General features: G+C 39.0%; 2 protein-coding genes across 3 annotated transcripts; one reads left to right on the forward strand and one right to left on the reverse strand.

Moving 5' to 3' along the window:
• Positions 1 to 14,436: 14,436 nt before the first annotated feature.
• LOC143622036 (uncharacterized) lies at positions 14,437 to 20,904 on the forward strand. Of its 2 annotated transcripts, XM_077093288.1 has the most exons (13): positions 14,437 to 14,559; positions 15,342 to 15,714; positions 15,779 to 16,004; positions 16,093 to 16,335; positions 16,429 to 16,541; positions 16,619 to 16,717; positions 16,990 to 17,304; positions 17,655 to 18,039; positions 18,116 to 18,448; positions 18,550 to 18,651; positions 18,728 to 19,177; positions 20,252 to 20,536; positions 20,612 to 20,904. In XM_077093288.1, the coding sequence occupies exons 2-13, from the start codon at positions 15,461 to 15,463 to the stop codon at positions 20,819 to 20,821; spliced, it is 3,015 nt and encodes a 1,004-aa protein (XP_076949403.1). In that variant the 5' UTR covers positions 14,437 to 14,559; positions 15,342 to 15,460; the 3' UTR covers positions 20,822 to 20,904. The 2 variants fall into 2 exon arrangements, with proteins under 2 accessions (XP_076949403.1, XP_076949402.1); XM_077093287.1 differs by lacking the exon at positions 14,437 to 14,559 and having other exon boundaries at positions 15,257 to 15,714.
• LOC143621992 (putative inactive heme oxygenase 2, chloroplastic) lies at positions 20,844 to 24,623 on the reverse strand. The gene is made up of 4 exons (XM_077093257.1): positions 24,200 to 24,623; positions 23,244 to 23,467; positions 23,072 to 23,179; positions 20,844 to 21,029 (listed from the first exon to the last, which is right to left on the reverse strand). Exons 1-4 carry the CDS (start codon positions 24,621 to 24,623, stop codon positions 20,934 to 20,936), a joined length of 852 nt encoding a protein of 283 aa, XP_076949372.1. The 3' UTR covers positions 20,844 to 20,933.
• Between the last annotated feature and the right edge of the window lie 47,466 nt (positions 24,624 to 72,089).

Here is a 72,089-nt window from a genome sequence, read left to right on the forward strand (position 1 = left end):
ACCGTTTTTTTGACGGAAAATAACCGGTTAGACGGTTAATCGGGTCGGGTGATAACCGGTTTTGATAAACTAATTAAAAAAAAATCGGTTAACCGGTCGGGTAAAAACCGGTTTTTAATAAAATAATAGTAAAAAAATCGGTTAGCCGGTTCGGTTAACCGGTTAGTATCCGGTTTTGAAATCAATAATATAAACCGGTTACTAACCGACGGTTAGGATCGGTTAGTAACCGATTAGGATCCGACCGCTTGGTAACCGGTTAGCTTTTTGGTTAGAAACCGGTTTACTGGTTTCTGTGCGCACCTCTACTTGCCGCCTTGCTTAATCCTTTTCATTTACGCATTCTTTGTAGTAGGGCCGCCTAAACCGCTCGCCATTCGAACTTGTTCATCGCTCGCTTGGAAACTGCTTGGAAAATGCTCGCATGTTTTTTTGCTCGGTTGTAAACGAGCCGCTTTGCTCGGTTCGGTTTGTGAATGAGCCAAGCAACGAGCAAAAGTCTGCTTGGTTTGGTTCGGCTAGAATATTTTTAATTTATTTATATATAAATTATATTTGTACAAATATATAAATATATAGACAACACAAATAAAATATATGTATACAATTTTTAAATCCTTTTAAATTTTTCCTATTCTGTTAATTTTATGGTTTTATTAGTTTGATTCAAGTTTTCAGAATACTAAAAGTTTGTTTATATGTTAATTATATTTTCTTCAAACTTATTTTTCCTAAAAATTTACAACCATTTATACGTTGTCTAAAAACTACTAATTTGTTTACAAAATATATTATTTGCAGCCTTCAAACTTATTTCTTATTGAATAAATTAAAGTGAAAAAGAAATAAATAATGCTTGAAATCGCTCAATGTTCGATCGAAAAATGCTCGATTCAATTTTGGCTCGTTTCGTTTTTCGCTCGGTTCGAATTTCAGCTGTTCGGTTTAGTTGTAAATGAGCCAAGCAATGAGCAAGCCTCCGCTCGGTTCGGCTCTACTTGTGAACAACCCTACTTTGTAGAGTTCGTTCTCTTTGTTTTAAGAAGGGAGATTAAAATCCTAAAGAAAGTCTCTTGAATGTTTCAGTATTTCTCTTTTTTTTAACGGCCGATTTACTAAGAAACAAACCAAAAACTATATTAGTAAGGAAACAACAAACATATAAATTACAATGTCACCCGTTTACAATCATTTTTAAAAGGTGAATGAACATCGTGATTCTCAATCTAACCCATCCAATTTTCCACTATGTTTAACCCAATGAAAGCTTAGCCGTTTTGTGTCTTCTTCGAGCATCCTTACGGAAACCCTTGTATTGTGCCAATATGAAGCTTTTTTCTTTTTTTTTGGTTCTCACATCTATGTTATCTTTGACCATTGGGACTTTTAAAGTTATTCGTAATCTTACTTTGTGTTCTTGATTTGTTAAAGCACAACTGCTTAATCTTTCTTTTACATGACTTCATGTGACGTGACACTAAGACAGCCTTTCTAGCATGTTATCTGTGTTTGCCTAAGAAAAAATAGTTACTTTTCCATATCTGATCTCTCGTAAACAACAACAATTCATATAAATACAAAACTTCAGCCTTCAACAACCAAAAGGGAAATGTTCTAATATAAATTATGAAATAATAATTAACTTCATGATCTGAGTTCTATATATTCACTTGATGTTTTGGAAACTATATGTATATACTCAAAAGACAAGTTGTAAACTTTAGTTTCTTACTATATTGTCATAAAACTTTCATACATTTACTTTTTGGCCTATTACGTGGTTATGGGTTCGAGTCCCACGAATAGTGCCAATGAAGAAACACAAACCGAACTGGATAGTCCGAACCTATATTTCCACAGGTGAGAGTGTATAAATTGTTTGATGAGATCAGATTCCAGTTAATTTCCTGCAAAACAGACACCGTGAGTCTCGTCACGGGAATGACAAGATGGGGGGTCTTCCCGTAACCACCCTCCGACGTGAGAATAAGTACTGTACTGTAGATGAAGAAATACGAAGTACAAGTAATTGCTCTGGTTGAGTATGAGTAAATGAGTACCTTATGAAGATGATTCAAGTATTTATAGCCAGGGGTGTGGGAAGGTGATTGGTGAAGTTGTCACTATCAAGATATTCCATATCTACCTGAATGGACACGTGTCGTACGTTTATAGGGACAACGGCCTGGCTCCGTTTGGGACGGTTATCAGGTGTCCAGCTGTCTTCCTTTCATTGGTTGATGTCGCTATTAGGGAATATAAGGAAAATCTTCTAGAAGGAGTTTGTTATAATTGCTCTTTCATATCACGTGGGGACTTTACTCATGTGAGGTCCCATATACATCCTGCGGGGCTTCTTCCGCGGATGCTCATTGGTAATCCGTGGGCGAGATTGAGACCCGCGAGGTAATTTCTTTAATCTGCGACTAGCTTTACTACCCTACATCTATAGTTACCCTACAAAAGTTTCGCATATATAAGTTTTGGCATATAAACTTTTTTTCTGCGTATTTACTTTTTGTCCCCTTAACTTTGGTAATAGAACTTTTGTCCTTCCAACTTACATCTTTACATTTGGGCAACTCAACTTTCATAATGAAACTTTTGCAACAAAACTTTAAACATAACAAATCGAACCGATATCGACTAACATCCCGCCGCAAAATGTGGTAGCTTTCTAACATGTAATGCATTTAAACGTTCTGCCGCAACGCATGGATAGAAATACTTGTAATAGTGAAGAAGGAACATGTGACTGAGCCATTGTCCAACGGAGAGATAAAAAAAGGAAACGAAAACAATATGATGAGATCAATTTATATGCCTCCTATACATATATATCCTATGTACTACACAGGGTGTCATGTCATTCATATACTCTTGGAACTCATATTTGTATCCGACATGGTTCGAGTCCCTGGTCATGGATTGATCACATCACGTTATGTGTTGAATGTTAGTGGTATGGGTTTTTGACATTAAGACAGTATGTAGGCACAACACTACCTGCATAGCATTTTACAATTCAAGGTTATGCATTGAAGAGGAGTTTGGTATTGGACTTGTGTTAAGACACAAATCCTTATTTGGAACAGGAGTTCCAAAGAGTTACATCAGTTATCCAACATCGAAGCTCCGAAAAAGAAGATAAGTCTAGACAGTAAGGGACTGTTTGGTAGCCTCTTTAACAGTCATTAAGAGGCTATCTTTTAATAGCTCATAACCTCTTAATGGTTAAGAGATAGATTTAAGTCTGAATAGTTAAGAGGCTACCTCTTAATGATTATCTCTTAACCATTCAGACTTAAGACTACCTTTTAACCATTCAGATGTTATGGGCCGTTAAGAGGTAGGCTGCTCATAACATCTGAATGGTTAAGAGGTAGCCTCTTAAGACTACCTCTTAACCATTCAGATGTTATGAGCCATTAAGAGGTAACCTCTTAATGACTGTTAAGAGGCTACCAAACATCCCCTAAATCATCTAGAGTTTGAGCTTTGGGAGATAAGTCCAACAAAATGCACCCGTGTCCAACATTGTGTTTTATTTTTGTATGTTTTTTTGTTTGCAAATGTTTTGGTAGTAGCCTTTAATTTAGGAACGTGGGTCATCAGTTTCTTGTCTTTCTCTTATATAATCCGTAAAACGCAAGATCCAAATGAAGTGGTGAATTTATGAATAAGATTATGTTTTTATGTTTTTGAGTTAAAGTAAAATCATTGAAGAGGTAGGTCCCAGCAGAGCCCAGTTGGACCCGCAAGACTCACCTTGAAGAGGGACGTCTGCGCAGAAACCAACTGGATCCGCAGGACCAACCATGCTCAGAGACGTGACGTCCTTACGCGCAGTACGCAAGCTGGTCCCGCAGGAAATGCCTCCCGATGGTGAAGGACTCCGCCTGTCCCCGCAGCCTCGGATACAAGCCATCAGGGAAGGCCACCCGCGCAGCAAGGCTACACGCACAAGGCACTTAGCTCTCAATCACTCAGTGTCACCTGAAGGAATGAGCGAAGCCGGGAACAATCCCGCACAAGGGCGGGAGGGGGAATACTCCCGCCCAAATAAGCCAGTCCGTACGATACGGGAAGATCTTCTGTACTGTACCTGACGAGGTATGGGAAAAAGATCTGACTAAAGATACGACAGCTTATTGACAACAGTATGGCGAGCAGCATGCTCCTGTACTGTGTCACTATTAGCCGCTGCCTACTCACCAACTCCTGTCATACCACGTGCGTAGCCGGCAGTTGGTGGAAAAGGAATGGTATACAGCAGGCCTGGTCATTATCAGCCGCTGCCTACCCACCAACTACCAGCAGGGCACGTGCGTAGGCTACTGTTGGTGGAACAGGAACACTGTTGCAGCCGGCCACACCTCCTTGGAAACCTACCTTCGGCTATAAATACCACAAATGGTATGACCATCTCATCATATCTTATATCATCATATTATACCTGATATCTGCTCTAGCAATCTCTTAATATACTTTTATATTTAAAGAGCAATCTAGTCTGATTCTCACGCCGGATGGTGGTCACAAGGAGGAACCCCCCCTCCTTCTCAGTGACAAGCTCACGGTGTCTGTTTTGCAGGTTATCAGAAGAACCATCTTCTCAGGGTCTAACCCCTCGTGGGAAACATCTATCTAACCCCCAGGTTACCAGTAATCTGCCCGGGGTCCGGTTAGTGTTTCTTCATTGGCGCCATCCGTGCATAAAGCTAGAACTTTATTCTTCTCCAGTTTTTTCAAACTTCCAAGATGGTTAAAGAAACTCCGGTAACCACAACCCCAGCTACTGGGGGGAATACCGGCAACACAGTTTTTACAAACACTACCCCGGCTACCCAAGCTGGGGCAAGTGAAGTAAACTTTACGAACACTACCCCAGCTACCCAAGCTGGGGCAAGTGCAGTAAATAATCGCTCACTGGGATTCACCGATACCCAGTTAGAGAAACGAACAAGACTCCCCCGCCAAACACTCGATGAAGTTAAGGCATGGGCGGAGGCACGTCAGAGGGAATTCCAAGCCGAGTTGGACGAACGCTTGCGCAACGTCCAACAGGCTGATGAATTCGAAGATTACTTGGATGACTCGGAGGAATCCGACTCCGACGCGAACCCTCGCCATAGGGCAAAAGGGAAGCGTAAGGAAACGGAATCCCAACCGAGAAGGCATTTTGGACAAGCCTTCAAACCAAAAAACACAGGTGGAAGTCCACGAGACTTCTCCAAAACATTCAGACCAAACGTTGCAAATGCGGGAACGTCCAAATTTGCAAGGGACATTGCAGAAGCAATCGCCCCAAAAAGTGCCAAACAAATGTCCAGCATAGGCACATATGATGGTATATCCGACCCAGATGATCATTTGAACAGATTCATAGCGGGGGCAACCGTCAGTAGTTGGACGGAACCTACATGGTGTTACATGTTCCAAATGACACTGGTCGGGGCTGCTAGAGCGTGGTTCGATCGTCTACCGGTCAACCACATCTACGACTGGGCTGACTTCCAACAGAAGTTTAGCCAACACTTCAGCCAGCAAAGAAAGTATACCGAGGAGCAATGGACAATCCTCAAGTGCATTCGAGAAAAAGATGAATCTTTGCTGGACTTCATCACTCGCTTCAACTCGAAGAAGCTAAGTCTGGGTAACATTAGCGAAGATCTTGTTCGCGCTGCCTTTATTCAGGGCGCGAACGACCCAGAGCTCATCCGCACCTTAACGGGTAAAGATGGCATGCCATCCACATGGGATGCCATCATGACAGCAGCTAAACGCTTTGCGGAAACGGAAAAGCAACTGGGTAGAGATCTCCCACAGAGCACAAACCTCTACACCCAGAAAACAAGGGAAGAGAATGTCCTTACCGCCCGATTAAACAAAAAGCAGAAGCTAGGCATTTGGCAGTCAAGGGTAAACTTTGACACCTCATCCGGCTTGCAGCATCGGTTAGGCGGAAGGGATAACGTACGGTCCAAGAACTCCAGATGGACGCCGCTCACCAAAAGCGTCACCGAGATATTCGCCACTGAGGAGCTCCCATGGCCAAAGCCTCAAATAATCCGACATCGTCACAATGCTGATCGGAGCAAATACTGTGACTTTCACAGGACAAAAGGCCACAACACCGAAGAATGCATAGACGTGAAGGACATGGTCAAAGCATTCGTCAGAGATGGGACGCTTGCGCACCTCGTGGCACAATGAACGCTGAGCAGGCTGAAGCGTGTAGAACCCCAGCGGGGGAAAACACGAATAAAATTCCAGCTTCAATGTGGAGACTACATGCTGCGTAAAGAACGAGATCCCGAACCAGGTGCGTATCGGCTCGATGGCACTCCCATCCCAACAACATGGAAGGGAGCTCATTTACACTGTTTGCATGTAAATCAATTCCAAATTTGTAAAGAAAAGGCCAAGAGCCACTTCTAATGGAAACGATTCTCCTTAAAACATTGACGCTGATGATTTTACATTTTTATGAACTATCAACACGGATATGCCGGTTTTCACCGCATAAAAACGTGGAAAGTCGTTGCGTGGGGAAGGCGGCAAAACCCGCATAAACCCAAAAAACGACAAACCTTCACGCAGGTCAGTCGAAGGGGAAAAGTTCAGTCCTCCCATTAAATGAAAGTGCCGGTCTATCCGCATGAATCATGAAAAAGGGAACTGAACACTAACCTATTGACAACCGCGCGTCGAACGGTTAATTTATTCAACACGGATATGCCGGTTTTCACCGCATAAAAACGTGGAAAGTCGTTGCGTGGGGAAGGCGGCCAAACCCGCATAAACCCAAAAAACGACAAACCTTCACGCAGGTCAGTTGAAGGGGAAAAGTTCAGTTATCCCACAAAATGAAAGTGCCGGTCTATCCGCATGAATCATGAAAAAGGGAACTGAACAATAACCTATTGACAACCGCGCGTCGAACGGTTCAAAACAGAATTTCTAATAAAAAGATAAGGAAAACCTACACGCAGGTCAGATGGTAAAGTTTAGCCATCCTACTACGTGCAAGTGACGGTCCTACCCGCACAATCACGGAATAGGAAGCAAAACTTCACACCTATCTACCACGTTCAAAGGTTAACTTATCCTCAAAAGATAAGAAAAACCTACACGCAGGTCAGATGGTAAAGTTTAGCCATCCTACTACGTGCAAGTGACGGTCCTACCCGCACAATCACGGAAGAGGAAGCAAAACTTCACACCTATCTACCACGTTCAAAGGTTAACTTATCCTCAAAAGATAAGAAAAACCTACACGCAGGTCAGATGGTAAAGTTTAGCCATCCTACTACGTGCAAGTGACGGTCCTACCCGCACAATCACGGAAGAGGAAGCAAAACTTCACACCTATCTACCACGTTCAAAGGTTAACTTATCCTCAAAAGATAAGAAAAACCTACACGCAGGTCAGATGGTAAAGTTTAGCCATCCTACTACGTGCAAGTGACGGTCCTACCCGCACAATCACGGAAGAGGAAGCAAAACTTCACACCTATCTACCACGTTCAAAGGTTAACTTATCCTCAAAAGATGAGGAAAACCTACACGCAGGTTAGACGCAGGTAAAGTTTAGCCATCCTGCTAAGTGCAAGTGACGGTTCTACCCGCACAATCACGAAAGAGGAAGCAAAACTTCACACCTATCTACCACGTTCAAAGGTTAACTTATTCTAAAACACTTGGAAAATTGCTAATTTAAACTAAAGTATGCAAGTCATACAACGTTTACAAAGCAAGGAACCCAACGAAAGTAGCGGTCTTACCCGCAAAAAGATTTATATTTCACAATGGTTGATTACAAGAATGGCCGGGTAACTACCCGCCTACAAAGAAAAAAAATCTACAAGCTAAATCTATCCTAGCAGTGGGAAGGGATCTTCATGATCAGGCTTCAGGGCCACTTCCACTTGGACCAGCCCCATCAGTAGAGCGTGGCAGTTCAAGGAAAGCTTTGAGGATAGCTAGCCCATCATCAGCAGCAGCAACTTCGTTTACCTTCTCCACCACCGGATGCGGGAAGGCGGCGTATTGATTTACTGCTTGGTCATATATGGCTTCAGTATCTACATCGAATAAAGGGAAGTTGGAAGGCGGGATGCCTTTCTCAACGAACCCTAGACCAAGCAGGAAGCCGGCCTTTTCCCCATCCTCGTGAGAAGCGTTGAGGGCTGCGCTCATAGCATCGTCGTAAGATGTCTCTGAGAAGACCCGATGCACAACCTACAAAGAAAAATACAAGTGTCAGAACCTTTTCTATTTATAAGGAAAAGCGTGAAGACATGAAGTTAGACTTACCTGAGACAACGCTTCTCGAAGAAGCCATTCCTTGGCAACCAGAGCTTCGTGGAGGGCAGCTTGAGCTTCGTTACGGGCGCGTTCGGCTTCACTCTTGTTGAGGTTGGCAAGCAACACTTCTTTAGCCGCAGCCTCTTCGACGCCCTTTAGCTTACGCTCGGTATGGTCAAGCACCCCCCTCTGGTCCAAGATTTCTTGAAGCTTCTTAGCATCCTCCATCGCCAAGGCATCATGAGCCTGCTGGAGAGCCTCTAATTTGGCTTTAAGTTCTTCATTCTCCACGCGTAGAGGCTCAGCAACAGCTTCAGCCTTGGTGGCCCTCTCGGTTGCGTTCCTGGCAGTTTCCTTAGCCAGCCGAAGCTGTTCATTAACAGCTTGGGCAGCCTTGGAACGGGCCTCGAGTCGTGCCTGAACTTCAACCTCAAGGGCCTTGAAGGCCTTCTCCTTTTCCGCAGCTATGGCGGAAAGCCTTTGGTTCTCCTCCCGGATGGCCCGCGCCTGAGCAACTTCTTTAAGGCGAGCTGCTTTTAACTTGTCGTTTTCACGACAAAGCAGCTCGACGCGCGGCTGCATCCGAGCAAGGAGAACCCGAAGCTCATTAGTTAGCCTACCCTCCTGGTAGCTAGCCATGGCTTCCCCCAACGCACCACTAGGAGCAGCGTGACGAGCCCATTCCACGCACTCCACAGGGGTGCGAAGGGTTGTTCCTCGGCGAATGTTCCATCGTGGAACATACACTTCATTGGAATCCGACACTGCAAAAAACATAAAGCAGTTAGGAAAAGATGAAGAAAATATATATAAATGGGCCAAAAGAACCCTACGCACCTGTAGGGTCAATTACAGGCCGATAGCCGCCGAACCCATCACCTGAACCCAACGGAAATCCATCCAAGAGGTCAGGCAGATGGGAAGGTGGCGGAGAGATGCGAGAACCCCCATGCGTACCTGATGGATCGGCCGTCGTTGCCGATGGCGGGGGCATCGTAGCAGCCGCCGCGGTCGCTGCCGCGGAATCCGCAGCAATTGTAACCGCCGGCTCAGTGAAAGATGCTGTAAAAATCGCACTCACGGCCGGCGGTGACGTCATCTCGGCTGGAACAGTCGGCTCAAAGGAGTGAGCAACTGAACCAGCGGGCGCAGGCGCAGCCGCCTGGGTCGTCGCCTCAGGTAGGCTGACCGGGCCTACCGTCATTGGCGTGGAGGTACCACTCTGCGCTCCACCCTGGAATGCGTCAACATCCACGCCTGCACAAAGAAGATAAGTGTTAACGATATTAAGCTATGAAGATAAAAGCAAAGGAAAATTGTACTTACGGGTTTTCTTGAGCCTGAAGGTACGGAGAGGCGGGGACGAACCCGATGGAGCCGGCCTCTTTGCGCCGGTTACCGTCGTCTTCTTGGGCTCTCCGGAGGTGACAGTCACAGCCTCCGGAGCAGTGGTCTTATCACCACCGGGATTCCCCGCCACTTCTTCGCTCTCGGTCTCCGAGTCAGACCGAGGCGCTGGATCGGCTGTGGAGGCCACCTTCTCCTTCCCCTTCCCGCCGGCAGCCTTCTTCTTCCGCACCAACGGAGGACCATCTGCGGATTCCTCATCAGAACATACGATTAGAGGAATTCCAGCAGAGGTTTCAACATTGAGGGGTCGAGGGTCGAAGAGCGCCTTACCTGGCCGACGGGCGCTAAGGATCTCATGGCCTAGCGGATAGACCTCCACGAACCGATCCGCCGTTTGTTCGAGGATGGGCAACTCGTTCTCATCTAGAGCGCGAGTACCCATCCGTGCGGGACCGTCAGCCTCCCGCGGGTTTAGGAGCGACTGCAGGTCGTTCCCCTCTGAAATAAACAGGAAAGAAGTTAGAAGAAATTTCAAAATCAACAAAAGGGAAAAAAGCATACCGTAAGGAACAGAGTTCGAACCGTATTCGAGGACGATTGGGATCTTTTGCGCATCGGCAGCCTTCCACACTCGGCTCATCCCCAGCATCACCATCCCGGACTCCGCAAACCGGTAAACCGGAGATTGGACCCGAGATATCTTCGCAAACCATTCCGCCTCCTGGTAGCTGGAGGCGTGAAGGCTGGGAAGTGCTTGCCCGTTTTTGAACTTCATGGCAATGGGGATGGCGCGAGCGGATATGAAGAAGAACTCCCGCTTCCACGAGCGAAGACTGCGCTCGGTCGCGCAGATCTTTAAACCCTTGATTCGGGTTGTCAACGTGTACCACCCCTGGATGCACCTCCAAGTGTAGAAGGTCATCAGGCGGTCAACGTAGGGCTCAACACCCAAAATCCGGCACACCCACTCGAAGTGGCGGATCTTCGCGATCGCCATCGGGTGCAACTCGGTCAGATGAACACCGTGCCTCTCGAGGACACGGTAAACAAACTTTGTCAATGGGAACCTAAGATTCCCATAAACAAAGAATGCTGCATAAACCCCGATCTTGCCTCTGGGGGCATAGTACACAGTATGATGGGGTTCAGGAAACTCAGGCTCGAGTGACTCGAGCATGAACTTCCTGACGACATACCGGTACAGATCGCCAGGCAGAGCACACTGACACTCACCAGCAGTACTCTTGTCATCGGCTATGGATTCAACGTCACGAGACGACATCTTGTGAAGGAAAGAAGAAAACGATTTCGGGAGAATGCTTGCCTGAAAAGGGGAGTATTCGCCGGAAATCGCTTAAGAGATGAAGAGAAGATGTAAAGTGTGGATTACAAAGAACCCTCTCCCCCTTTATATACTAATCGCAATTAATGCGATGAAATTAATGCGGAGGAGAGAGAAATCGAAGGTGCAATGAAACTATGACACGTGGCAAAAAGCAAGCTGGCAACAGCTGTTGACAGGACGCGTACCATTAATTTCGCGGCCACGCGCCCGAAAAATCGCGCCCACGCGCCTGAAAAAGCGTCTGGAATGACCATGTACTGTCACGTCACCATAACTTCCTGCACGTCCTGACACAGTCAGAAGAAACCGTCGCACGACGTTTCAGATGTTTGGACTGTTCTTATCCTCACCAACCTTTCGAATTTCAAAATTCAAAAAGATCAAATAATAGGCGGGAAAATACCCCCCTTAACTTGGCAAACAAGTAACCGTAAGACGGCTGCGGGTACAGTGTTAAGGCAAAACCCTTCACATACCTAGCACCCGCAGGGAATTGAAGCCAAGAAAACCTTGGCGAACAAGTAACCGTAAGACGGATGCGGGTACAGTGTTAAGGCAAAACCCTTCACATACCTAGCACCCACAGGGAATTGAAGCCAAGAAAACCTTGGCGAACAAGTAACTGTAAGACGGATGCGGGTACAGTGTTAAGGCAAAACCCTTCACATACCTAGCACCCGCAGGGAATTGAAGCCAAGAAAACCTTGGCAAACAAGTAACCGTAAGACGGACGCGGGTACAGTGTTAAGGCAAAACCCTTCACATACCTAGCACCCGCAGGGAATTGAAGCCAAGAAAACCTTGGCGAACAAGTAACCGTAAGACGGATGCGGGTACAGTGTTAAGGCAAAACCGTTCACATACCTAGCACCCGCAGGGAATTGAAGCCAAGTACCTCGGCAACCAAGTAACTATAAGACGGGTGCGGGTACAGTGTTAAGGCAAAACCCTTCACATACCTAGCACCCGCAGGGAATTGACGCCAGGAATACCTTGGAAGTAAAGTAACCGTAAGACGAGCGCAGGTACAGTGTTAAGGCAAAACCCTTCACATACCTAGCGCTCCGCTGGGAATTGAAACCAAGAAGGATCTTCTGGGCAATGCTTGCGGAAACGGAAATAACATCCCCGCATAGCGGGAACGTCGAGAACTACGTTGTTTGAAGCTCCAGGATGGAATTGGTGGTCTTAACATAATTGATCACTATGTTCAAAACTACCAAAACCTCATGGAGAATCCACACAAGTGGGACTCAACGCTCCTGACTTGCGAGGAGGTTACAGCCTACCCGCATCATACCCAAAGACCAAGCAGGAAACTCGGGCATTTCTGCAAGTGACAAGGACTTCCGCGGGAGGAATCCCCATGGAAAACCTTAAAAAACCCTTTTCAAAACCCTCTGCTTAAGTCCAAAAGTTCACCTCACTTTATTAAACACTCATGAGAAGAACATTGGACTGGGGGGACTTGAAGAGGTAGGTCCCAGCAGAGCCCAGTTGGACCCGCAAGACTCACCTTGAAGAGGGACGTCTGCGCAGAAACCAACTGGATCCGCAGGACCAACCATGCTCAGAGACGTGACGTCCTTACGCGCAGTACGCAAGCTGGTCCCGCAGGAAATGCCTCCCGATGGTGAAGGACTCCGCCTGTCCCCGCAGCCTCGGATACAAGCCATCAGGGAAGGCCACCCGCGCAGCAAGGCTACACGCACAAGGCACTTAGCTCTCAATCACTCAGTGTCACCTGAAGGAATGAGCGAAGCCGGGAACAATCCCGCACAAGGGCGGGAGGGGGAATACTCCCGCCCAAATAAGCCAGTCCGTACGATACGGGAAGATCTTCTGTACTGTACCTGACGAGGTATGGGAAAAAGATCTAACTAAAGATACGACAGCTTATTGACAACAGTATGGCGAGCAGCATGCTCCTGTACTGTGTCACTATTAGCCGCTGCCTACTCACCAACTCCTGTCATACCACGTGCGTAGCCGGCAGTTGGTGGAAAAGGAATGGTATACAGCAGGCCTGGTCATTATCAGCCGCTGCCTACCCACCAACTACCAGCAGGGCACGTGCGTAGGCTACTGTTGGTGGAACAGGAACACTGTTGCAGCCGGCCACACCTCCTTGGAAACCTACCTTCGGCTATAAATACCACAAATGGTATGACCATCTCATCATATCTTATATCATCATATTATACCTGATATCTGCTCTAGCAATCTCTTAATATACTTTTATATTTAAAGAGCAATCTAGTCTGATTCTCACGCCGGATGGTGGTCACAAGGAGGAACCCCCCCTCCTTCTCAGTGACAAGCTCACGGTGTCTGTTTTGCAGGTTATCAGAAGAACCATCTTCTCAGGGTCTAACCCCTCGTGGGAAACATCTATCTAACCCCCAGGTTACCAGTAATCTGCCCGGGGTCCGGTTAGTGTTTCTTCAATCATCTATGCTAGCTAAACCGTGGCACGTTGGGTGATGCTCTTAGACACATTTTCTTTAGCCAGACTGGTGAATCTGCATATTCGGTTAAACCCGACTTTTTGTTTCGATGGTGAATCTGTATCCGAGACGAAATGTTGATCTATCTCTTTCTATTTGTTTTTATATTTAAATCAAATTTCTATCCCATACGTACTCTGATTGCCTATCAAATTCATACATAAACGCTTTAAACACTCAAACTAATATATATGTTAAACCCAATATCCAAAATCACGCATCGTGGGTCTTAAGACATTAGCGGACACTTACTTGGACAAGTAACAACGAATACGGTACAAACTATCTGAGGACGGGATTGAATGCAAAGATGAAATAAATGAATACTAAATGTGAAAGGAATGTACTAATTGAATCTCATCAACGTGCCTTATCGGGTGAGAGGAATCCTCTTATATGCAAGAACAAAAGGCAAGCATTAAATGCGTTACATGATAATATCATAACTAAACACCTAGCTTTCAACGTGTAAACTTATTAACTGACTTGTTCTGCAATTCTAGCTCTGGCTAAACATGAGAGTAAAGACAAATGCTCGGACGTGAGAGTTGCTTGTCAGATGAAGGATCAGCCAAAAATATACCCTTCCACTTCGACCGCGATGGATCCTCATTAAGTTCGTAATCCAAGAATAACCTATCGAAATTATCAAACGGATAAACCGGGTCTTATCTCATCGATATCCGTTGTACTTTACCAAAAAAAAAGAAAGAAAGTGAAATGGCAAACGTTACGTTCGACATCGTTGACGTCGAGCATGCAATCTCTCTTTTGGTCTCTCTATCATATAGTCATCATCATCATTATTATCATCATTTAGCACATTTTTCTTTTCTTGATTCCATTAACCGCCGACCCACAAACCCTTCACCGACCAACTTTCTTTTTCTAAACCCAAACCCCAAATCCCATTTATTTATATACATACATATTGTTTGTCACAAACATTAACTGCAAGAAACGAATTATAATATATACATATGCCCTGTTATTGATACTCCTCAATAACCCCACTTTCAATCTCTGTTTCTTTACTCATCATTCAAGGTACTATATTTTCTTTTATTTTGTCACTAATTTGTGTTTCTTGACACAATTACTTGAATGAAATTGATGATTATTGTTAAAAATGTAATGGGTATGTTTTAGTTTTGATGATTAACCCTTCCTGCTGTCAAATTTTGAGTCTTTGTATCTGGGTTTGGTTCTTGAAACCCTAATTTTGACGATGAATTGAGCTATGCTGATACTCTCATCAGCTGTTTTGAGCTTTATACGTAAACATATCATTGACTTGGAATCAGATAATAATGTTTGCGAACTGTCCGTGAACGAACATGAACAAGGAGAATTTTGTTCGGTTAATAAAGCGAGCGAAAGAACATGAACAAACGTCGTGTTCGATCCACTGTGTTTGTGAACGTTTGATAATGTGTTAATTAGCTTTCGTTCATTTGGATAATTATTATTAAATACTTAACTTGATTAATGATTTGGCTAGTTATGTCTTTTTGGCATTAAGAATGTTGTTTTCTATTTTCAAATTTATATATGTTTGTGATCCTTTATGTAATTATGTTGGTTTGTGTTCGTTTGTGTATATTTGCGTTCGTTTATAAAGTTAACGAACAAGCACTTAACAAATCATTTCATTAATGAATAAACACAAACACAAAATTTTGTTTGGTTATGTGTTCGTGAATAGTTTCTTTGTCTGGTTAAATGGACGAACGCGAACAAGGTCACATTCGGTTTGGTTACAGCCCTAATAATAAGATAATCAAGAATCAAAATTTTGGTCTGATTTTGAAATTGTGTACTGTTTTCAGGATCTTGGAGCTGCTTGCTACATTGGTTTGTAATATCAATTATATGGAACTGTTGTAAATCATTTGCCTTTGGTTACAGATAAAAAGATCAAGAACTGGGCCTGTTAGATACAAATAATATGGAGAAAGTCAGAACAATTTTAACACATACATACCCTTACCCACACGAGCATTCCCGGCATGCGTTTATTGCAGTTGCTATTGGTTGCCTGTTTTTTATCTCATCAGACAACATACATACACTCGTTCACAAACTAGACAACAACGTTAAATGGTGGTCGATGTACGCCTGCTTATTAGGGTTTTTCTATTTCTTTTCATCTCCTTTTGTAGGCAAGACAATAAAGCCAAGCTATTCAAATTTCAGTAGATGGTAAGTAAGTTACATTCTTTATAAAAAAAGTTGAACTTTTTATAACCTTTGTAATCTTTTGCAGGTATATAGCATGGATATTAGTGGCTGCTGTATACCATCTTCCCAGTTTTCAATCAATGGGAGTTGATATGAGAATGAATCTTTCGTTATTTTTGACAATTTACATTTCATCCATTTTTGTACTCATTGTTTTCCACTTAATTTTTTATGGTCTTTGGTATGTGGGTCTTGTTTCCCGTGTCGCGGGCCGGAGACCCGAGATCTTGACCATTGTTCAAAATTGTGCGGTACGTTTCATTGAAGCTTTGTTATACATATTTGACTCGTTTGAGATAGAACATATTATTGATGGTGTGATAACTATTATTACTGTAGGTGTTAAGTGTGGCGTGTTGTGTGTTTTATAGCCACTGTGGCAATCAAGCGTTGAATGAAAAACGAATGGGCCGAAGAGATTCGGGTTTGTTTGCGCTTTTGAAGAAGGGTGAACCGAGCATATGGCTTTCAAAGTTTCTTAAAATGTATGAATTAAAAGATGAAATTTGCAAATCATGGTTTGCTCCGGTAGGGTCTGCGGGTGATTACCCGCTTCTTTCTAAGTGGGTTATATATGGAGAAGTATGTGATCATTTTCGTGTTATCATTTTATTCGGTTTGCGGTTAACGTTTTTAGTTATGTGTCTTCTAATAATTTCTTTTTCTTTGCTTTAGTTTTCTTGCAGCGGCCCGTGCGAGACTTCAGATGAAATTTCTCCAATTTATTCATTATGGGCGACGTTTATAGGGCTTTATATGGCTAATTATGTGGTGGAAAGATCAACAGGGTAAGTAGGTTGCTTTCAATGTTGTACCCAAAAAGTTATAAAATTAGAGGGTCTTCAATTTTAATTTTAATCATCAGATGGGCTCTTACTCATCCTCTATCGGTTGAGAAAACCGAGAAGTTGAAGAACAAGCAAATGAAGCCAAATTTTTTGGATATGGTTCCTTGGTATTCTGGGTATAATTTCTTTTATTCTTTCTAGATTAAACTACGGTTTTCATCCTTGCGGCTTGACCAAAATAACACTTTTATTTCAAAAGTTCCAATTTGGCTTTTTCAGAAATTGAAACCACACTGGACACTGACTAAAAAAGTCATGTTAAAACAACTACACTAAACTAGTAATTATTTGACCAAGCCACTGGGACTAAAACCATGAGTATTCTTTTTTCTTTATATATTATGTACGTATATGTATATGTTTATCTATGTATGTATGTATGTTGTAGGACGTCGGCTGATTTATTCAAGACTGTGTTTGACCTCCTTGTATCTCTGACTGTATTTGTTGGAAGATTTGATATGCGAATGATGCAGGCGGCAATGAGTAGGGTCCATGAAGGGGTACAAGAGGACTTTTTATACGACCATCTTAACGATAAAGATCAACTTTGGTTTGACTTCATGGCCGATACGGGTGATGGCGGGAATTCATCTTATTCCATCGCGCGACTTCTTGCACAACCATTGCTATACGCTTCCGATAATAATTCCCTACAACAATTACCTCGTGGAGACCTCCTCCTTATCGGTGGTGATCTCGCGTAAGTGAAATTACACATATACCCTTCCTTCATTATTGTATGTGTATAAAAGACATGAATAATATATCTGAATACTGTGATTACGATGGAGGGAACCCTCAGTATTGAGGATACCAGAAACCCTATACAAACCTATAACGGACCATGGCTAAAGTGCTAAACACAACTAAATACGTCTGTAAATAAACCGAACGTTCAGAGAATTGTTCATGAACCATTTGGCCAGAATGAAAATGATAAAAAAAACTTTGTTTGTTTAGTTAAACAAACGATTCGTTTAATTGTTTGCGTTCAATCGTTTGTTAGGTTAAAGTTAAATGAAACCCTAATAAATAGTAATGACTATCCAGGTATCCTAACCCATCGGCATTTACCTACGAGAAGCGGTTATTTCGTGTTTTTGAGTACGCGCTTCAGTCACCATCGTGGTATAAGGATGTGCATATTGCTGTGGAAAAGCCCGAATTACCAGTTGGCGTATCGGGGATAAAACAATATGATGGGCCCCAGTGCTTCCTTATACCCGGAAACCACGACTGGTTTGATGGGCTTCAAACTTTTATGAGGTATATTTGTCACAAAAGCTGGTTAGGTGGGTGGTTGATGCCTCAAAAGAAAAGCTACTTCGCTTTACAGTTACCGAAAGGATGGTGGGTTTTCGGTCTTGATTTAGCCCTTCATTGTGACATTGATGTTTATCAGTTCAAGTTTTTTGCAGAGTTAATTAAAGAAAAGGTAAATCAAACCTCAAAAGTAAATTTATTAATCTATTTATGGTATGTAAGTATATGTTTTTTTTTTTGGGTTATAGGTTAAGGAAAATGATTCTGTGATACTAATGACACATGAACCGAATTGGCTATTGGATTGGTATTGGGATGATGTTACGGGAAAAAATGTTACGTATCTTATTAAAGATCATTTAAAAGGAAGGTGCCGACTTCGAATGGCGGGCGATTTACATCATTACATGCGTCATTCGCGTGTTCCAACCGAGAATTCTGACTCAATACAACATTTACTTGTGAACGGTTGTGGCGGGGCGTTTTTACACCCGACACACGTGTTTCGTGGTTTTGATAAAGCATATGGTACCGCTTATGAAATGAAAGCCAGTTATCCAGAAGTTGATGATTCAAGCCGAGTATAGTTTTGTTTTATTTTATTTTATTTTGGTTAAACGTTATGCATAGTTTATTATTTATTAATGAGTGATTAAACGCGGGATATGCTCATGTTATACAGATTGCTCTAGGAAATATATTGAAGTTCCGGAAGAAAAACTGGCAGTTTGATTTCATTGGCGGGTTCATTTACTTCATCTTAACGTTCTCTATGTTTCCACAAGTACGTATGAATCGTTTATAATCTCACGCGTATAATACTTCATTAGAATAATATGTAATGTTTGCTGTTTTTCCAGTGCAACCTTGGGCATATTTTACAGAAGGACGACTCGTTTTCTGGCCACGTACGGAGCTTTTTTAGCACCATATGGGATGCTTTTATGTACATGCTCGGGCAATCTTATGTATCGTCTACAGGTGCTTTATTATTATTAGTGGCTGCGATATCGTTTGTGCCTCCAAAAATGTCACGTAAAAGACGATTAGTGATCGCGCTTCTGCATGTTTCTGCTCATCTTTCGGCTGCTTTAGTTCTTATGCTGTTGATGGAATTAGGCGTTCAGATATGTGTTCAACATAACCTTTTAGCAACTTCCGGTTACCACACTTTATATGAATGGTATAGACAAGTGGAAAGTGAGCATTTTCCTGACCCCACTGGCCTTCGGTCTCGTATAGAACAATGGACTTTCGGGCTTTACCCTGCGTGTATCAAATACCTAATGTCAGCTTTTGATGTTCCTGAGGTTTGATTTTCACAATCTTTGCTTCCTTTTCGGGTGTGGTAAATGCTAATCATCGTTAGGGTTATGAATTTCAGACATGACACAATTTAACACAAATCTGTCGGTTCCGTTTAGGTTTCTTATAACTGGTCAGCAGGGTCGTCTTAGAGCATGTGCGGGCTAGGCAATCGTGCAAGGCCCATCGAGATTTGAGGCCCATAAGTTTTTAATTTCTTTGAATATATTTCATATATTATATGAGTTTTTAATTTCTTTTAATAAATTTCGAGGCCCATTTTTATAGCTCGTACAAGGCCCACGACGACCATCGTGCTTTTAGAGACGGCCCTGCTGGTCAGTTCTTAGTCGGGGTGTAAATGAACCAAGCCCGAGCCTGAGGCCGAGCTCGGCTTGTTTGAAGCTCTTTTTTCTAAAACATGAGCTTGGCTCGTGAGTTGTTTTTTCAAGATCAAGTATTATTTATTAATTAATTTATATACATTTCAAAGTATTTTATATATTTTGTAATTATAATTTTTATATATAACATAATACATATTATTTAGTATTTTATTACAATTTTTAACAATAAATGTTATTATATAAAATTATATTTAATATATTAAATTGAACTAAGTATATTAAGGCTTGAGCCCGTTTGAGCTTGGCTCGATTCAAACTTTTTAATAAGTCGGTCTCGAGTAGTTCAAGGGCCAACTTGGCTCGTTTACACCCCTAGTTTTAGGTAGAACACTCTTATTAAACATGTCATGCTAGGTTGACTTGAGAGACGGGTTCATAGATTGACCCATTTAATTTGTTCAATTTTGTAGTCATTTCTTTTGAATGTGGTTTATACCATGACAACTTATAAGTACTTTTTTTTTGTCATTATTTAGAACACAAAATTGAAATGGGGCATCAACTATCAAGTGTTTTCATAGTGAAAACGACATATTTTTTAATATGTGAAATAAACAAAATAATATAAAATAAAATTCTGTAGGTGAAATATATTTGTGTTCAGGTTCGTGTCGGTGTTGACCCGTCTATCTGTGAACCCAACCTATTTGACACACTTTATCTTATAATCAGGTGATGGCTGTGACACGAAGCAACATATGCAAAAACGGGATGATTTCCCTCTCGAGAGGTGGTGCAACCATATACTATGCATCTGTGTTTCTTTATTTCTGGGTGTTCTCAACACCTGTGGTTTCACTTATATTTGGAAGCTACTTATACATTTGTATCAATTGGCTTCACTTACACTTTGATGAAGCATTCTCCTCCTTACGAATCGCCAATTACAAATCTTTCACTCGGTTTCACATCAAAACGGATGGCGATCTTGAGATATTCACTCTAGCAGTCGATAAGGTACAGAATTTTTATCCACTTTTAACCTTAAAACACGCTAAATAATAATCTAAGTGTCAATAAATGGTTTACTAGGTCCCGAAGGAATGGAAGCTGGATCCCGGGTGGGACAACGAGGTGAGACAGCCACATCAAGCAAGCCATCACAGAAAGTTTCCAAGCAAATGGAGGGCAAATGCGTTTCATCAAGATCCTGTAAATACTGTACGTGTCGTTGATCATTTTGTTATTCAACCGACTCACAGATTGCAAGTAGCAACAATAAATGGGTCAGTGTCTCATTGACAGTTTAGATCAAAATTGTAGGTTCACTTGTAATAGAAGTTACATCATATCTGTGTCCAAATAACACTTGATCACAAGATTTTGAAAGCAATACATTGATAAAATTTTTGGTTTATCGCATGATAATCAAACGAATTATCGTCCCCATGTACATGAAACACTTGCTTGTTTCTTTTAAGCATTTATTCTTCTCGTCTCGTGTCCAATGCTGCAATGAAAGATTTTATAACTTAATATCAGAACTAGAGGTGGCAAATGGGTTGGGTTGGGTCAAAATGGGTCATGGGTCGGAACGGGTTAGGGTTGAAACGGGTTAGGGTCGAAACGGGTTAGGGTCAAAACGGGTCACTTAAAAAAAGGGTTCTTTTGGTTCGGGTCGGAACGGGTTAGGGTCAACAGGTTCGGGTTATAACGGGTCAAGGTTAGAACGGGTCAAAACGGGTTTGGGTCAAAACTCGTTTAAGCGATTTTTCAGTTCGTTTCAGCGCGTAACAGCTCGTTTAAGCGATTTTTCAGTTCGTTTCAGCACATAACAGCTCGCTTAAGCGATTTTTTAGTTCGTTTCAGCACGTAACAGCTCGTTTAAGCGATTTTTCAGTTCGTTTCAGCGTGTAAGAGCTCGTTTAAGTGATTTTTCAGTTCGTTTCAGCACGTAACAGCTCGTTTAAGCGATTTTTCAGTTCGTTTCAGCGCGTAACAGCTCGTTTAAGCGATTTTTCAGTTCGTTTCAGCGCGTAACAGCTCGTTTAAGCGATTTTTCAGTTCGTTTCATCGCGTAACAGCTCGTTTAAGCGATTTTAAAGTTCGTTTCAGCGGGTAACAGCTCGTTTAAGCGATTTTAAAGTTCGTTTCAGCGGGTAACAGCTCGTTTAAGCGATTTTTCAGTTCGTTTCATCGCGTCACAGCTCGTTTAAGCGATTTTTCAGTTCTTTTCAGCGCTTAACAGCTCGTTTAAGCGATTTTTCAGTTTGTTTCATCGCTTAACAGCTCGTTTAAGCGATTTTTCAGTTCGTTTCAGCGCGTAACAGCTTGTTTTAGCGATTTTTTAGTTCGTTTCAGCGCGTAACAGCTCGTTTAAGCGATTTTTCAGTTCGTTTCAGAGCGTAACAGCTCGTTTAAGTGATTTTTCAGTTCTTTTCAGCGCGTAACAGCTCGTTTAAGCGATTTTTCAGTTCGTTTCAGCGCATGCGATTTTTCAGTTCGTTTTAGCACGTAACAGCTCGTTTAAGCGATTTTTCAGTTCGTTTCAGCACGTAACAGCTTGTTTAAGCGATTTAGCGATTTTTCAGTTCATTTCAGCACGTAACAGCTCGTTTAAGCGATTTTTCAGTTCGTTTTAGCATCAAATAGCTCGTTTAAGCGATTTTTCAGTTCGTTTTAGCATCAAATAGCTCGTTTAAGCGATTTTTCAGGTCGTTTCAGCACTTAACAGCTTGCTTTAGCGATTTTTCAGTTCCTTTCATCACATAACAGCTTGTTTCAGCATGTTTTTGTTTCGTTGTTGTCGATATTTCAGTTTCGGTTAATTTGTCGATTTTTTTTTGAACGAGGACAACGGACGAAACGTTTTAGTTTTTTTACATTTTTTGTTTTTGTTTTATTTTTTGAGTTATGATTTTTTTATTAATTTTTTTGAATATTTTTTGATGATTTCTATTAAGATCAAAATCCCTCAAAAAAAATTCAAAAAAAACAAATAAAAAATCATAACTTAAAATATAAACAAATAACGAAAAAAGTAAAAAAACCAAAATATTTTCACCGTTAACCTCGTTCATCAAAAAAAAAAAAAAAAAAACCCGACAAATTAACCGAAACCGAAATGTCGACGAAAACGAATCAAAAACCTTAATCGACCCGTCTAGTGCGAAAACTCGAAAGAAACCGAAACCCAACCCGTCCAGTGCTAAAACTCGTGTCGGCACGAAAGCTGATCCGAGCCGAAACCTAAACCGATATCGTTCCAATCTAAAACCCATTTCAACCCAAACATGTCACTTTTCCTTAATACACTAACCCACATCGACCCATGTAGTTAAATTTGTCAACCCATTTTGACCCAAAAATAAGAATGTGGAATTTCAAGTGACCCATTTTGACCCATTTAATTAAAACCTATGACCCAATTCAACCCATTTGAATTTTAAAACAACCCAAATTGACCCATTTGGAATGGTTTGGGTCAAGGTTGCCACCCCTAATCAGAACATATGAAGAAAATGTATAACAAAAGTTAAGTTAGGTTAAAACCTCTGCCAACGCGTTAAGCTTGTCTCGCATGCCCTTTAATAGCTCTTCAGGGTCCCCAGGCCACTGGCATATCGCGAGCTCTTGACCGTTTAGTAACTTTTCAGATACCTAAATCCAATATCATCAATGAGTTTAATTTATAAAGTGAAACAATTCATTAATTAATTTATACCTTTCTTGCAATTACTTGACCACCTGCAATGTGTGAGAAGTAAATATTGTAGAGATGACAGAAGAACAATGGAGGACTTTGGGCTGCAAGTTCTTCCAAATACTTGACATATTTCTTGCTGGTAAACAGAGGCTCGGGGATGGTGAAGTCCTGTGTGCTAAGCCATTCTATATCCTTTGAAAAACTTTTACATCTTTCTAATCCACTATTTCTAAAGTAGGCAACTGCAGAAATCAAAATCAAATCCATCATCAAACCTCATAAAAGTTCACAATTTTCCCAAATTGATGATCAAAAGGTCTAGCAGAAAGAGGATTTTGAAGATTAAACTCATAAAAGTTAACATTTTTCGCCATACTGATTATCAGTTAAGTCTTGCAGAAAAGGAAAAATGGAGATTAACCAATGTTGTGAACTCGCTACGCGCTAGTAGGGTGGGAGCGGTACCCTACCGACTATTAATCGGATTGGAACTTTATACTCAGTTTTTCAAAATTATTTTCACATATATACAAAATTTTATATATAATGTTTGAACTTATTAATCGGATTGGATTAATAAGCATGACTGTAAAAACTGCGCTTAGACACCAATTAATCGCTATTTGGTCAAAATCAGTAAAACTGAAAATTTTATTTTGTAATTTTATATATAAAAGTTGGTATATATACATGTATGTTTGAAAATTTACATATAAATCCAATTAGATTAATCCCTATTAATCCCACCGCTCGACTAGAGCTTAGGGTTTCTACAACACTGTAAATAAGTATAATTTTTCATATACTTGAAAGATTTTGACCAATTATGATAAATTTTGACCGATTTAGGTACCCGCTAGCGATTAATCACCGACTAATAATCGGGATTTCACAACACTGGTTAATCATTAACTTATAAAACCTAACAATTTTCCTCAATTAGCTCTTGCACAAAAGCTCAACCGAAAACTTACAGGAAACATCTTGTGATTCATCGATCAAGCGCTCGACCGTGCTGAAAACAAACTCACTGTCAACCAAATACCTCACAAACCCATCTAACTCCGGCTCCCACGTCTGATCACCGTCGCCGTCACTGTTACCCTCTTTCTCATCCAACTCATCAGTCTCAACTTTTAATTTCTTCTCACGAAGCTTCATTGCAACAAATCTCATCTCCTCAGTGATACCTTGGGCTTCACCCGGCCGGAGCCGCCGGTAAGGCTTCCGCTTCTTCTTCACCGGCGGCAGTAAGTTGTCTGGTGGTGATGATGATGAGAGTTCGGTTGTTGAGTTTAAGCAGTAGGAGATTACTGGAACTGAAACCCTAGTGGTTTTAAAGGTGTAAGGATAATTGAGTGAGAACCCAGTTGGAATCTTCATCATTGGCGCCGACATGTTCTCCGGTTAATCGGACAAATAGTGTTACAGTGGATTGCCGTAGTGTAGTCTATCCCTTTGATATTATGAGAGTTGTCAAAATGTTTATGGGGTTTTGGTTTTTAGTTTTGTGACCTTGGGATAATGCCAAATTAGATAACGGGTGTGTAGGGATTTTTTGGCTCTAGCTTGACCTGCATTTTTATGTGTGTTGTGTTTTGTATCGACTCTTTTGGCATTTGCATTTTAATGTTAGTAAGATTATCTGTTACGAGGCACTCGTGAAGGGCGTCATCCTGCCATGTAGACAGCTTTCACGAGCTACACTGCAACAACACCAGCGCTAAAGGGCATGAAGTGATCTTCAATGTAGAGGTGTTCATCGAATTGAACGACGACTTTTTAAGTTAATTAAATCGAATAATCCGAATATTTTAATTTTTTGTTGGTATTCGTATTCGATTAAAAATTTAATTATTCGATTCGAATTCATATTCGTATTATATGCCATATTTGAAATTTTTTAATTCGTATTTGAAACTCGAATTCGAATAAATTCAATTTGATTCAAGTTCACCTATATTAAAAACTTCAAAAACCATAATCATAATTGTAAAGTACACAAATATAAGTTTTATATAGCTATAATACCACGGGATAATAAGTTCAAAATTAAAGTACAAATACTCTAATATTTAAACATGTAAAACGAGAAGTCGATAACATCAATATAAACTTCGAGTTTGGGGTTTTCGACCATGGTGGTTGCGATTGAACTGCTATGAATTAGGATTTGTGTAATATGAAATGTCATTTAAAGAAAAAAAAGAAGTGTTTGAGGAATATAGACAAAATTAAGAAATAATAGTATGGGCTAATGGGTTTAATTATTTTGTAATGGACATTTATTATTTATAGATTTAGTCTAATATATATATAGGATTATATATATATTTGAATTCAAATTTCAAATCGAATCGAATAAAAAAATCATAAATTCTTATTCGATTTCTAGACTCGAATACGGATCTAGTCAAATTTCAAATGTTTCGAATTCGAATAGAATTTTGAGTATCCTTCCTTTCGTGAGGAAGATGGCGAGCGTGAAACAGCTATATTTGGATTTAAGTAAAGAAAAAAATCTATGTGTTTTGGTTAACACTGATTAATATAAACAATGGGTACCACACACTACAATATTCTCTCTGTCTTTTATTTTTTCTATATTCTTGATGTTGTAATTGTTGGGTTCATAGGCCTTGTTGGCCCGGTTTATTATATGAAGTCAAAAGAGGAGACGGGTGTGGGCAGTCGGGCCCAAGCCCGGCCCGGTTTAGATTTCTTGCATAATAATTTACTAATCCTAGTTCAGTCTCTATATAAACAACATTATGTACTTGTAATATTTGTCACTCAATAAAGATATACCTAGTTGCCACCCGTGGACGTAGGTCAGTTTAGACAGAACCACGTTAAATCCTCGTGTTCGTTTATTGCTTTCGTGTCGTGTTCGGTTTCGTGTGTGCGTTTAATCCTAACAAGTGGTATCTAGAGCTTAGGTTCAGATCACGCGAAGAACACGTTGAACCAGCCGAGTCGCCGCCAAACCATCCAGCCGCCGCCACCCTACTGCGCTAGGGTTCCGCCGCCGCCTACGGTTTTTTCGATTGTCGTTAGGGTATACGTCGCCGCTGTTCCGCCGCCACTAAACCTAGCCCGACGATCGCGACTAGGGTTCAGTCCACCGCCATACACCACCAGTAACCACCGTAGTTATTCACGCCGTCGATCAGTTCGTTTTCGGCAGTTCAATCACTGACCAAAGAAGATTAGAACTTGTTGTGATAGTACGGTCAGGGTGTTAGTTTAGAAGAAGAAGGTTGAGGAGTTCCGATTTGATTTCGGTAATTATTTGAGCAGAAGAAGAGAGTGAATTTTGTGGGTAAAGGCTTTGGGAATTATTTTTTTCTTTTGTGGAGAAGCACGTGATCAAAGTCCCAAACCAAGAATTCATTTTTTTAAGCTTTGGACCATCAATTTTGGGCTAGTAGATCTAGCTTGTTTATTTTGTTGGGCCCGAGATCCATTTAAGCAAAGGTCGAGTCAAGAACGAGCGAATCAAGATCCTATTTTTGAAGAACAGTTGTTAAGTCAGAAGAAGCGTTAAAGAAACTTAGAACCAGTACCAACCGAGTTTGTCAGGCTTTATCGTTTCAGTTTAAAGTTTCAGTTTTCTGATTTTTAGTTCGTTATTCCGCTGCACGTTTAAAATAGGTTGATTTTTTAACAGAGTTCAGTAGAACAGTCGTTAAGTTCAGGTTCGTGTTGCTGTGTTTGTCTCTGTTTTTTATCCAGTTTTTCGTTTTAGTCATTGTTATGGCAGAAGACGGAAAGTTTTCGATACAGAAGTTTGACGGACAGAAGTTCGGTTGGTGGAAGATGCAGATTGAGGCACTACTTTGTCAGAAAGACTTGGATGTAGTGCTTGAGGATGAAAAACCAGAAAAGATGTCAGAAGCAGATTGGAAGAAGTTAGACAAGAAAGCTAGGGCTTGTATTACTTTGTCGTTGTCGGAAGATGTGGCGTTTAACATCATGAAAGAAACCACAGCACGTGGTATGATGGAGGCGCTATCCAACATGTATGAAAAGCCTTCGGCAGCGAATAAAGTCTATCTTATCCGAGAGCTAGTGACAACAAGAATGAAAGAGGGTGGGTCAGTTACAACTCATATCAATAATCTTAATTCGATCTTGTCCCGCTTAGTGTCAGTTGACATTAAGTTTGATGATGAAGTTCAAGGCCTCTTGTTATTATCCTCTTTGCCCGACAGTTGGTCGCAAACAGTGACTGCAGTTTGTAGTTCGTCTACAAATATTACTTTCGATGGGATTCGAGATCTGATTCTGGGAGAAGATTCAAGACGCAGAGGTTCAGGTGAATCATCAGGCAATATGCTAGTCACAGAAGGTAGAGGTAGGGGAAAACAGCGAGGCAGTGGGAGCAGGAAGAGGAGTCAGTCTAAGACTCGTAAGGATATTGAATGTTGGGGTTGTAAAGAGAAAGGACACTTCAGGAATCAGTGTCCGAATGGTAAGAAATAGGTGAACGTTACAGAAGACGACACAGATGACGGGGTCAGTAGTGATGAGGCTTTGGTTTGTAGTGTTGAGAGTAGCGTTGATGCTTGGGTGATGGATTCTGGTGCATCGTTTCATGCCACTCACTGTAGTGAAACGATGAAGAATCTTAAATTTGGGGATTTTGGAAAGGTTCGACTAGCGAATGATGATATTTTAGAGGTTACGGGTATGGGAGACATTGATTTGATAACTTCAGCCGGTACTTCTTGGACTTTGAAAGACGTGAGGGTTATTCCAAGTTTGAAGAAACGTTTGATATCAGTTGGGCAGTTGGATGACCAAGGGCACGATGTTAAGTTCGGGAATGGGCAGTGGAAAGTAGTCAAAGGGAATCTCGTGGTTGCTCGTGGCAAGAAAATGGGTTCGTTGTGTATGGTCGATATGTCACCGAAAGGAGTGGATCCAGTTTTGGTGAAAGACAAAGTCCGGTTCACAGAATCTCGTGGGCAGAAGAAGGTTCGTTTTGCAAGTAACAAACCCAGAGCCAAAGTGAAGATTCAGGATGAACGAGCTAGGAAGGTTAAATCAGTTGGGGGACATCGTGACAGTGGGAGCACAGGTCGTGTTTCAGTTACAGTTCCAGGTCGACAGTGGATTAAGAAAACCAGTATTCCAGCTGTAAAAGTCTCTCCAGTGAATTACTTGCTGAATATGGAGAGTGTTTGTTCTCAGGTTATCTCAGGATCCGGTAGTTCGTTACAGTGGGAGCCGGTAGGGACAGAGAACGGGTCAGGGGCAGTTTTAGCCGTGACTGACGTGTTGGAGCTCCGGGGAGCTTCAACGGGCCTTCAGGTTAATTGATGAGAAGGCGGTGGCAACTAGAAGAAGTTTAATGTTCAGATTACAGAAGTACAATCAGGAGTGCAGACGAGAGTACTCAAGGCCTCCGAGTGGGAGATTGTTGGGTTCGTAGGCCTTGTTGGCCCGGTTTATTATATGAAGTCAAAAGAGGAGACGGGTGTGGGCGGTCGGGCCCAAGCCCGGCCCGGTTTAGATTTCTTGCATAATAATTTACTAACCCTAGTTCAGTCTCTATATAAACAACATTATGTACTTGTAATATTTGTCACTCAATAAAGATATACCTAGTTGCCACCCGTGGACGTAGGTCAGTTTAGACCGAACCACGTTAAATCCTCGTGTTCGTTTATTGCTTTCGTGTCGTGTTCGGTTTCGTGTGTGCGTTTAATCCTAATAGTAATGCACACACATATTATTGTGAAAATGAGTCCATTCGGTTTCGGTTGTTATTGACTCGAAATAGGTTGGCTCCCACAAGACACTAAATATGTTCCCGAAAGTCTAAACACAACCTGCACCCCTTCGAAAACACACGTGAAACAAGAAAAAAAAAACATGAAAAAAAAAAGCAAAAACAAAGGGAAGCATCCGGAAAAAGGACTTGCTCAATGGACAGTCGTTGAGGAAATTACGTTGGCCCAGCCCAATCTTGTGTTGATGTGTAAGGATGGGTAATCAGTAATCTTTCTTTCTTTTATTCTATTTTTTTTTCTTAATAAAATTGTCTACTCCTTTTATTAATTTATCTTTTCAATGGCTACATTATAATATCTTTTATTATAGCCAAAAATGTAATGATATTTGGAGATGGGCTCGTTCGATAAATGTTTCATTTAAGATTAGGTAAAGAGGAGCATAATAGCAAAGATTATGGGAAGTGGATGGAAATGCGTAGAAAGATATCATGGTTTACCAACATATACAACAAAAACTCAAACAATCGGCAAAACGAAGAAAGTGATCAAAACGTGTTTGATCAAGTTGTGAGGAATATCGAGTTGAAGAGCGTGGGTTGTTTACTCTAAGGCTACTTTGGGAGATTGTGAAGAAATCAACAAATTGGGCTCCCATCTTGTTGATCGGTCAAGGGTTAAAAAGAAACAACACGACAAAGGAGAAATAACAAAGGAAAACAGGCATCATCGTTGGTCGAAGCGGAACATACAAAGAACATCGACAAAATTATGGGAAAGATGGTAGAACTCGTGGAGTTAAAAGAAAAAACCCAACCTTGAGGGCAGTGGCGGAGCCAGGAATATTTTTCTATGGGTTCGAGATTTTTCGGTGTTCGATTTATTTCCAACGTCAAAGTTTTCGGGCCCGGATGTGCCGGGTTGGTCATTTAGCCAAATAACTAAAATGCAATGTCATTACCATAACAAAAGTACATCGTCACCATTAAAATAAAATACAAAGTCATATTAAATAAAAAAAGTTTACATGTTATAATTGTTACCTACGTGTTTTCATGTATTGAAAACGAATCATAACATCTTCAATTACGACTATCATAAAGAACTCATTTTCAATATAGTAAATGCAATTATCATTCATATAATCGCTCCCATCTGAGTAGTTAAAATATGTTTTAAAATGATGATAGAGGAAATCCAAAGGAGTACATTCTTATGGGAAAGAAATAGGGGTGACGAGAGGAACTTGATTGGCCGAGTTTGTGCAATTTTACATTTTAAAATTTTGAAATTTGGTGTTGTATGCTTCTCCGTTTCAAGCTTCTTGGTAGGTATTGGAGTTTTTTTAATAATATTTTAGCCTTTAGAAAAATAAAAATAAATATGAATGAATGATGACAACCATAAACAAAATACGGTTCTTCAAATATTTTTATAATAAAAATAATAGTTGTCTGGACATATATTTTGTGAATTTGAGAAATTGGCAACACTCATCATACCATCTACTTCTCTATGGGTGCTCTAAAATTAAGTGGCATGTACTCAAACTATCACAAAAACAATGACAAAGTAGCTGAAGAAAACAACATCGTTGTCTCTTTGTAAAATTCAAGTTTTTGTTTTTTCACTGGCGAGCGGTGAAATGTTTGCGGAGATTTTGTGAAAATCAGTTCGCTCGCTGAAAAAGAATGAGTTCGCTCGTTATATGATACCTATAAGTTATATATAAAACCAAAAATGGACCAGGTTCGACTGAACCCAGTGAGTTACAAGTGGCTCCGCCACTGCTTGAGGGAAGAGAGGTATGCGATGAACATTCTTGCAATTAACACCGGGCGTTAGTCGCGATGGACTGAGCAATATACGAGGACAAAAGATATTCTAATAAAATATCTTCCAAATAACTAGTTTTTTAGTATTACTACAAGTATTGTTTCTTTTTTTTTTTCCAAATTTAAAGTATTGTCTTTTATTTTTTTTAATTTTGTTGTTTTATAATAATTATTTTGCCTCTTTCGCTCACCCCTCTTATAAGCTATAACACCATTTAATGAGGGTGAAAGGAGAAAATCCGTTTCCCATCTCATCATTTATGCGTCGTCATTTGCCATTTTCATCTTGCCCGCTTTATCTCTATTTAAGAATCAGTGACTTCGTAACAATTTAAACCAGCGATTTATACATTTAACTTTCCATTTGATACTACAAACCCCTAAGTTAGCTCTAGTATTCTACAACTTCAACCGACAATACCAACATTTCAAAATCTAACAAATTTACATCCAAACAAGTCCTAGATTGAATTATATATTTCAAACATTAAATCTATTCAAGTGCTAGACTATATTGATGAATTTTAAAAGTTTCTTCTTACATTTAATACCCTATCTTTTCCTCTCTTGAAATTTCAAATTTACATCAACATTTTCTTCTTTTTGATAACGACCAACTTAGAAGATTTCAACTAATTATGTTTAAACCATGCAACTATGCAACGACATTTGAACGTTTCTTTTTCCACATTAGGACGTTTAAAACAAGAGGAAACTTAAACCCCTTATCAAACTTCCTCATCCAGGCCATATCCTAGGAAATTTGATGGTAGTTGTCAAGATGTTTTTCATGGTCAGTTAGGTAGGTTAATGAATACTTCTGTACAACGAAAAAAAATACGTATTATTCTTCAGGTGCAAAGGGACACATAATTCGTTAATCTTTATATAAACAATTTTATGTCAAGAAGTGTGAGAAATGTATAAATCACTTATACGCAAAGCATTGATGATTTAATGTCATTGTCGGTTATGTAACTAACTTTTGTATCACACTTACAATAAGAGGTAAAGTGTATTAAGCGCAATTCACGTAGTTTTTATCATAAAACTTGTTCTAAGATAACGCATTTCTATGCATTAATCCTTAAGAGTGTTAACCTGTTAGAGACACTCCTTAAAAATATACAAACTAGGGATGAGCTCGGTACCGTACCGGTATCGGTACTGTAAGTCCCGAATCTGGATCACTACAATATGATATCAAGTATCTTGATGTTAGTACGGAATCCTAACACAAGATGATTCAAGACAATAAACAAGAACACGTAAAACACACGATGGAATGCTTCAAAACACACGTTATTATTAACGTCGGGTGCTTAAGCACTATGCTTACAATACTCGTTCTACCAACAACACAGCGAACGACTAATCTCTCTCTCTCTCAAAACGCCAACACCAAAACCCTATACAATATGATCTATATATAGGGTAACAAAACAACTAGCCCAAAAAAGCCCAATAAAGCCCAAACCCACCAAGATCCTATTAGGTGATCTCGGTTTACATCAACAAGCACACTAACAAGACATACAAGAATATAACTAAGTAAAAACCACACAATATAGACCCAACAATCTCCCTCTTGGTTTGTAGCTTTGTCCTTTAGTCGTACTCCATAATATCAACATCGGCATCCTTTAGACCACCTGCCCAATAACCAGGTCTGATAATGGAAGCTGCCATTCTGGTGTATTCCTTTGCAGCCGTTTCAAAAATTGGATCAGCAATGATTTGAAATCCGCTGAGGGTCTTGATATCACGTTCTCCAAGCTTGAGCAAATCCTTTGGATCAACAAATCTGTATTGCCCCTTACCCTTCTGTAAACGTATGACGACGGTAGCAGTCATACTGTCGAACATCCAGAATCTCATATTCTCTAAAGTTCCATCAGGTATTGCATCAGGTACAGGAATATGAGTAGCCTTCTTTGTTGCAGGCCACATCACGTTTACCATGGTTTTTCCTGTCTTTGGATCCTTTATACCTTTAACTTTCTTCAAGAATGATTCGGCAGTTGTCATCTTCGGAAAGCCTCTATCCACTTGGTTCCTGAGGAAGTTCCAGAAATCAATTCCTCTTTTATCATTAGTTGGATTGTAGAATGGTGCATTGATGAGGTCATTGAGATCCACCTTTGTCCAAGATCCAAAATTTTTCATCTTCTTGTAGTACTCGGTGTTCCCATACCTTCGTTTAACCCACCACATATTACTTTCAGCATCAAATCCCCAAAACATTACCCCAGACGATCACCATATTTATCTGAAAACCCCTTTTCAAAAGTAACAACAAATCTATCAGGATGATCGGAGGATTAAACATTCTGATTTGAATTCTTCATAATCATAATCTTCTTTTGGAGTCGATCCGACTTCTCATCTGTCATTGGAGGTGCAGACATGTATTGTTTCAATGTCTCAGATTCATCTATGTTTTCAACAGGACGACCACCAGAACTGCCACCTTGATCTACATTTGGAGTCTTTGAAGTTACATCAGCACCGCTCTTGAATCCATCTCCAAATTTCTGAACAAGTTTTTGTTGGAGGTCTAGATATGTAGCAGTTAATTCTCCCATACCAGACTGAAGCTCTTTAATCTTGGAATCTTTATCAGTGTTACTAGCCTCAAGTTCTTGAATACGTACGTCTTTGATAACTGAGTCTTATTCGAGCTCAAAGACTCGACGTTGCAAAGCTTGGACGTCTACTGGTTCAGCTTCCAGTACGACCCCCTTTCCCTTATTCTGAAAAAAATTGTTCCTGCATAGCAAGAATATGGGCAACTTTCTCGGAGGCACTGGAGCTTGACTGACCCTGATTGGTGGGGTCGGATGATCCAGATGGAATATCAGGTTGTGGAATATCGGCCTCAAAGTCAAACACTTGAACTATATCATCAAATATCTGTTCCTGGGTTTGAGGCTCAACAGTTGATGGACTTGAATCAACATGAGTTTCAGGAACTGCTGACTCTTGTTGTTGTTGTTGGCTTATTGTTGGTGTTGCAGGTTCATTAATCCGAACGCCTGATCTTGGATCTTTCTTTCTTCTTTTTCGAGGAACTAGATCAGCTTCTGATTTTTCTAGTACATCTTCATCTTGATTTTCAGTATCTGTTTGAGGAGGCTTCAAAGCAGTTGACTGAAGTAAATCTTTAAACTTCTCAAAATCTAGTAACTGTTCAGCAGATGGAGCACTCTCCGTTTCACGGTGTTCGGACTCCAACTGTTGTACAGGAGTCTCCTCATCTTCATCATCAGAAACAATCTCAAAAGCAACAGTACGCCTCTGAACTGGCGCCACATGCTCTTCAGCAACCTAAGCTGTCACCGGTATAGTCTCTGTTTCAGCAAAGCGGCCGAACTTAACTAGCTCATGAAGGCCTTGATAGACGACCTTTTCCCCTTTTCTTGATTGCTTCATCAACCCAAAGGTATTGGGTCCCATCGGCTTCATATCCAGTGTCACAACAGATCTGACAAGGTCAGTGTAATGTGAATCAAAGATCATCTGTAGAAACCGAGGATACATAAGAAATATCTCTTTCTTCTTTCCCTTCAGATTGCTCAACATCTTATCAAAAATGAACTTGGAATAGTTGTAATTCCAATCCATGATCAGAGCAACAGTGGCCGACATCTGCGTATGGCTAATCTCATAGGAATCCCCTTTTCGTCCCGACACACACGGAAAGAATGTGTGTATCAGAAATCTCCAGTACGGGTGGAATAACTTCTTGATTGCAGGAGGGTAGGATCCCTCGTAGCCCATTCTTGTAAGGACCTCAGAAACAGCTGCAGTCGAGTACTCTGTTGGGTAATCAGGTTGATCCCCAAACAAAAGCACTTCACGTATAATGTCCTCTGTGATGACGACTGGCTTCTTTTGCACTTTGGAGTCAATACACACAACTCCACCTGGTCCTCGCTAGTTGATCGAAGCATTGTTCTAGAAGTCCGTGATCATTTTCTTGGAAATGACATGATTTTCTCGTAAGGCGTGAGAAATCCTGCAAGTATTGAGGCCATCGATCATGGACTTGAACTCCTTGTGTGCTGGAGGAGGATCAAACAAATATCCAGCTATATTGTGAGTATCAACGAACTTTAGAGGAGCCTGATCAGCCATTACTGCAACAAACGAGTCAAGTTAGTAAATGTTTATGTAACTTGAGTGACAATCATAAGTTCAGGGGCACAATCATTAATATCTTAAACATTTAGGACCAATTGTGATAAAAACATATTAGATGGACCATAAGTGAAAAATAATAACAATATTATAATGAATTTCGGTCCAGGAATGTGTTTTCTGTCCACACAGGTGGATTTCGGTCAAATATTTGAGATCTCGGTCAAGGTAAGATGTTCTCTGTCCAAATCAACCGAGAACAAGAGTTTTCGGTCAAAGGAGGGAGATCTCGATCAACAAAAGTCAACCGAGAACTCTTGGTTTGACCAAGGGTTTTCGGTCAAACCACCATAGAGACGGAAGACCCCTTGAATTCAGCCTAGAAATCCGTGTTATCTCCTTCAAACAACCGATAACTCCAGTCTACCATGGAACCTTCAATAAACTCTTAAGACCACAACAATGGTCTCAATCAAATCTAACAATCAACACGATACGAGTTCAGCAATGAACACAGGTCCGGACAATCATTGACATCTCATCTCAAACAAGCCTACTAGGATTATCACAGTGGTATCATGCTACATCCTCCATAGATCTCTTACCTGTAATCGAACACAAAGAAACTAAAACACGATCAGTCTTGATTAGGATGCCAAAATATTAGGGTTTTAGGCCAGAGAGATAAAAGGTGAATATGAATTTGAAATAATGGCATAATGAAATCCAAAACCCTCTTATATTTCCAATTTAATGGGCCGAGAACCCAGATGGGTCCAGTCAATCGAGTCCTGATTACAAACTTTGGCCCAAAAACTAAGTTATGAGATAACCAGTTACAAACCCAATTTGAACGCATGTTTCGAGGAGAGTAGTTTCAAGATGAAAATAAGGTTTAAGGAAAATAATACTAAACACAAAAAAAAAAACAACACGAAACACAAGTCTTCTAGATATTTATCTAATTTGGGATCAAATTTCAATTTTGCAAAAATGCCACTTTTTGAGAAAAAATCTGAACATGGAATCATATTGTTTAAGGTGCTGTCACTAGGATTCATGTTCAACATTATTATGACACAAAGAGACAGGCTGATCGCAGGTATACTGAACTTAGCATGATTTTCATTGCATCAGTGATATGAATTAGGTTCAGTTCAGCATAAAGCTTAGATAGACATCATTCATGGACCTGTGATGCCTCCTATCTCTTCTCAAAGCGTATTTGGCTTTCCCCAGATCACCCCAATTTGACTCCAACCCCCTAGTGCTTGATCAAAAGTTTATGGACAACAAAAAAAATTTTAGGCTTTAAGGTTGAACATTGGACTTACAAGCCGTCCGGACTTACAGGCCTTTCATTTAGAGTGTTTAGGACTTACTTGAGTGACCCACCCTTGTAGTTCTAGTATGACCCTAATGGGGTGAAGGCACAGGAGGGGTTGTTCCCTTGCGGGATTGGAAGGCCGGTGTTTGGCGTGAAACTCCTTGGTGGTGCTGTAAGCCAGGATGCGGGGTTTATCAGCAGTTTGGCTATGAAAAGGGCATCTAGCGCTGTGGAACTGATGAGCTGTCTCCCAAGACTTCGGGATCCTCAATGCGAGCTTCTTTTGCTTCGCTCATGTATGGGAGTCGCCAAGCTTTTGTTCGGTTTGAGAACATGCCAACCTATGTATGTGGGGGAAGCTGTTTCTATATTTGACAATGGTCTTCGAAGGGCGATTGAGGACATCGTGGTTTGTGGAGGTCCGTTCTTTGGGGATCTCCAATGGAGGTTGGCGTCACTTCCGATCCGTTATGGGGGGTTGGGTCTCTGTTCGGTCGAGGATGTATCTACATATGCTTTTGTGGCTTCGAGAGCACAGTCGTGGTGTTTGCAAGACCATATTCTTCGGGGTTGTGATATTTATGGGTTGGACTCTGATTATGGGTGTGCGATGGATCGTTTACGTACTTCACTTCCAGATTTTGATCTTAGCGGGTTCTCTAATAAGGACACCGCCCCCCCTAAAGCCCAACATGTTGTGGCGAGTGCCTTATTTAGTGGAATCGTCAAGAGTTTAGAAGTGAAGTTTGATCTATCCCCTCGCCAAAAGGCGGTGTTTGAATGCTTTCGGGCTCCTCGGGCTCAGGATTTTCTAACGGCTATCCCCATTGAAGGATTAGGCCAACGTATGTCGGGTTTGGAGTATCGGGCTATCCTTAAGTACCGGTTAATGATCCCTATGTTCCCGACGGATGAGCCTTGCCCAATTTGTCGCAAGGTCTGTTTGGATTCTTTTGGTGACCATGCGGTGCATTGCAAAGAATTGCCTGGCTTTAAATACAGACATGATCTGGTTAGGGATGTTCTGTGTGATGTTCTTAAACGGGCAGGGATTTCTGCTAAAAAGGAGGCCCCTGTTAACTTTCTCACGGATCCTATTGAAGGGAGGTCTACTTTACGACCGGCTGATATTCTTGTGTTCGGGTGGGCAGGGGGGAAACACGCCTGTGTGGATCTTACAGGAGTGTCTCCTCTTGTTGGGCTCAGGGACCGTGGGTTTGTTGTGGGTCAGGCTGCGTTGAAGGCTGAATCGGGCAAAGTTGTTAAACACGAGAAAGCTTGTTTAGATAATCAACATGTCTTTCTACCATTTGCCTTTGATACATTTGGTTTTCTGGCTCCAGAGGCTGTGAAATTTTTTAGTAGGGTTCAGCGCGTCGTACACGGAACCTCTTCAGCTTCTAGGTCCCAAAGCTTCGTTTTTAGCAGGATTGGCTTTGCTGTTCAAAAGGGGGTTGCGGTGCAGCTTGTTGCCCGTTTGCCTGCCACTTTATTGTAATCGTTTTATAGTAAATTATATAAAACTTTTATTAATCCTTCTAAAAGCAAACAACACAAAATTGTTTAAGAAATATATATACAAATAATAACACATTAATTTTTTTTTTTGAATACTAAGCAAAGCAGTACAATATTTTTGGTGATCAAGACACTAACGGGCTCGTGTATGACTGGGTAATTGCTTTTCTGCTTATCCTTTGGAGAGATGTATATGAAATCATGCACATTCTTCAAAATGACTCTCCACAGTAAGTTTAGCAATTTTTGTTTATATCACTTCAACTTTTACGCATCATGGCAAGCTACCATACAAATCAGTGACTGTTCTAGGGCCTTTTAAGCTTAATAACTTCACCCGCTAGACACACAAAAACAATTTATCTATCATTTTCCAAAGGTTGGATCAATTTTCATTTGAAAATAATTTTAAGCTTCATCAAGCTATTGACTGAATAATCATATCATTTCCCAGAAGACACACATGTTAAGAACTCAGTCACCCCGGTCACTCTTTAACTTTCAGGTAAATGGCTATCCCGTATGACCACAAGTGGTTAACAGGACCAAACACATATGAGAATACGTGTCCATCCAACTTGGAATTACCGACATAATTTTATGTGAAAGAGTTCAAAACATAAAACACATCACAATCGCCCCGAATGCTTTCAGTGTTTAGATAAATGGCTATCCTGTAAATCTACGAATAGATTACCGGACCAAACATATACAAATATGTATCCTTCAAACTTGAGCAGTCGACATAATTTTAAGCGAAAGTGAATATAAACAAATACACACTATTTTTTTTTGACTTTTTGATTTTTATAAAATGATAACAACACACACACTATTTTTGACTTTTTGATTTTTTTATAAAATGATAAAAACAAACACACACTATTTTTTGACTTTTTGATTTTTATAAAATGATAACAACGCACACGCACTATTTTTGTATTTTTCCTTTTTCTCTCTCTAAATTTGTACAGAAATTATGACACGAATAAAAATTTATATACACAATTTAAACCTCAAAAATACTCAGTCATCAAAATGCAGCATCTTAAGAAATCCCACAAGCACATTAAATCTGGCTATTTCGACCGGTTTTGTAAATAGGTCCGCCACATTATTATCAGTGTGGACCTGTTCAAGATGAATCAGTTTCCGGTCATAACAGTCACGAATAAAATGGACTTTGATGTCAATGTGCTTGGTTTTGGAGTGCTGAACGAGATTTTTAACAATTGCAATAGCAGCATCATTATCACAAAGAATGAGAGTGTTAAGAAATTCCAAACCGTAGTCCAGCAATTGATGTTGCATCCAAATACCTGTGAACAGCAAGCTGACGCAACAACATACTCCGCCTCGGCAGTCGAAGTAGACACTGTTTGTTGTTTCTTGTACTGCCATGAAATGAGACGATCTCCTAAAAAGTGGCAGCCGGCAGATGTGGATTTACTGTCAATGTCATCTCCACCATAATTGCTATCAGCAAAAGTATAAAGATCAAATTCTGAGTTTTTGGGATACCAAAGACCTAACTTTGGTTGTCCCTTCAGATATCTAAAAATGTGTTTAACAACAATTAAATGAGAGAGTTTAGGATTAGCCTGGAAACGAGCACATTGACAGACTGCAAACATGATGTCGGGACGACTGGCGGTGAGATACATTATAGACCCGATCATCGATCGATAGTACTTTTGATCTACGGGACTCCCTTCAGGATCAGACGACAAAAGATGCCTTTCTACCATTGGAGTAGCGGCACTCTTGGAATCTTGAAATTCAAATTTTGCAAGCATATCTTCCACGTACTTTCCTTGATGCAGCAAAATTCCCGTCGAGCTATGACGAACCTGCAATCCTAGAAATGTTGTCATCTCTCCCAACGAGCTCATATCAAATCTCTTCTTCATAACCTCTTCAAATTCTGAACACAGCTCAGCACTGGTAGACCCGAAGATAGTATCATCTACATAAATATGAACCAGAATCAAATCTTTCCTGACGGTTTTAAGGAATAGAGTTTGATCAATGGTCCCCCTTGTATAGCCATGATCCAGAAGATGTGAGCATAACAGGCCGTGTTGATAGCTTCTGCCTTGAAGAATAATGGCAGTTTAGAATCACACAGCATGGTCCTTGCCGCCTCGATAAGAGTCCTATTTCTCCTTTCAGCCACACCATTCTGCTGTGGTGTCCGAGCTGAAATGTATTGACGGAGCACCCCCCTTTCTGAGCAAAAATAATTCAATGATGTATTCTTGAATTCCGTATCATTGTCACAACGAATTCCTTTTAGTTTCAAATTCAGCTGATTTTCCATAAGCAGCACAAATCTCTTGATGAGTTCTGCAGTTTCACTCTTATTTGACAAGAAAAACACCCAAGTGAACCGTGAGTGGTCATCAGTAATAACGAGACAGTAAGAGCTGCGAGAAAGACTCAAAACATGAACCGGACCAAAAAGGTCCATATGCAATAGTTGAAAAACTGATGAAATTGTATTAATCAATTTTGGCTTATGAGTTTTTCGATGATGTTTACCCAAAGCACATGCCACACATTTTTCAATAGTAATAAAATCTTTAACGGGTAATCCATGTACCAAATCATTTTTAGCAAGACGATTCAGATTTTTCATATTAGCATAACCAAGACGACGATGCCAAAGCATGGCATTATGTTCAGACACCTTTGAAAACAAACAGGTTATTTCAGCAGGAACATTTTTGTTCATGTCGATCACGTAAACATTATCTTTTCTTTGTGATCAAACAAGAATCCAGTCTTCTGGTATAATGATACCAGGTTTCAAAATCAAGCACTCTTTCTTAGTAAAATGAGTTGAAAACTCTTTATCACAGATTTGTGACACGCTCAACAAACTGTGCTTCAGCTCTGGAACAAAATTAACATTTTCGAATTTTAGAACACCGTTACTTACAGTACCCTTCTGCGTGATCTTCCCTTTTTCTCCACCCGCAAAGAACACATACCCACCATTAAAAATTTGAATGTCGTGTAGCTGGGAAATGTCTCCTGTCATGTGCCTGGAACAGCCACTATCAACATACAAAGGTCTGATGATATTCCTCCATAGCTGCTCCTGCACGAAGTGCAGGATTAATTAGACTTTGGCACCCAGTCCATAGTAACACTGGGTACACCTGACTCATCTACACTCGTTACAGGCTGCCATGACATATCTTCTTGATTATCTAAAATGGAAGAAGAAACCTTCTTTACCGGAGACTTAGGCATCCATTTATGTTTACCATTGTAAGATTTAATGTTGTTTGTACGAATGGATGGTTCAGTCTCTGGTTTGCGTGTAGAGGGAACAGACGAATTTTTTCTCCCGACAGGCCGTGATTTAGAAATCGAGTTAGTTTTCGAATCATGATTTATATCACTTCTACTAAACATGTTAGGCTTGGTCTGATGAGGACGAAACCTACCAGATTTGTTCTTGTTTCCAATCACCGTCAGAGGGATTTGCCTTATGATGCCCGAAATTTCGTCGATAGGTATCACGAGGCATATTCCTCTGGTAAAATCCATAGTAAGGAACATATGGACGATGTGAACAATTTCTAGCAATATGACCAGGAATCCCACAATTATAACAAGTTTGACGTTTTATATAAAAATCATTGTGGTGAACCTTTTGTCTTGATCTATTGTGTGGGTCAGGTCGCTTAGCTTGATGTTTACCATTAGACCTGTTGTTCGGTTCGACACCCTTTTGTTCATTTGAGCATCCCTCTTTAATGAACTTGGGTGGTGGGTAGTTTTTAGCAAATGTTTTATTTTTATTTTTCTTATTAAAAACCACATCATCAGATTTCATAGTTTTAACAGAATTAACCACACAATTGTCTTTGCTCTTAAAACCAGAGCCCACACAAGCAGTCGAACTATCAGAATTCAAAACAGGCAGTTTTAAAGAAACATCAGAATTAATGTTTTTATTAAACGAAACACAAGAGTCATCATCCTCATCAGTCCATTCCTCAGCAATTACTTTCTCTGCACATGAAGCAAACACGTTAGAATCGTTCACTCCTGACACAGGATCAGACTTGTCATTCTTATCTTGTTTACCGTACTTCATGCCCTGTACCTTTTCTTCCTGTTCTTTGGTGACAGGAAGTCGAACATAGTTGTCATTGTAAGGTGGGGGTACTCGACTATATCCTATGCCCTCACCTTCGTTTTCCTTCCACCATAACTGATTATCAATCATTGAACTAACTACTTTACTGGAACCCTCAAATTTTTTGAAATCAAGTTCAGCTCTTTCAAATTTAGCATTTAAATTCAAAATCTCTATTTTGGAGGCTTCCAGTTTAGCGGTTAATTTAGCAATTTCCTACTTGGAATCTAAGTGGTGACAATACTTTATGGTGAATTCAGATTTAAGCTTAGAAAAATCCTTTTGATTTGCTTCTATTTATCTAAGAAGACTTTTTCATTTTTCTTAAGTTTAAAATTTTCAGATTTCACTCTTTCCATGTCTCTAATCAAGTTATCATTGTGGAGTTTATATAAATTAATTTTATCAACACACTCTTGAGAACATGGTTGAAAGCTTACCTCAGATGAGCTGGGAGGAGTGAAGGCCATGAATGCGAATTGAAGTTCCTTGATTTGCTCCTCAGTAGCATTTTCTTCTTCAGTGTCTTCAACATGAGCATAATTAGCAGTCTGATTGCTAATGTTGAGAGCAACCATTTGATCAGCCCAAGAAAATTGTTGAGCAACCAACCCCCTTTCAGCATTTCCGAACTACCCCTAAATTCTTCTCTAGCATTTCCTACTGAAACAAGCGCCCCTTCCGTGTTTCCTTCCTTTGCTGGGTTGGTACATTCACGAGCAAAGTGACCCGGCTCGTGACAGTTGTAGCACCTCAGAGTGTCCTTGTTAAAACCCACCTTCTGATTATTCGGCATATTCCAATTATTCCTTCCTGTTCTCTTCGTGAATTTCTTAGCCCGGAACACTGCCATGGCGATCTGCCAAAAGATATCCATTTCTTCAACATCATATGGATGGATTTGATCAAGCTCAGCAGCAAAAACATGTTGAACCAAATCTACAGCTAGGAATGCATTGTAGCAGTTCATGAATCCCGCCATTAAAGCTATGTTCTCTTGAGTTTCCTTTGGGATAGAGGGAATCTGACTGGAGTTCTGACTTGGAGCAACACCAGATAATTGAGGTTGAACATTAGTAGCAGGAGATTGAGCAGGTTTAGTGAAGAAGACTGGAGCTGGTTGTGGTGAGGTGGAAGATGATTGACTCTTAGTGGATTTAAACATTTGGAAGTTGCTTTGAGGTTGAAATTGCGGTTGTCCCTGAGTAGTCTTGAACATTGAGAAGTTGTCTTATGAGATGAGTGCATTATTGGAAGCAACGTTGTACCCAACTGCACTGTAGGAGTTTGCGTGATTTATAGCACGTTGCTTATCACCCATGTCACATGCCTTAATGGTAGCCATCATCTCTGATATAGACATCCTGTTGAGATCTTTTGTCTTCTTGATAACGGCAACATTCATATCCCAACTTTTAGGCAGTGAGTTCACCAACTTGTTGTTTATTTCATAAGTTACCAGATAGATGATTGCAGATCTCATCTCAGTCACAAGAGCTATGAACCTTTGAAGTTGAGTTTCCAACGACTCTCCTAAAACATGATTAAACATATTGAATTTCTGTCGCAGCAGGTCTTGGCGACTTCTCTTCATGTCTTCGTTTCCTTCATACACCTCAATTAACGCCTCCCACAACTCCTTAGCAGATTGAAGTTCTCTAAAACCCAGAGCAATCTCAGGTGAGAGTGCCATAGTTAAGGTTGAGAGTGCCTTTTCATCCTCTTCAATTTTAGCAAGATCATCATCATCGTACATAGCAATAGGCTTCACAACAACTTCAGTTAAGTTCTCACGTTGATACGTGATGATTTGGGGTCCCCTAACTATGCTTCTCCAGATTTTTGCATCTTTCATCTTGACATACTTCTCGAATCGAAATTTCCACTCGCCGAACCCCTCATGAGACAGTAAACGAGGCACACGAGTGGTGGTCCCCATTATGGAATCCAGTTCTTAATGGAATGAAGCATTGGATGACCCATTATTATTAGTTAATTGATCCATTTTAGTTTTAATCAGTCCAAAACAAATCTTAAGTGCAGAAAACTCTAAAGTCCAATACACAAAGCCCAAATCAAATTAATCAGGTCCAACTACGTTCACAGTATGTGTTGACTGAGAACCAAAGATGACCGAGAACTGAAAGAGTTGACCGAAAACCAAAGAATGTTGACCAAGAATAAAGGTTGGTGACCAAGAACAGAGATTGTTGACCGAGAACCACAGAATTTGGCCGAGAACCCTTAAATCTAACCGAAAACGATTAGATTTCAGAAGAAAACTTGAACAAATTGCCGAAAACCCTCAAAACTAACCGAGAACCGATTTCCTTGGCCGAAAACTAGAGATTCAGTTGGATTTTGAGTATAACAAACTCCCGAGTTTAGTGGGATTTGATTTGTTTCCAAAACAAAATCAATCTTTCACCAAAAGTAATCCTTTCTCTTCTCCGATCAACAGTTCGCCGGAAATACAACCAAACCACCAAACACTTAGATCTTGAATCCGTTGATATCACAATAATGAGCCTGAATAGGTCAAAGGCTCTGATACCAATTGTAAGTCCCGAATCTGGATCACTGCAATATGATATCAAGTATCTTGATGTTACTGCGGAATCCTAACACAAGATGATTCAAGACAATAAGCAAGAACACGTAAAACACACGATGGAATGCTTCAAAACACACGTTATTATTAACGTCGGGTGCTTAAGCACTATGCTTACAATACTCGTTCTACCAACAACACAGTGAACGGCTAATCTCTCTCTCTCTCAAAACGCCAACACCAAAACCCTATACAATATGGTCTATATATAGGGTAACAAAACAACTAGCCCAATAAAGCCCAAACCCACCGAGATCCTATTAGGTGATCTCGGTTTACATCAATAAGCACACTAACACGACATACAATAATATAACAAAGTACAAACCACACAATATAGACCCAACAGGTACCGAAAATACCTATTCTGAAAATCGCCAAATCTTGGTACCGGTACCAGTATCGAAATATTCGGTTCGGTACCGGTACCGGTATTGAAGGCAAAAATTCAGGAAATACTGGTACCGTACCGTACCGTACCAGTACCGTACCGATCCCGAAACTCAAAATTTTGGTACCGATTTGGTACCGGTACGGTACCGTACCAAGTACCAAATGCTCATCCCTAATACAAACTACCCAAATTTCTTCAAACAATGAGGGGGTGTACCCTCATTTTCTTTTTTCTTTCTTTTTTTTTTCTTTTTTACCAATTTTATTAGCATTATCCATATTGACACGGGCACCCCGCCTTCTTATTTTTTTCATTTTTTTTCTTTTCATATTACCCTATTTGTATTTTTTTTTTCATTTTTTTATTTAAACTAAAATACTTAAAAAAAATTTCACTACTTCAATTAAAAAAAACATAAAAACGGTTTCATAAACAAATAAAAAAAAAAACATATGAACTAGAAATCGCAAGGCCATCCTCACTAGTTGGCTATGTCGTGTTACGCTGAAGGGGATTACTTCTAATATGGGTCTGGTCACATGATCATGCGGTTTCATAAACGTCTTCATGTCATAGTTAAAATGGTCATCCCGGAATGCCAACCCGTTGCTCTTCCATCATGGTCATGATATTTTCTCTTTCTTGATTCCATCATCTCTTCTGGCATATACCCTCTCTTTTGTGTTTCATTTTCCTTCAATGCTGTGCAGTTTTAACGTATGTTGGTCAAACTTCCTTTGCTTGATGACTCGGCCCTATTTCTTGCCTTTCTGTGTTGGCTTTGTCGATGCTGAGTCTTGGTTAAGATCGTGTGTTTGGCTACATTTGAACTTGTGTACTTGTCGAATTCTGATAGTTTTTTTTCTTTTTTTATTATTGACAAGAAAACTCCTAATCCATCAATAGAATGGATTCTGATTTCGAATGATGTCTTACAATCTCCACTGCCTCTGTGGCTAGAGAACCTTTCTTTTCATGCTTCTTTTCATAGTCCTTTAACGCTTTCTTCATTACATCCGTATCGTCGCGTCCACTAGCAGTAGACGGTTATACATATTTTTAAAAATAAAAATTAATAACTTATGATAAAATTAATTATTTAAAAGAAAGTAATACAAATTATATCGTTGAATGTAAAATGCACCGAACCAACTCATCTTCTTATTTTAAAAGTCCCATTTCGAATTTGAATATATTTTGTAGATGCTTCAGTTGCTTTCACTGACTAGTGTTTTGTAATATTTAAGAACTCAACCCCAAAACATTTCGTGCTTTTTTTGATTTCCGACTTTAGGGTCTTTGGAAATATGAATTCAAGCCTTGGCCAAAGCTAATTTTGAATTGCTAAATTTAATTTCAAATTAATTAATAAAAGATACAAATAAACCGATGGTATTCTTTCGAACGTATTAGGACTTGACTTTCGGGATATTTTGATTCGGTTGCTATATAACACATGCTCCAACACTAATTGAGTTCCCACACTCGTAATACTTTTACTCGGTTAAATAATGTTTCTTAACTATTAACCGCAACACCGGACAACAAATAGTTAGTTCCTAATTTTCACCATACATTCATACTTCAAATTTAAATAATAAATCAATAATGCACGTTTTGTTTACTTGTCTTGACGTGTAGGCCACCTAATTTAAATTTTCCATTTTATTTTTTATGACTGCCCACGCCAACTAATTGAATATAGTTTTATGATGGCTTAGGAGTTGTCGTTATCCTCTAGGTTTCTTTGTTGCAATAAGAAATGCCTACCGTATTTAAAACTATAGTACACAGAATGATCAGACATGTATATAAGTTTAAATTTTTTTTATATGTAACCTTTTTGTACATTAATCGACAAGTTAATAATTTGGGTTTAATTATGGTACCGTTACAAACGTAACCGATATTCCCCGAATACGCGCCATCTTACAACCGCAACTCTTGAGTTTAACCAATGCTCGGGTTTCACCAATGCCCGAGTTTGACGCCCGGGTTTTGCCAACTCAATAAACCTCATTTTAAATATTTTATTAATTATTTAATATGTTAATTCGATGAATTTCTATTTCGAGTTTAATTATGGTACTGTTACAAATTTAACAGGTACCAATTGAATACATGTCAACTTACCGTCGTAACGCTCAGGTTTTACCAACGCCCTAGTTTTACTGACCGAATAAACATTGTTAAGTATGTTAGTTGTTTTTTATAATACGTTATACGAGTGTCGACACTACTTTTTTTTGTTTTTTTTTAATTTTAAGTATGTTAATTTGACAAATTTATTTTTTAGATTTACTTCAAAAACAATGCAATGAATGTGGTCAATTTCGACCGAATTCACATTAACTTGCCACTTCAACGCTCATGTTTTACCAATTAAATTCGCCGGGCAACACGCATGGGTAAATTACTAGTTAACACCAAAGATGTACATATATAATTGTTTAAATTGTATAGAATAGGTAAATACAATATACAAGCCACCGAGGCTCTAGCCGAATGGTAAAAAACTTTTCCTCGTGTACACCGAGGATCGATCCCTAGCTATGTGTAGGCGATATAATATTCAGGAGTACTTGTAATTTGTCAATTTGTCACTAATGAAATACAATAAAGGAAATTATCTAATATATATAATTTGAAAGTTTGACAACGCTAGTATATTATTGGTTCAAGTGACGGTCCGATATTGGACAAAGTTATTTTTTTTGTATTTTTATTTTGTTTCGTAGTTCCAGTATCGTAACGAGTATAATTGAAACAAATTAAATTTGTGTCGATTTACCACCACAAATTCCGAGACCAACAACGCTTAGGTTTTACCGACTCACCACCGCAACGCCCGAGTTTTACCGACCCTTTTGTTTTAATTCCAATACCATAAGTTGGTATATATTGACTGAATTTGTGTCAACTCATCGTCGTAATGCTCGGTTTTACTAACGCCTGGGTTTCAATGCTGAGGTTTTGCCAATTACCCCGGAGCAATGCGCCGGATAGAAAATCTAGTTATTCATAAAAGTAAAATTGTTTGATAAATGGATGTATCTTACATGTCAATGTCATAGAAATTGAAAATGTCTTATCCATAACTAGGTACTTAATGATGTACTACTCCAAGAGGCATGGGTCAATGTTTACACAAAATCATTTAAACATGATTGTTGGACTTTGAAAGGTGAGAAACAAGACTAATCTTTCGTGATAAATACGGTCACAATATGATGATTTCAAATATAGTTGTTACAATAAATACTTTCGTATTGTCTTTGCTTCCTTATCACATGTACTTTCTATGCATATCCTCCGCAAATGAAACATTTTGAGTTAGTCTTCAGATCAATAGAAGATTCATTCGTATAAAACATCTTTTTTGACGTTTATTTTGTTATATAATTTTAAAAGTTGGATCTTTGACAGTAACTATCTTTTTTTATGACTGCTAATGACTTACACATCTTCTAATCACAATACAACATTCCTTGCCTATCCAGAAAACGTTTTTTGAAGTTTTCCCGACAACATGTCGTCGGTATAACTTTAAAAATCTTTTTTGACGGTACGTTGTCGGGATAAGCATTGTCATTGCTTCGTCCCGATAGAAAAGGAAAAATCTTTCCCGACGACACGTCGCTAAGACAAATATTACAAAAAAAAAAACATTTCTAAAAAGATCATTTATTCAATTATAAAAAGAAAAAGATTTAATAAAAAAAAAATTAATTCTATCCCGACGACATGTTGTCGGTAAAGAAATTACCAAAAAGTTTTAAAAAAATCATTTATTCGTTTAGAAAAGGAAAAAAAATTTAATAAACAAAAAATTAAAAACCTATCCCGACGGCATGTCGTTGGGAAAGAAATTACATAAAATATTAAAAAAATCATTTATTCGTTTATAAAACGAAAAGGATTAATAATTAAAAAATTAAAAACTTATACCGATGAGATATCGTTGGTATAGGTAAATAGCATCATTAAAGTTTTGCTGCTAATGCCTCGCCGGAAAACTTTCTGGGGAAGAGTTTCAAGACTTAAAATGTAACAAACGTTAGATATAACGCAATGTCAAACATAATATCCAAGCAACAAAGTTATAAACAGCAAAACAATTTATTTCTCATTAAATCGGTGTTACAAATTACATACAAACATGAGATACGAACAACTTAAAAAATAAAATGTAAAAACTAAGGAGATCTTAATGGTGGTAGTTTGAAGGAGTTCTTAATGGTGGCAAGACGGAGGCGGAGATGTTGACGGTGTCGTTTGACGGAGGTGGTGGCGTTTGATGGTGGTCGTTGAAGGTGACGGTGGAGGATGAAGGCGGTCTAGAATTTAATTGTTACAGGTTGAAGGTGGTGGTTGATGGAGGGTTTGGTGTTAATGAAGTAGATGGATAGATGATGGAGATTTATTATTGAAATGAAAAAGATGGTGAAAGAAGAAGTGTTGTTAGCCATTGGATCAAAATTAATCAAGGGCCATAAAACATTTTCAATTGATCACACGGATCGTGACTCTTCCCGACGACACGTCATCGGGATAGCACTCCATAAAAATAATAGCGAGTAAATTTCACTTAGATGCATAAGTTCAAATTATTTTCAAAATATTTCGGGAAACTTATCACGACGACATGTCGTCTGGATTAGTTAGCATATTTTTAATTTTTATTTTCCTTTTATTTATATGCATAATGCTTTTCAAAAAAATAAAAAATAAAATTTAATTTTCTATCCCGACAACATGTTGTAGGGATTAGTTTGTATTTATTTAATTTTTATATGATATATTATTTATTGTGTCTTATGTTTTAAAAGAAAAGTAAAAATAAAATTTTGTTTTTCTATCTCGATGATATATCGTCGAGATAGGACATTTATAATTTTTTTATTTTTTATTTGTCTCAAATAATTATTTTTATATTTCTCAACTAATTATTTTTGTATTTGTAATACATAGAATGATGGTTATATACATGCATACATACATTGATGATTACATGTCTTCGGTATATAGGTTTTGTCACGAAATGTTTACATACATACATACATACATACATATACACATACATGCACGCATACATTATAGATACACACACATACATACATACATTCATACATAACTACTTACATACATACATTCACATACATATACACATACACACACAAATATACACACACACATACATACATACACACAAAGACATACATACATACATACATGTATGCATGCATGACATACACACATACATACACACATACACACATACATACATACGTACGTACATACGTAGATGCATACATATATAAACACATACATGGTTACATATACATATACACATACAAACATATACACTTAGATACATACATGCAAAGTAACATACATAATTCTTACATACATAAATAAATATACATCCATATATACATACATAATACATACATGGTTACATATGATGTTTTTTAATATGTATTATGCTTAATAAAAGTAGAAATGAAATTTTGTTTTTTTAATTTTTATTTGCTTTTATTTATTATGTATTATGTTTAAAAAAAAGTAAAAATAAAATTTTGTTTTTCCATCACGACAACATCTCGTCGGGATTAGTTTGTCTATATTTTTTTAATTTTTAATTATTTTTTGTTTATTGTGCATTATGTTTTAAAAAGTATAAAAAATATATATATTTTTCTATCCCGACAACATGTTGTCGGGATTTGTTTTTATTATTATTTAATTTTATTTTTTATGTATAAAATTTTTAAAGAGAGTAAAAATAAAATTGTTTTTCTACCCCAACGACTGTCGTTGGGATTGGTTTGTATATTTTTTTAATTTTTATATGTTTTTTTATCTATTATGTATTATGTTTTTAAGAAAAGTAAAAATAAAATTTGATTTTCTATTCCGACGACATGTCGTCGGGATTAGTTTGTTTATTTTTAAAAATTAATCTTTTTATTTATTATGTATTATGTTTTTAAAAAAAATGTAAATTAAAATGTATATTTTCTATCCCAACGACATGTCGTCGGGAAAATATGAAGTCAAAGTTTCATTTATTCTAATTTATTTTGGCGTATTAATGGTAGACACGTGAAATGTGCAGTCAACATTTTTGGAGTTTATCTATACCGACATGTCATCGGTATGGGGTTAGCTATACCGACGACATGATGTTGTCGGGATAGGCTCATATTCTTGTAGTGTCATGCTTTTAAATTTATTATACGGCTGTACTTTGTGATACTAGAACCCTAAACCACTTCATCTTAAGTTGACGTGTAACTATATGTGTAAGAATAAAAATTGGAAAATTTTATTTGATATTTGTTTCTTATAACCACTAACTTACGCATCTTCTAATCATATACTTTTAGATCTATTCATTTATCCATTATGATATTAGAACCATAGACAACTATAATATAAACACCAATTTGTATCAAGGACGAAATGATAATAAAAAAACACAAACAACGCTCACAATTTAATTAGATGAACTGTTATATTATTGTAACCAAGAAAGTATATCAAAACTTGGTTAAAACAAGCCCTCATACCATAACCCTAATAATGACTATGATCAACAAGTAATACCGATTATAATTAAACATCAATTATGACCCCATAAACCCGTTATGTCACTAATGAACTAGGGCTTTGCTTTTTAGATAATTTAGCCCCAGATAGCTTTGCTTTTTACTATCTTGTTTTCCTCTATTTTACATTAATTCACTTTTCATTAATAATGTATAAACTCTAGCACCATCTCCCATATACTATTATCGATTAATAATGACAGGTTCAAATGAATACGTTTTTAAGAATACTCAACCATACCAATTATATGGATGGTTCCCTATCCAACCAGCCAGTTAGGTGAGTTCTTAAAACAACGTAATGGACACGTACGTTAACAATTAATAAGCTTGAAATTAGCCCCAGTAAAAGCACGGACTACGTCAAACTTGGACCTTTTAATATGTTAACCGTCTTCTGGTTTATTTTTATAAAGTTTGCCAGGAATGAGTTATACCACATATATACAGATATTAAATAGATAACTTCCCACACATGAAAACACAAAAACCATGCAACTTGACGTTGCATGAGGGCAAACTTTTCACACTGAAAACTTCTAAAACTTGCCAAATAAGGTAGATCAGATCGAGCTATGACTTTCCGTAAATAACTAAACTTTAGTTTTTAATTAACATTATTATTCAGACCCAAGGTACTCAAAGTATTATTTTCCTTTACTAGATTGATATTTCTAAGTTAACTATATCAGTAAGTTTTTGTCATCCTCGTATCTTCCCTCTACTTTGTTTTAAAGGTAATCGTAATGGTCTAGTTAGTAGCAAAAAGAGGCGTAGGCATCACTTCTGCAAAGATTGTGGTCACAATCATACTCACTATGAGTTCACGCTCTCCTTCGCTTGCTTTCCATCGTGAGCCCAGTCACGACACCCGCGCAGGGGGGGGGGGGGGGGTGGGGGGACGCGAACGCGAGCAGTGGTATCGGTGTTTATTAAAATATTTGGCATCGAAAAAATCTATCAAAACCGGTTAGAAAAAAATCATCAGAGTTTAAAAGACCGTGATTCTTAATTCATAAACCGGAGATGAAACTTATATTTAGACAAACATAAGTTTTATAGGGGTAAACCCTAATTTACAAAAAGAAAATGTTTATTTATTCTGGCGACAAGCCATTTATTTAAGCTGAGATGCCCGGTGACACTATTCCTGTTTCTTTCACAACAAGTCACCTGAAACATATTTAAAAGTATTCGATCAGTGGGAAATACCGGTGAGTACATTCATTTGTAAATGACACATTTTTACAGTACAACATTAAGATGTTTTTACATTTGCTTGCTTACAAATTACCGAAAGGTATTTGTCACTCGACCGCATCTGTGATTGTGGTCATATTACTTATTGGATAACTATTTGTCCAATAAGTAATGATATAAATAAGTATTGTATACAAAACCCAACAATACTAGTAGTAACTATCCCGTAAGTCTACAAAGACTTAATCACTGTAATGTAGTGAAAACCGTTTGAAAACATTTGAAAGGTTATACTCTGTCATGAGTTATACATGTTTAAACTCTCAATGATAGTATAGGAAAACTGGCTGTCTCACACAAATGTGAGTTGTACAAAAACTCGAATGTCTCACCTTGCAGGTTTTACAAATTATAAGCTTCCTGGTTAAGCACATAATTTAATACAACGTAGTATATATTAGTATAAATTGAAAAACTTTAATGATAATCTCGAGATTGAAAACTTTACCCGATGACACAAAGTCTCACCTTGTTCAGGTTGAGATTTGAATTCATGTATCAAAGTCTGGATCAATCGGATTGGGTATCGTTATGGAGATTTAGTGTATTATAACAACATGTAAAAAGAGAGTGAGAGAGTGTTGTGAAACTTGTGTGTTCTGGACCAACATCGATCGCTCCTATTTATAGCTGATTTAGGGTTTGGTCGCATATTGCGACAACCCTTAGGAGAAGGTCATTGCGTATCGTGAGCCGCCTACAGGTTGCTGAGTCAGTCTTAGCTATGCCATTTGACATAACACGTACAGAATTGACACACCACTTGGCTCGACACTTGTTATGACCTAGTCCCACTCCACAAAAATACTAAGGCGGCTCGCGATGATTTGAAGTGGAAAGTGTGCTATCAAAGCGTCACATTATGCCCATAACAGTTTGCCAAGCCCGTGAACATGCGCGTCAGGTGCCCTACATACAAGAATATCATCTTGTGAGTTCTCCTCATAATAAGGAGCTCACAAGTTTATCATTCTAGAAATGTGAGACAAACAATTTTTTATTTCACTAATGTAGGAAAAACCCACTTTTTCGTAGTTTCCATTTTCAATCACACATTTTGGATTGTTACATATGACAAATTCCCTAATTATAATAAGAGTTGGAAGGAGATGCTTGTAGGTCCCAACGAGGGTGGATCTAACAACAATCTTTGGATCAACCAAACCCGAAGCTAGCGGAAATCACACCGAATCACCTTTTGGTCTCGAATCTTGAGTGATTATTTTCAGATGGATGAGAGTGAGAGTGGGAGAGAGAACAAGAAAGAAAGTAAGGAGAACAATTGATAAAAAGCTATTTTTTCTCATGGCATGCTTCCTATTTATAGGGAAGCATGCATGAGAAACATGTTTATATTCACCAATGCCCAATGGGCTTTTTACAATGGACCTTGGCCCAACACATACAAAATGACCAATAGGTCCAAATACATAAGCACATCAATACAAAAGACTAACTAAACAAAATGGGACCTAACAATCTCCCTCTAGTCTTTAGTATTGAAATCCGTCGTTGTCGTACACCAAGTATTCGTCCTCAGTCAGTGGAAGTTCAACAAGTTTTCGAACGAACTTGTTGAAGGCTTCAACTATCCGGTCGGTGTTCTGACGACTAGGATCCTCGACGGTTCCCAACGGTGAGTGGTAGAGCTTCAGCACGTCTTCCCTGTGCAGACCCATAAGCTCGTGCTCGTTGAATACACGAATGTCGTGCATATCACGGCAGTGGATGACGGCCTCACCTATGGTGTTATCAAATTCGCAACCCATGAAGTCTTGGAGAGTGTTAAGGATATAGGGCTCACCATGATAGATAACGTGACAGTCTTTTGGTGCCCTATATCTCCACATAGTTCGTGGCTCTCCGATGGCTGGGTCTATCTCCCGTGGGTTCTTGTACTTGCGACCCTTATTCAGCTCGAAGTCTTTGTAGTCCACTTTTGATTGATGATGCAGATGAGTGGTAACCCAACCTTCCAACATATCATCATACTCACCACGGCCTTGAGCTTTTCGAAGATAGTAGATGTCAAGCTCTGGCAACGACTTCAGCTCCTGGTGGTTGAGATACATAAGATCTCCGCTATATCTTCTTATGGCCCAACAACTGTTCTCCTTATCGTACTTCACGTAGACAATCAGCGAATCATCATGATAAGGGTAGTTGAGCGAGCGGGAACAGGCACGACTTGACACAACATGGGTCTTTCTTTTCTTCTTTGGTGTTTCTTGTGTCAAGTCTGCGGTTGGATTAGAGACGGGATTAGTTGCAGGAGCCTCTGAAGCTTGAGCTGGGGGTGTATCTGGATTTGGCGAGTAGTTGATGTAGTTGTCTTCTACTGCCTTCTTCGTACTTTGCACTATGAAGGGTTCCAAGCTATTTCCAGCTTCAATGAATGCATCCATAATACTTGCAGGAAACAACTCTTTATACATGTCGTCAATTCTTGAGTCGTCTTCCCTGACTTTTCTAGCAGAGTCGTGTGCAGCAGGGTCTTGAATATGTTCCTGAGGGTGTGGAGGTGATTGAGTGTTAGCTCCACCTCCACCTCCTACTGCACCGGTTCCTCCGTCTCCACCGTCACCTCCACCATTGTTGTCATCATCATCCTGGTCATAACTGTCATGGACGTTGTCGTGCTCGTCATCTTCTTGATCATCATCACTCTCTTAATTGTCACCATCACCTCCTTGGTTATTTCCACCAGCTTGGGCTTGAGGTTGTACTGGTTGTTCAGGACCGAGGTTGTACTGGTTGTTCAGGACCCAAGCTAGTACCAGCTCCACTACCTTCTTGGCCACCCTGTTGTACCACACGACCAACAGTTGCCTCGCCTTCAGAAGCCACAACCCGATCGCCTTGCATAGCCACACTTGGCCCTGCAGTGGGTTGTTGTCCACCAAGCTGAGAAGTCTCACCTGACCTTCTCCAACTTTTGAATACTGCATCAAGTCTGTCCTCTAGATTATGGAAATCATCATCTCGCATCCTCATGAGGTCAGAGGCAGCTTGAAACTTGCCCACCAAATCTTCATTCGTCTTCAATTGTAGTTTATTCAAGCGCTCTTGGGATGCAACCTTCATTTTAATGGCCTTAATCTCGGTACGAAACTGATTGTTTTCTGAAATGCCTACCGAGCGAGGCAGAGGAGGCTAGTTGACCCTCAAGCACCGACACCCTAGAATTGGTGGCCTCTTTCTCAACATCCCACTTTTCCCATGTATCGTCAATTTTCTTGAATAAGCGTTCTTCAAGGATAGTGGCTGATGGTAGGCTTCTTTCCAATGTCTCCACTCGATCGCCAAGCTTCGAGTGGTCTGCCCTCAGATCTGCATTCTTCAAGGATTCGTTGTTGAGAAGCTCTTGTTGATTCTGAATGCGAGTCTGGAGTTGATTGATCAGAAGGCGTTGGCTTTCTATTAGCGCATCATTCAGATCTTTCTGTTCTTTCAAGATCTGGATCCTTGACACCAACTTGGCCTTCTCTTTCTCGTCCTCTAGCTCCTTCTTTTTCATGTCCTTTATGAAGCCCAGGAGCACCAACTCTCGCTCCGCCCTCTTTGCGTTTGATTCCTCCAGTGCGATGATCCTATCAAGGATAGGATCAGCGTATACCGGAGGTGTTGAAGACTTTCCTTTGGTAATGGGCTTGGGTTAAAGGATTGTGGAAGGAGGAGTAACGAACATGGTGGGCGGTGAGGTTGTCTGGAAACGTAGGGTAATGGATTGGGTCGGTATAGGTGAGGTTGTGGAGGTGGGTGGTGTTGAGGTGAGTGGTTTTGAAAGAAGAGGTGTGTATGGTCTGGGTTCTAAGTTTGATGGTGTTGGTTGTTTTTTTGGGGTGAGGAAATAACGGTTTGGCTCCATAGGCTTGTGGTTTGGATTGGCGAGTTGAAAATGGAAGATGTAAAAATTGAGGTGGTTTCTGTTTTAGTGGTAGGTTGTGTGGGTGTTGTTGTGGTTTGGGATGGTTGTTCGGGTGGAGTGGTCGGTTGTGGTTGTGATTGAGGAGGGGATTCAGGTATATATGGTAGGAAGGTAGATATGGGTTGGTCTTTTGGTGAAGATTCGGGTGAGGGGTCTGGCGAATCGTGTAACATGGTTTTGGTTTTCTTGGCTTTGGTCTTGACTCGGGATTTGGGTTTCTTGTAGATGGGTACTTTGATTTTGGAGACGTTTAGGTCTTTTAGTGTTTGGGCTAGGGTTTTTGGTGAAGCAATGTGTGGATCTGGTGTGGGGGAAGGTTTGGTCTTTGAGGAAAGCTTTACAATGAGCTTGGAGGACTTTTGGGAGTCTCCAAGATTCTTCAAACATTTCAGAGGACGATGCTCTTCCTCCTCTTCTTCTTCCTCTTCAGCAGCCTTTGCCTTCCGTTTCAAGTCATTCTTGGCTTTTGTCCGATCTTTTGGTGGCTCATCAGACGAATCTTGTTCAACTTCGGGCTCTGGTTCAAATGGAACCAGCTCTCCACTCTCCACATCAGTGAACGAGAGAAATCACTGCCCGAGCCTTACCATGTGAACGACTTCAGCCTTTGGTTCAGATGGAACCAGCTCTCCCCAAAAATCGACTGCTTGTTCTCGTTCACATGGTAAGGTTCGGGCAGTGATTTCTTGTCTTTAGCCTTCTTGTGAGGTGGCCGGGGTGCACCAGGAATCATATCGTCTAGCAGCATTTGCACAAACCTCGGGTACATGAGCCATGTAGACTTGTTCTTTGCATTCGCCATCATACACAAAAACAACCTCCGAGAATATTTGAACTCCTCCCGGTGCGTCAACGCAAACATAATCTGAACCCAGTCTACCCTCATACTGTCAAAACCTCCATGAATGTCTGCAAAATAGTGAGTCACGATGTGAAAGAGAAACCTCCAGTATGGCGGGAGGTGTTTCTTCTCAAGGCTCTTCCACTCTGTATCGTTACCCATATTCGTTACAAACTCAACCGACTTTGCTCTGTCTCCCTTCTCACACACATATTCAGGCTCGTCTTTGATCTTTAGTGCACGCCTGATGTCTCCTTCTGTAATAATTAACTCTTTCCCAGCAACCTTTGTCTTGATAGATAGAGCATCATCAGCAACAGTTGGAAAAGCCCAGAAATCTAGAACCCATTTGGAGTAAATGGCAGGGATAGCAGTGATAACATATTCAAGGGGTGACTGCTTCAGCCCCTCGATCATTGATGTGAACACTTTGTCTGCTTTACCCTTTGGTTCTTCTAGAGCGCAATAAAGATTATGACCTTGAAATCACGCAATAAGATCATGAGAATCATCATTTGACTTAAAGATGTACAAGATAAGTTATAAACAAAAAGTTCAAGTATGTACAAAGATTACTTAATTTAATTTAATTTAATTTTTATAGTTATTTTGTCATGTATATATGAAATTAAGTTTTATAAGTTAATAGTAGATTTTAGTCCATAGATAAGTTAATATTTCCAATATATACAAGGTTTTGAATGTCCATAACAGTCCAAAAGTCAAATAGTCCAAATATGTTCAAAGAAGTCCAGTAGCTACAGTCCATAACCAAAAAAAAAATTGCTAAGTATAAAGATTTCGCATGATCCCTATTTCGCTTCGCATGTGCACGCGCTGCGAAATAGAAAGATGTTTCGCTTCGCATGAGCATGTGATGCGAAATCCTTTGCATGCGAAAAATCCAAACTTGTCCCTTTTTCACCCATTTTCCTTTCTCCATGGTCGCCTAGACCCGAATCTCATTTCTGGAGAGTTTGGGTCAAAACCCCTTTGGTTTACTTGGTCAATCGGACCCTTGAACACATGAACTAACCCTAGATCTACAAACTCTTCAAAATAAACCTAAAAACTAATAATCAATGATGATAATCATGATTTAAAAGCCTAATCGATGGTCCTAAGCATGATAAACAACACAGATGTGAAGATCTGTTCTTAAATCTAGCCGACGGTTCATGTGAACCGCCGTCTAGATCTACGAGAACCCAGAAACAAGAAGATGAACGGATGAAAATGGTGTTTGTGATATTATACCAAGGGTGTAGGTTCTGTAATCATGATCAAAGTGTGATATTTAGGCTGGATCTTGAAGGTTTGAGTAGAAAAAGGTTAGGGTTTGAGAGGAAAGTAAGAGAGAGAAAGTGAGAGTGAAAAATGAAAAGTTTTTGTGAATAGTGAAAGATATTTTGTGACTCTCCTATATATAGGGTCAGCCTATCTCGCGATAAGATCAAAACATCGCGAGTATTCACCGAAAATACTCTCTCAGTCCTCGGTCTTTAAAATAATTTACAAATCAAACCCGAAAAACATTTACCCACCGAATCCGAGCACTCAATTATTTTTCTAAATTTTCTTTTGTTGGTCCGTAAATGTTAAGGTTTGCATTGATGATCTCCTTGACAAAATAAACTTATAATAGAAATAAAGATAAAATTAAAATAAAATAAAAGTTTTAAACGTAAATGTTCAAGGATAAAATTAAAATAAAAATAAAAAATAAAATTAAAATTAAAATATTAATGTACATAATATTTTACAAAACAAAAAATTAAAAGTAAAAATAAACTTAAAATTAAAATTAAAATTTTAAAGTTTAAAAATAACTATTTAGAGGGATTAAAATAAAATTAATATTGAATTAATTTATATAAATCCTTTAAGAACGATCACAGCGTGGAATCATATTAATTTGCAAAGCCCTAGATCGCGTTTCCATTTTAAAATTATTATGTCACAAACTCATCACCGACTGTAGATATTGTCCGTTGGTTTAACTTGACAAGTGTTTTGATGCCAAAGTGATACACTTAAAGTACAATTAGGCACGGTGCTTATGTGGTCCCCACTTAATCAGATATGTTACTGATTCCATCATATCTCGGGCTTACTTTGTGTTAACATATCACCTCAACTTGACTTAAACCTTTCTTATTTAATCACAGTACTCTTATTAACACACTTGACACTTTGTGCTTTATTTTTGCACACTTGACTCAATCTAGAAAGATTAAAAGAAAGCAGAAAATTCAGGCCCTTAATAATTAGATCTTGTATGACTACAAATAGAGAAAGTCCAAGGCTTGAATCAAAATAAATGAAGAAAAAAAGCAGAAGTTAAAATCCCTAACATTGATTCTTTTTTGACTCTTTTTCTTGATTTTTCCTTTTCTTTTCTGTTTTTCCTTTTCTTTTCTTGACTCTTTTTTCTTTTTCTTTTCTTGACTCAAAGAAAATTAAAAATTTACACTTATTTCATAAGACAACTATGATCAGGTAAAGAGAGACTTGGGTATGACATGTTTCATTACATTTCTCCCGTCATGAATATGACTTCAAGGAATCGTGCAACCGCTTCATAAACGTATATCCACTAGTACCGGCAGAAATTTCAAGTTTATATCACCCTAAACATACTTGTTTGTCAATTCTGTCTACACATCTGTGAGTGATTTTGTTGACTTTTGATCTACTCTTTTCATGCGCTAAGATCATTGCATATCAATGTACTATCATTTTTCACATGGTCGGATCAAATTCTTAATTGAAAATTTTAAATATCCGGCTTCCTCTACGAAGGAGCTCCCTCTAAGCGAGATAATACTTTTTGAATTTTCTGAAATTTTGCTTAAATAGGAGTAAATATGAAATTAATATTATATATAAAATAAAATCTTTTTGTTAATTCAAATGACTCGATTTTGGTTTTTCTTAAAGTAAATTTGAAATCTTTTTGGTGAGTTAAAGTTAACTCATTTTCTCCCTCTAAAATTGTGACATATTTGAAAAATATTTACAATTTTAAAATAAAAGATAAAATTTACTCAAAAGAAATCATGCCTAAGGATTCAACGAGATATAAAAATCGGGCACGACTAAAGGCTTTTGAAAAGAGATCGGCAAAGTTAAAATTAGAATGGACCCGTTTAATGTTGACAAGCTTACGATCGAAACAATCACGAATGAAGTGCATTCAGATGTCAATGTGCTTAGTCTTTGAGTGCTGGACCGGGTTTTTAACAATTGCAACGGCTGTAACATTCGTTACTTTTCAAACCCGAAAACCCGACCCATTTTGAATTTTCGGTTTTGTTTATAAAAATAAATGTAAATATATACATTAATAATTTTATCAAGTTTCGTTTCGCGTGGTATTCGTTAAACCGGCCATTCGTTGTTTCATTATATATATATATATATTTTTTTATGTTCGTCGTTAATTTAATATGGATAATGATTTATGTTTATTGATCGTTCGTTTTTCATTAACATGTTCTAGTAGCGAGACTCTAGGATTTAAAGTTCTTAATTAAACGATCTTCAAACTTTTCGGGTTTATTGCGAAACTATCCAAGTTATATATATTTCAAGTTTTGTCATTTATCAAAGTTCAAGGCCTAAGATGTAACTATAGTATTAATTCTAATTTACAAGAAGTATTACAGTCCAAGGGCTATTAGTGTAAATGTGATTTAAATTAATATGTTTTATAAAATCAACCCAGCCCCCCCCCCCTTTTCGGCGCGTTTTTCCGGTAGCTCCTCCGGCGGCCGGAAAACGGCTCCGGCAACCCCAAACGACCCCAAAAATCTTGCCGATTGACTCGTTTAAATATTTTAACGACCATTGACCCTCGTATTACATGCTAATTAATATATTAATTGTATTATAACGGCCCCAAATCGTCAAACAATTCCGTGATCTTCGCCAGATAGTCGGCTAATCCTTTACACGACCAATTAAGGCATGTACGCTGCAATTAATAGTATAAATAGGACGTAAACTAACAACTAAACCTATCCCAGCCATCTTTTTCATCTCAAACACTCTCTATATCTCATAATAATCCGTCAAAGTTTATTTCCGGCGAGTCCTTCGTGCACCTTCAATCCATAACCAAACCAGGTAATAACTATATGTCTTTTGATAGTTGTTAGATGTTAATCAAACCCCTAACATAAAACTAACGAACATGGCACCAGTTAAGCGAATTACAAATCTAGGGTTTAAGGTTGAAGAAGATGAACATCCAACATAATACTTATATTTTGTTTATGTTTCATAAACAAATTGTTATCTTAGTCTGGTGGTAAGATCATTTGGGTTTGAGATGAGATACCCGGGTTTGAACCGGCTCAGCTCATCTATTTTTTATTAAACTTTTTACCTTTATCTCATTTATTAATCTAATATATATTATAAATTACTTAAAAATCATAATAAATAAAATAAAATAATTTTTTTTATAAAATAAATATAAATCATATCTCACCATTTTCCATGCAAACCAACTTTCAAAATCGTTAACTTGTTAATTATAACTCGTTCGTTCATTTTAAATCATTAAACCTTAATTATTTAGCTTTTTCGTTAAATCGTTAAAATTAGTTTAAATTCGTAAACTTTAAACCGTTCCCTTCAAATATCGTATTTCTCCTATTTATGTTAAGTTATTAATCAAATAATATTTAAATAAATATATTTCACTAAACCGTTAATATTATAATGTTAGATTACTTATCCATTTCGTTAACATCCTTAAATACGCTAAAGTAATTGTAAACAAGATATAATTTAACTGTTAAATTCGATGTTCCAAAAAGAATTATAATTCTACTTTTACGTTAAGTCACTAATTAAATAATATTAAAATAATAATATAAATCGTTAAACAACCGTTAGAACTTAAATATAATATTTGTTTTAGAACGCTAATAAGATATATTAAAATAATGCAAATCCCTTTAAATAAATTATTCTTCAATTTTATCAATCCCGTTGGTTAGATTTTGTTCTTGTTTTTAATTATAGTTCGTGTAGTTCGATTGCTTCGGTTTCTTTAACGCACCTTCGGTTGCTTCGGTTTCGTTAGCATATTTTGGGTTACATTACAACTTTATCTTTGATTTCGAGGTGAGTTTCTCACAACCCCTTTTTAAACGTTTTCATATTTTGGGGTAGCATATGTATCTTACAAAACTTCAAGTATTTACGATATTGCTTACAAACTACAATTCATACCATGGACTTGTGTGCTTACTTGCTTATTTGTTATATACGTGGATTTCAAGTGGTTGCCTCAATAAGTATGATCATACGCCACCCTTTGCACTCAGGTCCATTTGTATCGAGTGGAAAAGGGACCTCATATCTGAGTACGTTGATAGCCCCAACTGGAAAGGACCTTCGTTTGTTCTTTACATTCAGGTCCATTGCATCGAGTGTAAAGAACCCTTATGTGCTCATTTCACAAGTTTCATGGAATTGTATGATTTTTTTACGTATTATATCAAACTGTGGGAATCTCACCAGCTATGTTCATGCTGACTTTATTTTATACATATGTTACAAGTGTAAAGATACGAGGATGAAAGTTAGAAGACACATAGCATGCCTATAGGATATTCAAAGAATAACCTATCATTTGTTTATTTATTTGTTACAACTTGTATTATTTGATAAACTTGTGTTACATGAAGATTTAAATGAAATAAAGTTATTATGGTCACCTAATAGTATCACGTGTGTTTGAGCAATCTGTACGTCACACTCAGGCGTTTCCGCTTTAGCCGGGGTGTTACAACGGCTGCCTCATTATCACATTTGATCGTTGTATCATAGAAATTCAAATCGTAATCCAGCAGCTGATGCTGGATCCAAATGACTTGGGAACAGCAACTGGATGCGGCAATGTACTCGGCTTCTGATGTGGAAGTGGACACAGTGACTTGTTTCTTGCACTGCCGTGAAATCAACCGGTCTCCCAGGAATTGGCATCCTCCCGATGTTGACTTTCTGTCTAAATTGCATCCCCCAGAATCACTGTCAGTGTATGCATGAAGTTCGAAGGGGGAATCTTTTGGATACCAAAGTCCCAAACGTGGTCTTCCCTTCAAGTATCTGAAAATACGCTTGACAGTCGTCGTGTGGAATTCTCTTGGATCTGACTGATATCTGGAACACTAACAAACAGAGAACATGATGTCCGGTCTGCTTGGAGTGAGATACATCAAGGAGCCAATCATGGACCTATATAGGTGTTGATCAACTGGCTTTCCTGATGGATCAGGAGCGAGAATAGGTTGCATGGCGATTGGTGTCATGAAGGCAGATGAGTCCTTAAACCCGAACTTCTGAACAATGTTATGAACGTACTTTTCTTGATGAATTAAAGTCTTGTTCTTCTTTTGTTCAACTTGTAAACCCAGGAAGAAAGTCATTCTTCTCAAGGAACTCAACTCAAATCGCCGTTGCATAACCTCTGAAAAATCCTTGCACGGATTCTCATTCGTGGACCCCCGAAGATAATATCATCAACATTCACTTGCACTAGAATCAGATCAGCCTTAACCTTCTTGACAAAAAGAGTTTGATCGACAATTCCTCTTTTGTACCCATTCTTCACTAAGTGGTCAGCCAGTGTGGCATACCAAGCACGTGGTGCTTGGTGAAGACCATAAAGTGATTTGTCAAGTCGATAAACATGATCAGGATGATCTGGGTCTTCAAAACCTGGAGGTTGACTGATGTATATTTCTTCTTTCACCTTCCCGTACAAGAAAGCAGTCTTCACGTCCATCTGATATACTTTGAAGTTCATGTACGATGCGTAGGCCAGAAAGATACGAATTGGCTCTAATCTGGCTACAGGTGCATAAACTTCATCGTAATCAAGTCCTTCACGTTGCCAAAAGCCTTGAACAATAATCCGGGCTTTATTTCTGATGATTACCCCCCTTGTCGTCCTTTTTATTTCAAAACACCCACTTCGTTCCAATCGGTTTCTTATGTTCTGGTTTCTTCACTAGCCTCCAAACATTCAACTTCTAGAACTATAACAGCTCTTCTTGCATTGCTTCAACCAAGGAATTCTCTTTCAATGCAACCTTATAGTCCTTGGGCTCAACCTGTGAAATAAAACAAGCAAAAATACATATGTTAATGTTACCAGAGGTACTACGTGTTTGAATGCCAGCAGACGGATGTCCAATGATATTCTCAGTTGGATGTCGTCGGTGGATCGGTAACTGAGGAATTTGTTCGACATGCTCGACTGGTGTTGCTTCAAGCTCGATTGATAAGCTCTCCATGGGATGAAAGACAGTAGACACATTGACAGGAGCATGTGGTTGAGGATCAGTGGCATCTTCTTGTTGACCCACCAGATGTTCCTGAGCAATGGGACCCTCCCATAGGTTGTCATAGAAAGGCACAACGATGGCTGGAACTACAGTTGAGTCGGTGCTGCTTGAAGATCCATTCTGAACAGGTTCATTCTGCACATTTTGTTGATCAGTCTTCTTAGCATTACCATGAATTTCTTATTTAGATGGAGGTGTAGGAATAGATTCAACTACACTTGGTTCCGCTGGAGGATTAGCCGCTTGGTCAGTCTGGTTGTTTTCCACATGATTTTCCACGAATCAGTATCTGAATCGGAGGCGTCTTTGACAGTTGGCATCTCAATAGAATCTGCAGAGAGCTGAACATCATTGACTGGGGCTGGTTGATTAGCCAAGGGTGGAATATTAAGCACAGGTGCAGGTGCAGCTACTTGAACATCTTCAAGACCTCTCAAAATGGCACGTATCAATATTGACTGATCATCTTCAGATTGAGCTGGTGTTGTCACAACGGTGGGAACAGGGGAAACCGTTGGTGCAACAGGTGTCACGTACATTCCACGAAACTGCTTGAACAAACTTTCATAGTCAAACGTCCTGTCAGGACCGTTGTGTGCATCAGTAGGGTTTAATTCTTGCCAATCAATGTTGAATAATTCCAAGATTACTCTGGTCTTCTTGTTGTAGACACGATAAGCACTTTTGTCGGCTGAGTAGCCTACGAAATAGCACTCATCAGCCTTTTCAGCAAACTTGGAGGTTGAAGTGGCGTTTGTTTGGAGCACGATGCAAGGACATCCAAACGTTCTAAAGAAATTAACCCTTGGCTTCGTTCCATAGAAGACTTCATACAGAGTCTTGTTCAATCTTTTGTTCAGAAGCACACGGTTCTGGATAAAGCAGGCAACATTGATGGCTTCACCCCAGAAAATCAATGGAAGTTTAGAATATGACAGCATTGTTCTTGCAGCTTCTACCAGTGTACGGTTTCGCCTTTCAGCCACCCCATTTTGTTCGGGAGTGTAAGGTACGCTGAATTGACGAAGGATTCCCTTGTAGTGACAGAATTCATTCACCACCTTGTTGCAAAATTCTGTTCCATTGTCACTTCTGATGCATTTGACTCTTTTCTCCGTTTGATTCTCAACCAACACAATGAACCTTAGCAGAAACTGAGATGTTTCATCCTTATGCCCTAGCAGAAAAGTCCAACTGAAATGCGAGTAATCATCAGTAATAACCAGGCAATAGGGTTTTCGACCTATTGCCAATGGTTGAATTGGACCAAAAAGATCCATATGTAACAGTTGAAGAGTGGAATTTATGGAATTAATGGTCTTGGGTTTGTGAGGAAGTTTGTGTTGTTTGCATTTAGAGCAAGATAAACATTTTTCAACACAATGAAAGGATTTTACAGGCAAACCCCTCACGTGGTCACCTTTAACTAACTTGTTTAAGTTCTTAAAGTTGACGTGACCTAAACGTCGATGCCATAACGATGAATCGTTCTTCGAGGCCTTGGACATCAAACAAGAAGCATTACGCATGGAATAGTTACTTCTCATGTCCAGAATGTAAGCATCATTGTGCCTCGGAGTACGTAACATAATCCACTCTTCAGGTACTTTAAAACCTGATTTAAGAATAAGACACTTAGTTTCTGTAAATAGAGTTGAGAAATGCTTATCACAGATTTGGGAGACACTGAGCAAATTGTGGTTGAGTTCTTCCACAAGATTGACTTCAACAAAGGTCAACGTGCCATTTGAGACCTTCCCTTGTTTCGTGATTTCTCCTCCTACGTCACCAGCAAAGGAAACATCTCCGCCATCGAATGGTTTCACATCAAACAACAGGGACTCATCTCCTATCATATATCGGGTACAGCTACTGTCCGAATACCAAATACTATTGACAGACCTTCCAAGCTGATCCTACATACATGAAAATTAGTAGAAGGGCCCCGAGACACATTTGTCTCGGGAAAATTAAACAGAAAATCACCAAGTTTAATTTTATGATTCTTGAAAATGTAGTCTATTGGTGAATCAGAATCTGAAGAATAATCCCTTGAGGAACTTGAATTATAATTTCCTCAGTTTTGGAAGGGTTTTCTGGATTGCCTTCGCTTTGGTTTTGTTTTAACCACAAAATCCTCGGTGTGTTTCTTGTTGAAAACATTTGAAGGGCTCTTTAGCTTTTCAGCTTCCGAATCCTTTGCCAACCTTTTCCTTTCTCTTTGGGTTAGCCAAAATGGTTTCTTTGTTTTCTTATCACTTTTGGGTTTGAAATCCGTCTCACTGGCAGTGGAGTGAGTTTGGTTAGACATTTTCTTAGCTTTGTGATCAACCTTAGGAAATGCCTGACCAAACGCACAGTTTAGTTCTCTTTGTTGCTTGTGCCAGTTCTTGCAATGTGTCGCAATATGAGAAGGATTTCCACAAACAAAGCAACACTTTCTTTGGTTGCATTTATAGACATCTTGATCACTAAGGTATGTGTGATAAGGTGATGTAGTCGGGTTAACATGTTTGTAACCTCTATCTGACTGATAATTATGAACATTTAAACGTTGAGTAGCAAAATAATTTGAATGCCTAGATTTCTGTCGAGAGTAGTAATAGGAACTATCAAACTGATCATAACATTGAAAACTGTTTTTGTAATTTGTGTTTTGAGAAAAAGAGGTTTTCTTAGGTGGCACGTATTTACAATATGTGCTTGGTTTTTTATTTTCAAAACCATATTTTTGTTTTCTCAAATTCTCAACATAATGATCAGTTGATGAGCAGCTAGGACCATTCTGTCCATCAACCTTGTCTTCAATAGTTTCATCGTAAACTGTTTCACACTCTGAATCAGACGAAGAACATTCATTTTCATTACCAACTTCTTTACAACTTTTATCACTAGAAGTTTCACAAAATACAACTTTTGATGCTGACATTAGACTTCCTAACATAGATTCACAAACTTTATTACAAACGGGATTGTTAATTGATTTAGTTAGATCCACACAAGACTCAAAACGTGGTTCTAACTCTCCTTTTTGCTTACAACCCAAGTTAACCTTCCCACAATCACCATTGATTATATCACCTGCTTCACAAGACACATTGACGTTAGATTTATCAGATGATTGAATTGGAGTGGCAGTTTTTGACACTGCAGGAACAAATTTCACTGGTTTTGGTATTCTAACAACCCCATATGACGTTTCTTCCTCGGGAGAAGTATTATAGCTAAAGTGGGGAAGCTGGTGTAATTGTCATTCAACAGTGGTGGTACATTAGTATAATCGTACCCTAGCCCCGCTTTTAGTTTGGTACTTCTCTGGACTCCAATAAGATCATCTAATTGCTCAGATGATGTTTCAAATCTTTCAACTATCTTTTCTTGTTTTCTTTTGTCACAAGCATCAAGTTTTAACTTTTCAATTTCATCTTTTAATTCAGAAATTATGTTTTTATAACATATAACTTCATGTTTTGCTTGAAAAATTTTTAGTCCAAGATTTGCTACATAATTATGGTGAGTTTTAATCTTTTCTACGTAAATCTTGTCAGCTTTTACATACTCAGCATTTAACTCACGAAGTTTTGCATTTACTTTCAAGACTTCGTTCTGTTGATGTCTATAGTATGTAACTTTGTTAATGCAAGCTTAAGAACATAAATTACTGAATACCTCATCGCTAGGTGATGCCTCAGAACTTGCAGCTGAAGATGAAGACGCTTCGTGGTTTGAAGTAAAACCCATTCCTGCCATGTTGAGGTGGTTCTGCAACTCTTGAAACTGATCATCCCAATCCATACCAGCCTAGACCTCTGTCTGCGAGACAAGGGATCTTGAGTTTGAGCTTGAATTTCCCTTGTGTGGTTGACCTCCAATTCTTGGAGCTGAGCTGCTTGGCTTGTGCACTTCATGCTTCTTTCCAGCTGACTTACTAGTTTCTTCCTCAGTCACTTCGGTCACACGAATATCGTTTGCTAGTTTGGGAGGATTTGTGAAAAGTGACCCTTTTCACCACAGTTGTAACACCGAAGCTTTTCTTTATCAAAACCAATCTGTTTCCTATCAGAGTCCTTGAAGGTGTCTTTTCCATATGTCTTCATGAAGTTTGTGGCTCTGTGTACCGCCATTGCCATTTGGTACTTGATATCCATCTTCTCGAGATCCTTCTGGTTGATGTCTTTTAGATCTCCAGTCTCAAATTGTGGTGACAACAGATTTCCTCGCAGTAACTCTTCATGGCTTAATAAGAATGCATGAACTAGTGATACATTTGAGTCATTTAGCATTGGGAGTGCTTCACAGTAGCTGAAACTTTTGCTTTGCTTGAGTCTTTGATGAAGAGGAGATCCCATGAGCTTTCAATGCTTATTCAACTGCACTATCAACTGCCCTTTGAAACGAGCTTGAACCAGATGACGTGGACTGATTGCCGGTTGAGATAAATAGAGTTGTCTGTGGTGGCACACTTGAGGAGTACTTTGGAGTGGTCACATGATACATATTCTGCTGGGTTTTGCTAATGAAAGCAGTTGGCATAGATGATGCAGTACTCATCCCAGCTTGATTCAGAGAACTCAGATGATTGTTCATTCTCATTTGTTCGTCCATTTCAAATGATTTGATGGTGGAAATCAAATAAGTATTTGTCATGGCATTCAAGTTGGTAGTTCTCTTGATTGTCAACTTTTGACCAGATCTGACAAGTTAGGTATCACAAATCCCGAAAAAGATTGTTTCTGGAAGACTTGAACTTTTTCGCTTCGCACTACCCCATTTCGCTTCGCTTGAAATTGTGTTTCGCTTCGCATCACTGTTTCGCTTCGCTTGGAACAGTTTCGCTTCGAACATACATTTCGCTTCGCTTGGTTTTTCTCTTCGCATCACTGTTCACACTTCGCTTCGCATAAGGATTTAGCTTCGCATCACTGTTCATCAGAACTTTTCGCTTCGCTTGGAACAGCAGTTTCGCTTCGCATAAGCCAGTTTCGCGTGAAATTCCTGTTCGGTTTAGATTTTGAACTGTTTGAGGACTGTTAATTGTTTGATACTGTGTAACCATGACTAGTACTGATTCAGAGTTGTTAAAGGGTTACTTGTTACTTGAGAACCAAGTGGGAACACCTACAAAACCTCCAAAGTACATGACCTTAGATGATAACTTTGACGATTTTAAATGGAGGTTCATGAACTTTATCTCGTTAACTGACTCTGAGTTGATGAGATGTTTTGAGATAGGTTCTCATGTTCCCGTGATAGTTACTGCAAACGGGGAACAAGCAAAACCCATTGAAAATTATGATGATAATGATAGGACCTTGTTAGAGTAAGACAAGAAGGCATACCTCACTTTTACTGTTTGTCTCTCAAATGAAATAACTGAGACTCTACGAGAACACAGAAGTGCAAAGGGTTTGTGGGATGCACTTGTTGAGAAGGTTGAAGGAAATGCTGAAATTAGGGAAAATAAGAAGGCCCTTCTGAAGTAAGAGTTTAATATGTTCAACCATCGTCAAGGTGAAGGTGTTTTGGATTTGGTAAAAAGGTTTGAAAAGTTGATGGTAAGAATCAAAGCAGCTAGTGTCAACATCATGAACTCTGAAATCAACCACAAGTTGATGAATTCTTTGCCATATAGCTGGAGTACCAATACAGTGACAATCCAAGTACAACAATCCAAGTACAAGAGATGCGAAATTTTTAACTTATCATTTTTAACAATCTTAAAACCCGAAACTTTTAGATCTTAACTTTTATACTTGTTAATTTTTACCAGGAATACTTTCTAAGACATCCTTATGAACTAGAAGCCGATTGTTTTTGTAATTTTGTAGTTTTCTTGCAAGAACACTTTGTCTTCAACTTTCTAAAGATTAAAACCCAAGGTTGTGATCCAAAAACCTCAACTAGTGAGCCGAAGCTCTGATACCAATTGTAGGTCCCAATGAGGGTAGATCTAACAACAATCTTTGGATCAACCAACCCTAGTGCTAGCGGAAATCACACCGAATCACCTTTTGGTCTCGGATCTTGAGTGATTATTTTTAGATGGATGAGAGTGAGAGTGGGAGCGAGAACAAGAAAGAAAGTAAGGAGAACAATTAACAAAAAGCTACTTCTTCTCACGGCATGCTTCCTATTTATAGGGAAGCATGCATGAGAAACATGTTTATATTCACCAATGCCTAATGGGCTTTTTACAATGAACCTTGGCCCAACACATACAAAATGACCAATAGGTCCAAATACATAAGCACATCAATACAAAAGACTAACTAAACAAAACGGGACCTAACAAAGCTGAATTTTTGTTTTATTTTATTTAATGATTAAATTTAAAGTAACTTAGAAAGGTTTATCATAGACGGTATATGAATTTTTAGAAGAAAAAAAAGGTGAAGAAATAGTTTAGAGAACACATCAATTTACAGACTAAACAACAAAATAAAAGCATGCATATAGGCCTGTAAACGAACCGAATGTTTAGTAAACTATTCTTGAATCATTCGGCGGAAAGTTCGTTTATGTTCGTTTATTTAATAAATGAACGAACATGAACAAACAATTTGTGTTCGTATAATTAAACGAACGAACATGAACACATGTTCTGTTCATTCGTTTATGTTCATAAACCGTCGTTTATGTTCGTTTACTTATGTTTGTCTATGTATTAATAGAAAATAATTAAATATTATTTGGATAGGTCATTTACTTAAAGGCTTTATATTTGTTAATTGTGTTCATTTAAGTTTGTGTATGTTTGTGTTCATTTATATTTGTTTATATATGTTCGTTTATCTTCATTCAGTTATGTTCGTTTAGATTTAAAAAAAACGAACATAAACGAACACAAATGTCCATTTTTAAATAAACAAACATGAACATAAATATTTGTTCGATTAAGTGTCCGTGTTCTTTTAAAGTTAAATGAACGAACACGCCCTTATTCATGTTCATTCGATTCGTTTACAGGCTTTCACTATTCACATTGATGAATACACCGGTCTCAATCTCTAGGCCCTGTCGATATTATTTGTGTTCGTGAACACATTAATTTCCTTAATGAACGAACACGAACATAAAATCTCATTCGGTAAGTGTTCGTGAACCGTTCATAAACACATTATTTTTTTAATGAACGAACATGAGC

The sequence above is a fragment of the Bidens hawaiensis genome, unplaced genomic scaffold, assembly GCF_021521415.1.
Source record: "Bidens hawaiensis isolate Kalapana, Puna unplaced genomic scaffold, B.hawaiensis_p1.1 tig00003004_1, whole genome shotgun sequence".
In the NCBI taxonomy this organism is placed as follows: domain Eukaryota; kingdom Viridiplantae; phylum Streptophyta; class Magnoliopsida; order Asterales; family Asteraceae; genus Bidens; species Bidens hawaiensis.

Coding starts and splice junctions, on each gene's coding strand:
- LOC143622036 (XM_077093288.1), top strand. CDS start 15,461: ATGGAGAAAGTCAGAACAATTTTAACACATACATACCCTTACCCACAC. Junction 16,005..16,092: donor CCATTGTTCAAAATTGTGCG/GTACGTTTCATT, acceptor TTATTACTGTAG/GTGTTAAGTGTGGCGTGTTG. Junction 18,449..18,549: donor AAGTTGATGATTCAAGCCGA/GTATAGTTTTGT, acceptor CATGTTATACAG/ATTGCTCTAGGAAATATATT.
- LOC143621992 (XM_077093257.1), bottom strand. CDS start 24,623: ATGTCGGCGCCAATGATGAAGATTCCAACTGGGTTCTCACTCAATTAT. Junction 23,180..23,243: donor GTCAAGTAATTGCAAGAAAG/GTATAAATTAAT, acceptor TATTGGATTTAG/GTATCTGAAAAGTTACTAAA. Junction 21,030..23,071: donor AGCTTAACGCGTTGGCAGAG/GTTTTAACCTAA, acceptor CTTTCATTGCAG/CATTGGACACGAGACGAGAA.